Below are 70,772 nucleotides of genomic sequence, written 5' to 3'. Positions count from 1 at the left end.
CAGTTTCTGTGAAAAACATGCAAAAGATGCCACATCTCTCAACCTTTTATGCCTCTGTTACTGGAAACTCAAACACAACATCTTTGCCTGAAAGCTTCCTGTAAACTGCAGCAAAAGTCTCCAACTTGTACTCTGTGTTGTTTCGCTCCTTTGGGTCCAAGAAAACCTTACCATAAAAGGTGTACAATTAGCATGCAGATGAATGATTTCGACATCAGAAATACTTTAATTGATGTTTATCACAATGAACAATTAGCTAGTATACCAACCAAATAAATTCATTGGCAATCTGAAATGCATTAAATATCAACCTACAAACGGCCAATGTTATGGATCCCAATTATGATTAGAAAATGTTTATTTATAGAATTACCTTCATTATCTTAGATCCATCAATGCGATATCTCGTGCGCTTGCCAACAATTTCAGCAGGCAGTACAATATCTTCCAGCATTGCCTCATGCACAGCAGTAAGTGTGCGGCTGCGAGGCCTTTGAACAGCTGAGCCTTTCTTTGGAGGCCTTAATATCCTCCTGGTAGCAATCAGGATTACATCCTAATAGACAATTAGGACAAAAGATGAAAATAAGACCATTTACAACATATATTTAACAAAATTAGATGGGAGTTTCAAAGAAAAAAAAAAGGTTAATAATAAACATTCCTTTGCTTGGCACTACAGACTAACTCAGAAAAAATTATGAAGATTCCTCCAGTAAATAATCATGTGAACTAACACAATAGCATTCAGGGATTAGAAATATGAGACTTGGAAAGCTGGGTTAAGAATGGACTGGCTATCATAAAAAATTTGCTGGGTTATGCATTTTGCATCTGGAAAGCAATTTTTTTAGTTGCTTTTAGTCAAACCGGGCAAGAGGGTAACTAAAAATAATACTTCTTAGTTCTTAGGATGAAACAGACCTGCTAATATTGAATTAAGCAAAATACAGATATGATACCTAATTGAGCTTGCCTATGAAAACCAATAGGATGTTTATTTTGTTTCTTAAGGATGGTAATAAAATTGAAAGCCACCCCAACAAGAAGAGTTATTACCTTTCCACTGAATTTCTTCTCAAGTTCTCTCACAAGCCTAACGTGAATCTTTCTGTAAGCTTTCCTCAATCTGAAAGGAACATGGATAACGACAGCTTTTCTATTCCCAGCAACATCAATTTGGCTGCAATGTATACGGAAGAGTAAACAGGAGTTAAGAAGCAAGCCCAATGCATAACCATAATGTGCATAATGCATGAATCAATTAGACCATTCTTACATTGCTGAATTTATGTAGAGATCCTTCATGTCACTCTTCAGCTCCTGGTTGGTATTTTCCAGATCAAAGAAAGCCTGCAAATAAATAAGGAGTAAACATTGTAAAAAAAAAGGTGTAACTTTAGTTTCACAAATGAAAGAACAACAAGAGCATTTTAAAACCTGAGCAACAGACTCCTCAAATTCAGAGGGTTCAGCATCCTTGTCCTTGTGAATCTTCTGCTTTGCAGTATACATCTTCACAAAACTAGAACAGATGGAACATAATAGATCAGAAAATAAACAAAGTAAATAAAGAAGAAAGTGCACTTGCGGCTACCAATACAGACCCTGGAACACATACTTCGACATTGTATTTGAATAAATAACTAAACAAACCCCAGTTAGGAGAGGAACAAATCAAATCTAAAATTTTAAAAATCAAAATCCCCAGTATCCAAAACCATCCATCTCAAAGTACATTAGAGATCCACCTACTAACAGCCCCATCAAAAAATTCGGAATGTAAACATGAAAATATAAAATGTTGGGTCCTCGTAAGATACAAGGATCTAGAACTGTCAAAATACAAAATTTTCCGCCAAAAAAATATAATAATTGCCAAAACCAATCAATAAGGGAAAAAAGCAAGACAATTAATCACATTTGGCGGATAATGAAAAACTCACAAAAACATAATTTACCAGCAATTACAAGATCCTTACACCAGTCATTCATATGAAGAAGGCCCTGCAGTGCATTTACCTCAAACAGAGACATAACCCATAACTCAAAATCAAAATTAAAGAAAAAGTAACTCCCTCAAATGCGACATAACCCAAAACCCAAATTGAATAGAAAAAAAAGAAAACGTAATGATTGGAAAAGTAAAATGATAACTAAATGAAATAACTTCAAAGAAATTTATACAGGCGCGCACACACACAGGGAAAAGGGAGAATAAAACGTGTGTTCATATAAAGCCCAACTTTCTTGTTCAAAAAAAAAACAAAGAACACTTTCTACTATCTGTTCATAGGTTTCCTCAGTATCAAACCTGCAGTTCCGCGATCCTGCTTGGGATGATATACAAGCCGAGCAGCAGCTGCAATTGCAGCGAGATAAAGGGCGCAGCAGCGAGAGGAACAAAGTTACTGGCTTGGAGCAGGTTAGGAAGATATATATTCGCGGGAGTGCGGCTGCAAAATGTGATTTTAGGGTTTTAGGTTGGACCTCATACTAAAACGATGCAGTTTTGTGGAAGGCATTAACTATATGCATATAATACCAAATTGTTCTTTTGTTAAAAATAATACCAAATAAAGATTTAATTATAAAGATTAATGAATAAAGATTTTAACAAATAATCCATTGATTTCAATATAAATAATGTAAAAGATGAAAAAAAGGAATGGAACTGTGGCTGGTTAATAGGAAATTGCTATAAGGAATTAATTGAATATTTTTAAGTATTAATATAAATTATTATTATATGATCAACTTATTGATAAATATATTACATAAATTGATGGTAGAATTTAATTAGAGATGTAAACGGGTAGGGTAGCCGCGAAAATTAAACTATCCGAACCCGAACCTGATTTATATTAGTAATATTCAAATCAGTTCCGAATTCGATTAAAAATTAATTTAAATTATCCGAATCCGTACCAAATCCGATTATTATTATCCGAATAAAACTCGAATCCGTTTAATCTTATATATTTTAATTAATAATTTATATAAAAAATATTTTTCATTAATAATTTTTATTTAAAAAATCTAATATTTCTAAAAAATATTTAAATTTAAATTTTTAAATAAAAATATATAAAAAAATTTATAAATATTATTATAAAATATATTTTTTTATATTAAATTAATTATTTATATAAACGGGTTCGGTTGGTGGGTACCCTATACATAAAACCCGAATCCGATCCGAACCCACAATGGGTATTATTTTTAAAATCCGAACCCGTCCCAAACCCGATTATAACTACTCAAATCCGTTCTATTAGGTTCGGTCGGATCGGGTACTCGAAAATACCCGATCCGTTGCCATCCCTAAATTTAATAAAAATAATATATATTTAATTTAAAATAAGATAATTTAATTAATGAATAATATTCCATTAGTTTTCAATACAAATAACGTAAAAGAGGAAAAAGAATGAAAAGACTGGAGGATGATAGGTAACTTGGATCAAGTAATAATGAATAAAACTAATTACTTTTATTGATTTCATTAAAACAAATTTTAAAGTTAAAGTGATAATGAATAAAACTAAGATTTTAAAATTTTATTTGTTTGTGAAAAATAATTTATATTTAGAAAATATTTTTTATATTTTTTAATGAAATAATTTATTTTTATTATTTAATTTTAATTTAAAAAATAAAATTTATTAATACATTTATATATAGAAGATTTAATAATAATTTAAATATATAAAAAATGACTTCCTATTTTTAAAATAAAAAATTATTTTCTTAAAATTTATTTTTTATTTTAATTATAAAAATATTTTCTGTTGATTTTTTTAAATATTTTAAATATAAAAAATATGAAAAATAGCCTAAAACTAACCAAAAAAAAAAGATTTCACTCTTTGCCACTAAGATCTATAGCTTAAATACAAAGGGTGGCAAATCGAGTATAGGATAATTAGAAACCAAACCAAACATTTCTCATAAAGAGTGGAGGTGATATGTCCTTCCATAAGTCATTTACCTTCTATGTTATTTTTAATACCCCTATTCCAGGATTCAGTCTTGCAGCTTGCTTTGCTTCTCAAGGAGATTAGCAATGAAGACAATTTATTTGTCAAACCATCTTTCAAGCCGGTTTTTAACTTTGAATTTTGTTGTTTCAGCTTGTCTGTAGTTTGAAAATTTGCCAATATATTTGTTACTGTATTTCTTTAAAGAAAAAAAATTTATAATTTACTATATTGTATTGAATAAATTAGAGTTTATAATCTAACACAATAATTGTCAAAAGGAAGTTATGAGTTATCATGATAAGATATAATCACGTAATAAATGTCTGATAAGCAGATACGCAGTTCCACCTATAAAAAGAAAGATTTGAATATTGAGACATTCAGTTTTTTATCAGGACTTACATAAAATTACTGTTAGTATGTACAATATAGCAGATCCCATTATGTCTATAATCATTGAATCATTAATCAATCGGTTGATAGAATTTCATATCAATCAGTCTGCATAGCCAAATTCCTATTAAATACTATAATTAACTAAATTTTTTTAAAATATAAAAGTTAATGATCACAAAAATAAAGTTACGTAATTTTTATATAATTACCTTTGAGTTTTAAGCAATATTCGCCTTATTTTTTAATTTACTGATTTGAGCGTCGGAGTGACTGTTGTAACCAACTACTTCACATTCTCTTTATTGCAGGATTCACCAATCGCAATACAACTCTATTTCTGCCACATCATTTGGTTTTACTGCGGAGATTTTTATTAAATTATTTATGTTCATTTAGATTAAAATTGATTTTTTATTTTCTTCCACTATTGGCAACAGACAAAATACACCCTTTATGATAAATAAATTAAATATTCACAATTTGAACAGTGAGTAAATGCTCTAATATATCAAAAAAATTATAGGTTATTTTCGAACAATACAAAATTAAACTATCATTCTCTTGAAAAGTTGGTATTTACAATTTTATATATTTGGTATGTATCAAGAAATATCATAAAAGTCCAAGTAGTAGCCGATTTTCTTACAAAAATAACACCGCCATCATCAGAGCCTTCATAATTTTTTGAAGTTTTTGGACAGACACAGCTTGTGGAGTGAGAGATTCTAGAATTAGAATTTTTTTATGAAGTCAAATTGAGATAAAATTTTACTACGCAGCAAAACTCTCTTTCAATGCTACTAACAATATTGCAGAATATGAAAATGTAATAATAACCTTAAAAATTATTAAGGATCAAGGAAATGGATATACATAAATTTATTATTTTTAGTGACTTACAGTTAGTTGTTAATCAGTGCTATGGACAATTCAAGGTCTGAGAATTAAATTGCGTCAGATACAGAGAAAAAAAAAATTCACTTCTTAATAGAAAAAATCAAAGACAAATCAAGTTAGTGCGAGTTTCACCAAATGACTAGAGGTGATAATGAAAATATCGATTTTTTGGCCAAAATGGCAGTGGCAATATCAAGTCGATACGTGATCCTACCCGTAAAAAGAAATACTCGAATACCGAGATACCCAATTTTTTATCAAGACTCGTCTATTATTGAAAAAATCGAGTTTTCACATAAAATTATTATTAGTATGTATAATATAATAGATTTCCATTATGTCTGTAATAATAAAATTACTAATGAGTCAGCTGATAGGATATCCTATCAATTAGCCGGTACCAATCGAATTCTCATAAAATATTATAATTAACTTCATTATCTTATTATATAAAAACTAATAATTATAGAGATAAAAGTATATAATTTTTATACAACAACTCTTAAATTATAATTAATTCATTATACTAGTCATATTTTTCAGTTTAGTGATTTGAGCGTCGAAATAACTGTCGTAAAACCAACCAAGTCACACATTATCTTTTTATAGAGTTAATCAATCGAAGCACAGTTTTATTTTGCGCTCATTAATTTTATTTACTTTAAAATATATTAATCCATACTTTAAGGTTTAACTTACATTTTTAAAATTCGAGACTTTCACCGTGAAAATGTTTTTCTTTTCAAAAAGGTTTTTTTTTTAAGATTTTGTTAATTTCATTGTATTTTGTGGATATAGTTTTTATTAAACCACTTCTTTTAAATATTTTTCACATATAATTTATTTTCTATGATGACCGATGGATTTCTTCACCCCGGACCAGGGGCTTAACCACAGCTAAAGGCCCATAACATAGAGGCCCACGTATCTGATATACCCAACAAGCCTGGCTCATTCAACCTTCAAGACCGGGCTCGGCCCAGCTTTTTCATTCATAACGGCCCAGCCCACACGAAGCAGGCTCTCCCCTCTCAGGCCTAGCGTCCAGCCCAACTCTCAGCCCAACCCAGGATCCAGAATAATATTCACCAGACAGCCTGGCAGATCCGCTTAAACGTACGCACGAGGAGAATCAGAGGCCGTTACGCATGGAGCAGGCGGCTGATACCCTAGTACCTCCGAATCCGCATGGCAGAGACGCGTGACCCAATCCTGGAGAGGCCTTTACACGTCACCAGCAAGCAAGACAATGTATAAAAGAGGAGTCCCCTCCTCAGGAAACTCAAGCCTTATTCTGTAATACATAAACCCTTGTAAAACCCTATTCTATTGGATCTCAGATCATCAATTGGCGCCGTCTGTGGGAAACGAAGGAGATCTTTTCATCACCGGAGTTTTCACTTTCAAAACCCACTGAGATCCACAATGGCAAACCACCAAGAAAGTAACCTTAACATTCCAAACGACCTGAGCTCTGCCCAAGACGGGCAGCAGTTCTCCTTTTCTAGCCCTACAACGCTGAATAACCAAACGCCTATTCCTCTTAATCCCTCGCCAAGCTTGGCAGGGAATACTCCCACCATGATCCTGTCCAACCAGGACATTCAAACTATGGCTCTCCAGCTACAGACTACTGCTCACTGGTTGGGGCAGATAATGCAACAGAGGGGACTTAGCACCCCAATGAATACACTCCCAGTAGTGGAAGAACCCAGAACCAATGAGCCCCGACCCACCTCTGACCGCCTCCAAACTAACAGTCATGACGCCAGGGAAGAAGAAGAACCGGAGGCCCGAATCCATGGGAGGAGGGCAAGGGAGTTGATAGAAAATGAGGAGGCGGACAACTATTCCACCGAAACAACCAGGGAAACGGGAACTGAAATGGAGGAGGAGGAATGCAGCTTGGGCAAAAGCACCAGCCCTGAAGATGAAAAGATGAACCAAAAGCTGAAAAGGTTGAAAGAGCAGCTCCTAGCCGAGCTCGGTAAGAAAGATCAGAGTCAAACCTCCCTGCCTACTTCTTCTCCCTTCTCAAAGTTAATGTAGCAGGAGACCGTTCCCAAGAAGTTCATGATGCCGCCGATGGCGGCCTATAATGGTGCTGGTAACCCGAGAGAGCATGTCATGAACTATAAGACCTTCATGGAGTTGCAAACTCTGTCAGATGCTCTGATGTGCAAGGTGTTCCCAACAACGCTCTCGGGACCAGCGAGGGCATGGTTCAACAGCCTGGAGGCCGGAAGCATTAAAAGTTTCGGAGATCTGGCCACCCGCTTCATCAGCCGGTTCGTAGCCGGGGTGCCGGCAGATAGGAAGACGAGCTATCTGGAAACAGTGAGACAAAAAGCTGGTGAATCCCTCAGAGAGTATGTCGCCCGTTTCAATACGGAGGCCCTGCAGATTCCCGAGCTCGACGAAGGAAGGGCGGTAGAGGCCATGCAAAAGGGAACAACCTCTGTCGAGTTCTTTGGTTCACTGAGCAGGAAACCTCCGACCTCACTGGCCGAGTTGATGAAGAGGGCGGAAAAGTATATAAGGCAGGATGACGCCTTAGTAACGAGTAGATTTGCCAAAGGGGTGGCAGGAAAAGAGAAAGCCCCGGAGGAGGGGAGACCAGAGAAACACGAGAAGAAGCATGGAAAGAGGCCTGAGCCGTATAAGCAGGCCTGGGAAAGAAGGGATCAAAGGCCTCCTCCTCCTCGGGTTCTTGAACCAAGAGTACTCCCTCCTTGGGTCCCGGAGAAACCGACTCCATTAAATGCGTCCAGAGCCGAGGTGCTCATGGCTGTCCAGGATAAGGAGTTTCTCCAGTGGCCCAAACCTTTGAAGTCGGAAGCAGACCAACGGAATCCTGACAAGTATTGTCAATATCATCGGACGCATGGCCACGATACCAACAGCTGCTTCCAGTTGATAGCAGAAATCGAGAGGTTGATAAAGAGGGGGCACCTAAAGAATTTTGTGAAGAAATCAGAGGGGCAGAGGCCTCAGCCCGGTCCGGCAGCTCAAATGCCGAGAAGAATTGGAGGTGGTCCAGTGAATGATGGGTCCAGTGGGACCATCAACATGATTGTAGGAGGAACGGGAGGACGGATGAGCCGTCGAGGCAAGAAAAGAAACCGGGAAGGAGAGACCAGCAAGGCGAAAGTCATGCAGATCGTTGACCATTCTCCCCTGACCATCACCTTCTCCCCAGAAGATGCTCAGGGCATTCAGATGCCCCACGATGACGCGCTTGTCATTGAGGCTATCATTAATAATTTTCGAGTAAAGAAGGTTCTGGTAGATGACGGGAGTAAGGTCAACTTGCTGCCCTATCGGGTTTTCCAGCAGATGAGGATCCCAGAAGAACAGCTGGTTCGGGACCAGTCGCCAATCAAGGGGATCGGAGGAGCACCAGTACTTGTAGAAGGAAAAGTGAAGCTAGCTCTTACCTTGGGAGAAGCGCCCAGAGCTCGCACCCATCATGAGGTGTTTTTGGTGGTCAAGCTCCCGCTGAGTTACAATGCGATTTTGGGGAGACCGGCGTTGTTCAACTTTGAAGCTGTTACTAGCATAAGATATTTGGCACTCAAGTTCCCAACGGAGGAAGGAGTGGGGATAGTACGGGGCAGCTAGGAAGAAGCAAGGGCAGTATACTTGGCCACAGTGACGGAACCGAGCTCAACCGGAGAAGCGCTTGACTCGGAAGTTTTGGAGGTCAGGGATGAGACAAAGGAAGCCCGGACAGAGCCCGTTGAAAAGCTGGAGACCTTCTCCCTATCAGAAGAAGAAGCGAGTAAGGTCTTCAGTCTCAATGCCAGCCTCACCAAAGAACAAAAAGGTGAAGTCATGGCCCTGATCCGAAGTCACGCGCCGACCTTCGCATGGAAGCCCTCAGACATGCCAGGAATTGACCCCAAAGTAATGACACACCAATTGAATGTCCTCCCCGAGGCCAGACCAGTAAAGCAAAAGAAGAGAGTAGTGGGAAGAGAGAAGCAGCAGGCCACCCGGGAGGAAGTGCAGAAGCTAGAAGAGGCAGACTTTATTAGGGAAGTCATGTACCCACAATGGTTGGCAAATCCGGTGTTAGTCAAAAAAGCCAATGGCAAATACAGGATGTGTATAGATTTTACCGACCTAAATAAAGCCTGCCCTAAAGATTGTTACCCCCTCCCCGATATCAATAAAATGGTCGACTCAACGGCCGGTTTTGATTATATGTCTTCTTTGGATGCTATGTCGGGTTACCACCAAATCCCAATGGAAAAGACGGATGAGGTGAAGACCTCATTTATAACTGAAGATGGAACATACTGTTACAGGGCTATGCCCTTCGGGTTAAGAAATGCTGGGGCAACTTATCAGAGGTTGATGAATAAAATTTTCATAAACCAGATCGGCAGGAACGTGGAAGTATATGTGGATGACATGGTGGTCAAAAGTTCAACTTTCCAACAACACACAGCAGATTTGAGGGAAGTATTTGGGGTATTAGATTAGTACAGAATGAAGTTGAACCCAGCAAAGTGTGCCTTCTTCATCAGAGGAGGAAAGTTCTTGGGATACATGGTAAGCGGAAAAGGCATCGAGCCCAATCCGGAAAAGGTAGAAGCCATATTAAATATGCCGGAGCCGACCTGTGTAAGGGACGTCCAGAGATTAACTGGGAGAGTAGTGGCGCTTAACCGATTAATGTCAAGGTCGGCAGAAAACTGTTTGCCATTTTTCAAAAAATTGAGGAAGGTTCCAAATTTTGAATGGACAGAAGACTGCCAAAAAGCCTTCACAGAGCTTAAGGAATACCTCAGCTCGCCTCACGTGCTCAGCAGCCCCATAAAAGGGAAAGAACTCCTGATATACTTGGCAGCCTCAGAGCAAGCAGTCAGCGCAGTTGTAACAGCCCGGACGTGAACCCCGGCACTGTTACCGCTCACAGCCCGTGACCTTCCTCTGGGCCCAGCCACTGTGAGCAGCTCTTAACATCCCTTCACCCTCACGGGTTCCAGGCAGGATTTGTCCCTCGGGGGAGCCATTACGGCCCGCCCTAGCCCGAGTGGATTTGGCCCAATTTCTTCCTCTGGGAATTAGGTCGCCTCCCCCACTGCTCGAACCCTTGACCTCCCACTTTAAGGGAATAGTCTGGTGAGAGTGAGTACCAACCCTTAAAGTGGGAGGTCAAGGGTTCGAGCAGTGGGGCAGGCGACCTAATTCCCAGAGGAAGGAATTGGGCCAAATCCACTCGGGCTAGGGCGGGCCGTAATGGCTCCCCCGAGGGACAAATCCTGCCTGGAACCCGTGAGGGTGAAGGGATGTTAAGAGCTGCTCACAGTGGCTGGGCCCAGAGGAAGGTCACGGGCTGTGAGCGGTAACAGTGCCGGGGTTCACGTCTGGGCTGTTACATAATACTCACTCTCACCAGACTATTCCCTTAAAGTGGGAGGTCAAGGGTTCGAGCAGTGGGGGAGGCGACCTAATTCCCAGAGGAAGGAATTGGGCCAAATCCACTCGGGCTAGGGCGGGCCGTAATGGCTCCCCCGAGGGACAAATCCTGCCTGGAACCCGTGAGGGTGAAGGGATGTTAAGAGCTGCTCACAGTGGTTGGGCCCAGAGGAAGGTCACGGGCTGTGAGCGGTAACAGTGCCGGGGTTCACGTCCGGGCTGTTACAGCAGTACTAGTAAGGGTGGAAGAAGGAGAGCAGAAGCCTGTCTTCTACGTCAGCAAGGTGCTCAGAGATACCGAAGTCAGGTATTCAAACATAGAAAAATCGGCTTATGCCCTGCTGTTGGCAGTCCGGAAATTCAAAGTTTATCTAGAAGGCCACCAAGGAGTTGTGATGACAGATCAACCCCTAAAGAAGATTTTACGCAGGCCGGAAACTTCAGGGTGAATGTTGGCTTGGTCCGTAGAGATCAGCCCCTATTGTTTAGAATACCGACCTCGGACAGCTATAAAATCTCAAGTGCTGGCTGACTTCATAGCAGAATGCTCATTCAATGAGGAGAAGGAAGGATCATCCTCAGAGACACCAAGAAAGGAGGGGGAGGGAGAGCTTTCCCAAGAATTTAGCTGGAAGCTATATGTAGAAGGAGCATCAGGCGCTGAGGGCAGTGGCGCTGGAGTAATGCTTAAAGGGCCGGAGGGCTTTAAAGTATGTTATGCTTTACGAATGGAGTTCAAGGCTTCCAACAATATGGCCGAATATGAGGCCTTGGTGAATGGGATGTTGGTAGCCTTGGAAGTAGGGGTAACCGACCTCGAAGTAAATAGCGACTCTCAGTTGGTGATCAACCAGGTGACGGGAGTATATCAGGCTAGGGACCCTATCATGCAGAACTACCTTGATAAAGTCAAAACTATAGAGGCCGAGCTTACGGGTCGGGGAGTTATCGTCAGATTTCAGAGGATACCTCGGGATGAAAACGAGGAGGCAGACCTGCTTAGTCGGTTGTCTAGAGAAGAACTAGAGCAGCTTCCCGATGAAGTATATATACAGCATGTCCGTACACCTGCTTTCGAAAAGGCAAACACGACACTGCAGGTGGAATAGAGCCTAACATGGATAAGTCCTTATCTAAAATACTTAGAGAAGGGTGAGCTCCCTGAGGATAAAGACGAAGCCAGAAAGATAGCAGCTCAAGCTGCCAATTACCAAGTAATAAGGGGAACCTTATACAGAAAAGGGAAGTCCAGCCCATGGCTCCGATGTGTGAGTCCGGAAGAGGCTACGAGGATAATGGAAGAGATACATAGAGGCCTATGTGGAGCTCACGAGGGAGCAGGGACATTAGCCAACAAAATATTCAGGCAAGGATATTATTGGCCCACTGTTAAAAAAGAAGCAGAAGAATTTGTTCGGCGGTGCGACGTATGTCAGAGATTTGCTAACGCCATCAGAACCCCTGCCACTCCTCAAGCAAGCATATCCAGTCCATGGCCTTTCTCACAATGGGGAATTGACATCCTGGGACCTTTCCCCAAGACTACGGGGCAAAGGAAATTTGTGGTAGTGGCTGTGGAATACTTCTCGAAATGGCCAGAGGCAGAAGCAATTGCCACAATCACAGCCAGAAAGATGATAGATTTTGTATGGGGGCATATCATCTGCAGATTTGGCATACCCAGAGTGCTTATCTCAGACAACGGCAGACAATTTGACTGCAGCACTTTCAAAACCTTCACGACGAACATGGGCATATGGCATAAGTTCTCCTCCGTGGCTCATCCTCAGACTAATGGCCAAACAGAAGTCACTAACAGAGCAATCCTCCAAGGATTAAAGAAGCGGCTGGATGGTGCAAAGGAGAATTGGGCAGAAGAACTCAATAGCATCCTATGGGCACTCCGAACTACTCCAAGAGCACCCACTAAAGAAACACCGTTCGCACTCGCTTACGGCACAGAGGCCGTAGTTCCAGTTGAGTTGCAGATCCCCACTCATCGAGTCCAATTTGTTAGTGAGGACACTAATGGGGACAAGTTAAGAAGCAACCTGGATGCTCTTGAAGAAGTCAGGGAAGAAGCTCAAGTCCGGACTGCTGCTTATCAACAACGAGCGGCACGATATTACAACCAAAAGGTCAGGGAAAGAAGCTTGAAGGTAGGGGACTTGGCCTTGAGAAACCTGGAAGCTACAGGAAAAAGAGCAGCCGCAGGCAAACTAGCACCAACCTGGGAAGGACCTTTCAAGGTAACAAAAGTGGTTAAGCCAGGGGTATACCGAATCGAAGACATGCAACGAAACCCCGAGCCCCACGCTTGGAACATCCAGCACCTAAAAAGGTATTTTCCTTAAAATATTCGTAAAGAAAAAAACGTTGTATTTTGACAGACATGAGTAAATAAAAATTGTTTATACAATGTGATTATCTTTATGAATAACGTTCTACATAAAAAGATCCCCTGAAACAAGGCCTCAGTTAGGCACAAAACCAGCTGAGATGACGAAGCGACAGTAAGGCCAATGAGCCTGAATCTTGTACAAAACCCCGAAGTAAGTACCAAAGACAACCGGCGAGGCCCCGAGGTCGTCCCGGAAATTCAAAGAAAACCAGGATCCCGTAAGATCTCCTGGAATCAAAAAAACAACCGGCGAGGCCCCGAGGTCGTCCCGGAAATTCAACGAAAAACAGGATCCCGTAAGATCTCCTGGAGACAAAAAACAACCGGCGAGGCCCCGAGGTCGTCCTGAAAATTCAAAGAAAACCAGGATCCCGTAAGATCTCCTGAAAATAAAAAACAACCGGCGAGGCCCCGAGGTCGTCCCGGAAATTCAAAGAAAAACAGGATCCCGTAAGATCTCCTGGAGACAAAAAACAACCGGCGAGGCCCCGAGGTCGTCCCGGAAATTCAAAGAAAACCAGGATCCCGTAAGATCTCCTGGAGACAAAAAACAACCGGCGAGGCCCCGAGGTCGTCCCGGAAATTCAAAGAAAACCAGGATCCCGTAAGATCTCCTGGAAACAAAAAACAACCGGCGAGGCCCCGAGGTCGTCCCGGAAATTCAAAGAAAACAGGATCCCGTAAGATCTCCTGGAATAAGAAACAACCGGCGAGGCCCCGAGGTCATCCCGGGAATTCAAAGAAAACCAGGATCCCGTAAGATCTCTTGGAACCTAAAATAGGTCGGTGAAGGACTTAAGAGCCTCCCGAAATGAAAAATTTCCCCACACCATATGCAGGGACAACTTATAAAATCCAATTCCGACCTCAGAAAGAGAAGAGCCCAGAGCTCAAAAAAAAAAAAGACCGAGCTCCTAGCTCGGATAGACTTATCCTCTCAAAACTCAAGGTACGAAGGAAGAGGCCGAACTTCCAGCTCGGATAGTCAGGCCTAATAGCTAAAAAAGCACCGATCTCGAATTAGATGCTAACAATAAAAGTTTAGCTACAAAGCAAGAGACCGAGCTCCCAGCACGGATAGACTTACATCCTCAAAAGCTGAAAGTATAAAAGGCCAATAAAAGAGGCCGAGCTCTCTCCAAAAGGACTCATAAATGAAGAAATCCTTAGGAGGATAAAAAGGCTATAATCAAAGCCTAAATCAGTTTATCTGGCACAAATATGCAAAGTCACAACCACGAAAGACATGATAGTCGCCATTAAAAAGGTACGAGATTTGATCTCTCAGACTATCAGCTACGAGCTCGCACCTTAAGATTAATTCAGAGCTTATGAATGAAAATATGTAGTTTACATCACAAATACGAAGAGTAGAGATAAATTTCAAGAAATATGAAAAACAAGAATAAAAAAGAAGGAAACTGATATTTCATTAATGACTATTACAATTTATCTCTCCGGCGAGGCAGGAGGATAAATAGTCCTTAAAGGACTTACATCAGTAAGAACACCCTCGCCTGCATTATCTCTATTTACAGCCACCTCTGAAGGAAGCTCGGTGTCCCTTGGGCCAGAGCTCTCAACATTAATAGTAGGGGCAACTTCTGACCCAGGGTGGAGGATTTCTTTCTCAGAATCAGGGTCATCTTCCTCCGACCCTAGCTCGGATTCCCCTGAAGAAGACTCAGCTGGCCGGTCTATGTTCCTCCGGGAATCTCCTCGGGGCAAAGGGAAATCATCCTCCCCATATAGCACTGACTCGCCATCTGAGTCCACTTCGCGCCTACGAAGCTTGGCCAAAGGAATATCAGGAGCCTGTCTAGCTTCTCTTAAACCGCGATTGTAGCCAGTTACATACATGCGGAAGGCCTTATCAATGACAGCCTGCTTCATTTCACTAGAAGCTTTATACTCATCAAGATGTTCTTCACAAGCCTCATCTACAAATTCCTTAAACTCAGAAGAGTCTTTGTAGTCCTGAAGATGAGCTTCACAGGCCTGTTCAATTTTAATCTTCAGCTCATCAGACTCCTGATACTCCGCTATACACTGTTCACGCTTTAGCTGAGCCTTCCCTTCGGCATACTTTACCACCTCGAGCAGGGCTAAACATTTACGTTCCAAAGCCCTGACTTCATTTTTTAGCTGTTGTTGGCGAAGGTTGAACTCTTCAGCCGATGAAGACAGATCTTTGATACGTTCAGAACTTGTGCCCAATTCCTGCTCAAGGACCTCCACCCGGGCTAGGGCACTTTCCCTCTGAGCCTTCACCTCATTCAGGTGAGCTTGAAGCCCTTCAAAATCGGCCTTTAAGGCCTCATATTGGCGCTGGACCTCAGCTTTTTGGCTTACAGCCTCATCCCTCTCCTGAAGGGCCGCTGTCATAGAGGACAGCTGCTTTACAACCTCTACACAACGAGCTTCCACCTCAGCTGCCCTCTCATCGGACTCCTGGAGAACCCTGCGAGTACGAGACAGCTCCGATTCCAGGGATTTGCTATGTTCTGCCGCCCCAGCCGCTCTGTCCTCAGCTCTTTTAGAGGCCTCCAGCACAGAATGCAACTCCACCTGGAGAGACTGGATCTGTTCTCGGGCGGCTGCCAGGTGGCCCCTCGCGTCACTGGTGGCAGTCAGGTTTTCATCGCAACGCGCTTCTTCGACCCGGCGGTCCACGGACTCCCGGAGAGAGAGGTCACGGGCATCCATCTCCATAAATAGGCCCGACACCTAGTACGGAAGAACAATTGTCAAGAAAAGAAACAAAGCAAACTCAAAGAGAAGTGAAAAAATAACTTACCATCAGAAGCATTTCTCTAATCGTGGATCCGAGCTCCTCACGGGAGCGAGATTGGAAGGACACCTGCTCCTTGGTATAACTGGCCATGTAATACCCGGCTAGACTCCGGTATCGGAATTCCTACCGTCCGGTGGAATCCCGGATGTCGGAGACCTCTAGAAGGGTGGAACCATGCTTTCATAAAATGTCTTCATGTTTTTAATGGTTTTAAAGTATGAAACTAAATGAGTTTTTGCATGAAAATAGCATTGGAGGAAAACCCAGGTTTGGCCGCCGAAAGTCAAGTTCGGCCGCCGAACATGCATGCGTTTTGGAGGCACGTTAGGCCCCCGAAAGCATGAGTTAGGGAAGTTCAGGTTCGGCCGCCGAAAGTCAAGTTCGGCCGCCGAACATTTCATGGATGCGGAGGCACATTCGGCCCCCGAACGTGGCCTGGCCAGCCACCTATAAATGGGGCACTTAGCCAAAATGGGCTAGCTTTCTCCCATTTCCGGCCACAGCAAGCTTCCGACCTTCTTTTTGCAACTCTTGTGTTCTTCCTCCAAATCTCTACCATTTTTCTTGAGTTTTAAGCTTGCATTGAAGGTTTTGAGCTTTTAAACCAAGTTTTGGAGCTTTGGGAACTCAGGAGCTCATTTTCGTGGATCTCCAAGTTTAGGTCGTCTCCCTCTCGATCTTCAAGAGGTAAGAGCCGATCTTAAGCTCCTCATGTGTTTTAAGTAAGTTTTAAGTGATTTTATGGGGTAGAATGGCATGTATAGGGTTGTATGAGTTTTTAAGCAAATGTTAGGTTTTATGTGATTTATGAACAATGTGACATGTTTGAGTATGCTTGAAGTGTTGTAGTTGGGGTATTTGATGTTTTGAGACCCCTAGGAACTTGTATGCATGTTTTGGTTGAGATATATGCATGATTGGTGAGTTTGGAGGCGAAAAGGCACAAAGGAGCCAAGTTTCTGCCCTTTGGCAGAAACCAGGTTCGGCAGCCGAAGGCACTTTCGGCCGCCGAACATGGCTGGGGAGGCAGGCCTTTCGGCTGCCGAAGTTGCCCCCGAAAAGAGACTTTCGTCTCTGTCTGGGACTTTCGGCCGCCGAAGGTGCCGCCGAACCTACCTGAGTTTCGTCTCTGTCCAGGACTTTCGGCCGCCGAAGGTGCCGCCGAAAGTGCCCTGTTCAGCCACCCCATGCATATCTCTATGTGATATTTTCAGGATGTTTTAGGGGGTTTTTGGGGAATATATTAGAGTTATGTTTATGTATGTTTGGTCCCTCATTGGAGTCCACCTGTGTAGGTTCGGACCCGAGGAACCAAGGACCCCAGCAGTGAGCCAGCTGCTACAGAGTTTGTCAGAGTCAGCCAGAGGTGAGTGGAACTAAGCTTAACCTTTTAAATTAAGAAATGAAATGCTTTTATCATGCTTCATGCATCATGATCATATTATAGGTTGTTTGCATTAGAATTCACGACTATGCCGCATTGTATTGTTGTGATAGATGATAGTGGATGGACATTAGGATGATTCATTAGCCTTCTATATACGAAGACCTGTGGTGCCCATAATAGGGCCGGGCAATAACTCCGAGTACGAAGTCCTGTGGTGCCCATAATAGGGCCGGGCAATACGAAGTCCTGTGGTGCCCATAATAGGGCCGGGCATGGAGTTGAGGGATTTTTGAATCAGTCCATCCGTGGTGTGATTTATTTGTGCAGTGACGCATTTCATGATAGCATGTTTTAAATATTCTTTTTATAGTTCTACTCATTGGGCATCTAGCTCACCCCTCTCCCCTAACCCCCAGGTTTGCAGGTACGGGATAGATAGAGAAGGCAAGAAGAGAAAAAGTCATATGTATGTAATAGTTAGTTTGTGGACATGACAATTGTATTATGATGAAATGTAAAAATATTCAGGATGTTATGTAATGAGGTTATTGAGGATAGAGTTGTGCTTGACCATAATATATTGTTAATCCCTTTTGTATATACATGGTCTTATGTTATGATGTTTATGTAAACTAACTCAACACATGTTGTTTTGCCTTTAAGGCTTGATGAGATCCCACAGAGGGACTATGTTATGTATATGTTCAGAGTATGCACAGGTTGAGTTAGTTGATGACAGTTTGTATGAAGAAAAGTTTTAATTTTTATGCATGTTGTTGATCATGTATGGGATTATACAGGTTTACAGGTTATATGTCAGGCTTGCTACGGGTCCCGGCGGCCTTAAGTCGACCCGGATCCTAGCGCCGGTAGCGGTCCGGATTTCCGGGGCGTTACAGGCCAAGTGACCAGTCAGGGCTAGAAGACGAGGATCCGAAGCCTCTGTTATTCCGCCGAACATTCGCTCCCGGAGAAGCGCGGCAACAGCAGTGGCCGGAGACTCAGAGGTAATGCCTGACAGGTTCAGAACGTTGTCAGTAGGGGACGACGAAGGAACAGCAGAAACATCCTTCCCCTTCCCAATGGGAGAAAGAGGTGGGGAAGGACCCGCAACAGTCCTAGATTTCTTCCGAGTAGGAGATGGGGCAGGCGTTCCAGAAGGGGTTGGACGCTTGCCCCCGGTCTTTGATGGGACGCCCTCAGATCCCTCAGGCTCAGTCCTCACAGGGGCAGGGGCACCTTTAGCAGAAACCTCTGGGCTTTGATCCTCTAAGACGATGATCTCCATCCCTATCCCAGAAGTCTCCTTGTCTTCAACAGGGGACTCAGACTTTCCCCCTGACACCCCCTCAATAGAATGGGCAGCACCCCGCTCCACTTGTTCAAGAACTTGGGTCTGCTCCACAATAGCTAGGGAAGTTTCCCTCACGACCTCAGAGGAGGCTGGAGCAGATCTAGACCCTTCAGCAAGCGTCAAAGTTGAGCCCGACCCACCGCGGCTAGATGACCGAGCTGACTTGGTGCTGCGAGAGCTCGGCTTGGAAGCTCGAGACGAAGCTTTGACGGGAGGTCGGCTGACCTTCTTGAAGGAAGCAGCCTGAGCCAGCTCCGCAGCAATCTCAGCTACCGAACGCCCATCCCCAAAGGCGTCAAAAATTGCATGCATATTCTCCCGAGACAGGTCAAAGTTCTTGGGGAAATTGATGCCATCCATTTTAACCTGAGAAGCTGCAAAAAACAAGAAATTATAAAGCGTCATCATATTTTCTGATATTACGAGCAAAGAAGAAACAGAATAACTGGACAAAGCACTATACCCGTGTCACGGATATCCCTAAGGTTGGAAGCAAACATACACTTTTCGACGTCATACTTCCTCTCAACGGAAGTCAGTCGAAGCAGCCCCACCTGCTCAATAAGACTCAATTGGGGCAAATCGTTACAGCCCGGAAAGATCTCCCCCCACGTTAGATCTACTTCCCATGATCGGCAGGACCCTAATTTCAGCTCCGCCACAAGGAAATTCTCTACCCAGCCCTTTATAGAATCCTTATAACCCGTGAGAAGAGATAACCCATTACGGGGGGAAAAATAATAGAAGTTTTGCTTCGCCCTAACCAGGCGGAAAAAGGTGACAAACAGACAGGCCGTGGGTGTAAAACCCCAACCCAGACAGATACCCTCAAAACAAGACATGAATAAAATAGAGTTTGGGGATAACATCCGAGGAGTTACCCCGAAGTATTCGAAAACCTCAGTAAAGAAAGGGGAAAAAGGAAATGGCAGACCGAATTCCCTTTGCTTTAGAAAGAACACTATACGGCGATTCTCTTGGGGATCGATCAAACCAGGAGGGGGAGGGTAAGGAAGAACTACCCTCTCATTGGGAAGAGGCGCTCGAATAAGATACAGTGGAGTATCTAAGAGCCTCCGGGAAATATGCTTAGTTATGTTGGAAGGTGTAATATGTGACTCAAGGTCAAAAACATCAGGAAGCTTTGAACTTGCCATGGAAGCACAAGGAAGCGTACCTGAGAACACGATGGGATGAAAAACCGTAGAAGGAGTTGCAGGAAGACAGAGAGCAGACAAGAGCTAGTTCTTCAAAAGACAGAAGGAATTCGAAAAGAAAGGCAATTATGAGGCAGAGCGTTGATCTGAACAGTTTTGTCTTGGAGCGGCGCGATCATTAATTGTTCTCGAAGTTTACCCTCTCAACGGTTAGGTAAATACCCGGCGAGACGGTAAAGGGGCAAAAGGATCGCTGGGCTTATCTACATCTATCAAGGGCCAAGTACACGATGACAGCCCATCATTTAAAAGCCCATTCGCCATCCACATAATACAAGCCCAACTCATCAGTCAGAGCAACTTAGCCTATTACTTTACCATCCCTATGGTAAATGCCGAGGAAACAGAGGGGCAAGTCATGAAAAGACTCAAAAGTACAAGCAAATGGGAGCATGATAAAGGTCAGACTTGCTCATCACTTAAAAAGTTATAAGATTTGATTTATCGTTATTAAACAAAGGCTGTGAGATCGGAGAGAGGCGCCAAGAGCACCTCGGGATCATACAGAGCTGAGAGCTCAGAAATTAACTCAAGGATTAAAAGGCCGAGCTCACAGGTCGGATTAGTCCAGCTCGGAAAGCATAAACTTGAGAGCTCGGTCGGCTAAATGAGGCTCAAAGCTCACTCCATCAAGAAAAGACCGAGCTCACAGGTCGGTTAGTCAAGCTCGGAAGAGTAAACCGCCTGTCCAATTGGTTAAGTAGGCCTGAGGCTCGGCTCATCGACTAAAAGAAGAAGTTCGCGAAATACGGTCGATTCAGCTCGGAAAAAACGGAACAAAAGTTAGTTGGTTAAAGCTACGAAGAAGAGCAGTAGCAGTACTTCATCCATGACAGAGAAAAGAGCAAGCTCAAGTATGAAAAACAAGCATTTCATTAAAGGAAAAGTACATTACAGCACGTTACAAAGGCCTACATTACAGAATGGAAAACCACCCTTAAAGGATTTACATATCCGGATACTTCATCATCTACGATTATCACCTACCCTACTATTCTAGTCTTCAGTTCGGAGGACTTCTCGCAGCTCGGAATGTGACTTTTTCAGAAAAGGCCAAGATCTGTCCCGCTATTATAGGGGAACTGAACAAGTTGATTCCCATAAGCATTTCTCACTGTCCCCCGGGGCAAACGTTCGGTTACCCGAGTGTGATGCACGGTACATTCGAACAAGCTCAGATATTGAATGCCGGCCGTGCACCACACATGAAAAACATAAGTCTTCGGGCTATGGCCCCGAAGAGATCGCGAAGTACACATTCGAAGAAATCGCTGGAGACTTGACTGAGTGCAGCAGATCTCAGTCTCACATAATACTGGTACTTCACATCGAAGGGAGCAATAATACTGGTACTTCACATCAAAAGGAACAATAAGCTGAGCATTTGCGCCACTTCCATTTATATCAAAAGAAGATAACAGGGGGGGAGGTCGACCAGAAGTCCTGGGCGAAGTAGTTTCAACAACTTGCCGAATGGTCCCACCCATCGACCGCCCTACCAGAAGGATCTCCGAAACAACGTTCAAACTCCTTAGAGGTAACCTTCAATCCTCAAAAATTTTGAATTGACTCATCTTCATCTCAGGTACTGCAAAAGGGTCCCCAAAATAGAGATAAGTTAGGATAATCTTCCGTCGAGATGATAAAAGCGAGATTAAAGCAAATTCCTGGGGCAATACAAAAATCCCGCCGGAAGAAGGAAACAGACAGACAAATTCGAAAGAAAAATCCCTTTGCTCCAACAAAATGCCTGGGACTGGTAAGGAGGTGATGTTAATATATATCCGGAAGTTTGTATTTTGCAGGACAGGGGAGCCGAATTCTCAACTAATGCCGTCAGAGTCCTTAAAAGCTATTCATGGGAAAGGAAAGAAAGGACATGTCCAGATAATGATGACAAGAAAGCAAAGATAGCAGAGAACGCGGAAAGTAAAGAAAAGCCCGAAAGAGGAAAGAGCAGATAGGATTCAGAAACTACGCAACGATAAAAAGAGGAAAGGGTATTATAAAGACACCTAGACACGAACAGACGCGGCCATAATGGTTCTTGATATTCACCCCCTCGGCAGTTGGAGCAATAACTCCCGAGAAGGTGAAGGGGCAATTGATGACCGATGGATTTCTTCACCCCGGACCAGGGGCTTAACCACAGCTAAAGTCCCATAACATAGAGGCCCACGTATTTGATATACCCAACAAGCATGGCTCATTCAACCTTCAAGACCGGGCTCGGCCCAGCTTTTTCATTCATAACGGCCCAGCCCACACGAAGCAGGCTCTCCCCTCTCAGGCCTAGCGTCCAGCCCAACTCTCGGCCCAACCCAGGATCCAGAATAATATTCACCAGACAGCCTGGCAGATCCGCTTAAACGTACGCACGAGGAGAATCAGAGGCCGTTACGCATGAAGCAGGCGGCTGATACCCTAGTACCTCCGAATCCGCATGGCAGAGACGCGTGGCCCAATCCTGGAGAGGCCTTTACACGTCACCAGCAAGCAAGACAATGTATAAAAGAGGAGTCCCCTCCTCAGGAAACTCAAGCCTTATTCTGTAATACATAAACCCTTGTAAAACCCTATTCTATTGGATCTCAGATCATCATTCTATATAAAAAAAAAAGTTTTTATTATTTATTTTTTTTTCCAAAATATTAACATGATAGTGATTGTTTTGGTCTTCGAATTTTTACTTTTATAAATATTTTTATTCATAAATTTTTATAGTTATTAATACTTTTACTTTTAATTAATTATTATTATTTTTGTTAATTTAATCTGGTCTAGGTACTCATCTAAAAAATTAAGATTAGAGTCCCATGCCCTCCCCTTTTACTAAAAAAACACTACCTTTTAAGTTTTATTTAAAAAAATTAAAAAATTAATTAATTGATTATAAATTTTAAAAAATATATTAAAATATTCATAATATTTTTAAAAATATACCAATCACTCAATTAATTTTAACAATTAAATATTATAAAATATCTAAAATATTTTTAGTAATTAAGAGATCAATTAATAATTTTTTTAAGTTATAGTAATTAAATAATAAAATTTTTAACAATAAAAATTAATTAAAAAATAATGAATAAATTTTTTAAAATATTAAAAAATTTTAATATATTTTTAAAATTAAAATATAAATTATTAAATTTTTTCATACAATACTAATTTTACAATATATTTTTGTCTATTATATCGCGGTTGTTTTTTCCATCTGAATCTTACATCACGGTTAAATAGGAAGGAAATGGATAAAGGGATTAATTGGTTAATAACGTCAGTTCATGACTAAAAACTAACGTCAAATTGTTACTCTCTTGCTTTCTTTAAAGATAATTTTTTAATTATTTTTTTTATTATATTAATTTTAAAGACATTAATTTTTCTTAATTATTAAAAAAATTTTAAAATAAAATAAAATAAAATAAAATAATAATAATAATAAATTTATATATTATTATAGTATAAAAAATTATATATTATTATAAAAAAAATAAACAATAGTTTTTAGATAATGAACGAAAATTATATAGGATAAAGAGAGAAATCATTTAAATGTCAGGATTAAATTAGAAATTCAAGCAAAATAAAGAAAGAACAAAAGTTATTGGTTGCCACGCAGTGGGAGAATCTCTGCGGCTTCTCGACTCTTCTAAAGATAGACCGTCTTCCATCAATTTTCATTCTTTATTAGTCCGAATCGTGTCTGGAGACGCTATTCTTTCATCTCCCTCGCAAACAATAGACGTCTGTGCTCTCTCAGCGGTATGGAGCTTTACCTCTTTATCATCTGTTTTGCTGCGTTGTTTGATTTTTGATAGAAAATTTCTGATTCTTTTCCTTGACTGAATTTTCCAGGAGTTTTGCTTGGTTGCTGCATAATTGATAGACTATGACTCATATCCTCCGCTGATCAGATTTTTTTTTTCCTTCTCTATATCTTTAGATATTCTTTTTTGTTCGATCTATATGCAAATTCTTTTATTTCTCTATTTGGTTGCCAAGGATTTCGATGGAAAGTTTTTTTTTTTCTCCCTTTTTTGAAAAATTGGACAAAGGAAATTTTGTCTTTTCATCTGTAGCAACCAGACGGATGAATTGGGGAATTTGGTTTAGTGAATTGTTGCCATTTGGTTTATGATTTTTTTTTTTTTTTTTTTGGTTTTTCTTTAACTGAAGCGAACGTGGTAACCAGAGAGAGCGAGACCGGGAAAGGGCTCAGGCTAGAGCTGGCAACAAATCTAAGAATACCAAAGACGATGGATTGACCCGGGAACAACGCCGTGAAAGGTCCGTTTCTAACTTTAATCTACTTTTTTCTCTCCCAGATGGACTAGTTTTGGCCTAGTTCTGTTCTTGATTTGGGTTTTCTGTTGGTGGGTAGGGACGCAAAGGCTCTGCAGGAAAAGGCTGCGAGAAAGGCTGACCAGGCAGCTGCAGGAGGAAACAACGCCGGCGGTGGAGGTAAAAACAGTAAAAAGTGATGGGAAGATTGCAAGGGAGGTGTTAGTTAGGCAATACTGGGTTGTTTGTACTGGATCAGATCTGAATTCCTGGTTGTTGGGTGTCATGTTTATGTGGTTCTGAGATTGGATATACACTGGCATTGATGTTGACTTCTAAACCTCTGATTTATATCTGATTTGGGATCTAATATCCATTTGTAATCGAGTTCTTGGTTTTGTCGAAAACTCTCATTACTCTTCAATATCCTAATTCTGTATGTCGGATTTGAATATTGCATGACTTCGTTGAATTTGGTTTATTCAATAGCTAAAAAAAGGATAGTGGGTCAAAAGGCGCTAATTTTTGAATATTCATAATGTTTATCAGTTTGAGTTCGTGTTCTTGAATCTGCATAAACAGATATGAGAGCATTTACGAAGCTAAGTCTTCTAATAGTTGTGTGGTAGGTTGAAGTTATACATTTGACTGTTTGTAATTTAAGCTATCTTGTGCTTTGATTATGAGGTCATATTAATATTTACACATTGAATATTTTAAGTTTGAAATTAAAGAGAGAAAAAACATAATAAATATTTTTTCAACTGATAGAATATAGAATTTTGGTCGATCACTTGAAAAATAGAGGCTTTCGAGTACTTCTGACTGCTAAACTTTTAGCTTTCAATTTCCCCCAAATGCTATCCATGTGAATTTGAATTGTAGTGAACCTTTTTCCATGAACATCAATATTATACTTTTCCTTTTTTTTTTTTCTTTTTCTCAATTTCTTTTTCTATGTTAACCTAATTCTGATTCTACTTATCAAATCTGGTTTTGATATGGCCTTAGTTAAGAATTAAAGTTGGAGTCAAATTTTTTATTTTTGATTTTTAGGAACCATATTTTCACTGAATTGAATTTCTTCAATAATTACCGGTGAAATGGAGGAGTAAACAAATTTTGTGTTTCTCTTCCTCCTCCCTGTACAGGGTGCGCCCTGTGCGTTTCGATTGATATTATTAGCTAAAAGTTTTTGCTGTTACCAATTTTATATGGGGTTCTTATTTTGGTTACCCATTTTATATGGTCGATTCTTTGTTGAGTTGCATTTTTTCTCTTGGAATACATGATGTTGGCATCTTTAAAATAAATTTTAAAATTAAAATTAAATATTTCGAATATATATCTTAATTTTTTCTTTTAGTAGTACAATAGTATCTATTTGACAAGATAATTCATACCTTTTTTTTTGCAAATTCAAATTTGTATCTTAATTTTTTAATTTTAAATTTTGATATTTTTTTAAAAATTAATTTAAACATAAATTTGATATTAATCACAATTTCATCCTTTTTTTAATTATTTTTTTAATAAACTATATTTTTGATTTATTGGATGAAATAAAAGCCCAAACTAAAATATCTTAATTCATCTTTAATTCATTAAAATTTGTTCTTTTCTTCCACTTTCTGATTAATTAAACATCAAAATTTAACTTACAATAAAAAAATACAATCTTATATTTATTTTAACTTGACTCATTAGAAAATCATGACTAATTTTGTATGTATTCTATCATGGAACTTATATGATGATAAACTTGATGGATATATATATATATATATAATATTTTATATATTAAATATAAATATTTAATTTAATAATTATTAAATTTATTTCATCTCTTAATAAATCTGCTACATTAGTGTACTTCTGAATACTACATGATTTTATTAAAAAAAAAAAATACAATGGGATTAAAAAACAAGACAGAGAGATATGGGCCTCCAAAAGTTGTCCATCAAGTCTGCGCGGCCCATCAATGTGAATATCTTCGATTCCGTATCTGCATGTGCAATCGGAACAAGCAATGACCGCATTCTCCAGCTCCGCAAATCCTTACCCCAACCCTTTGCAGCGGCATCGGCCGATGACCCCAAAGCCGGTATATCGCTTCCCAGTACCCGTTTCTGCATCCATCCCCGAAATAGAACCAATTTCAACTCCTCCTGCAAAAAATGATGCAGCGCTGGAAGTGACACAGAGCGACCAAAGGAGACGAGCAGTAGACTGGGAAAAGGTGAAGAAGAGAGAGGCAAGAGAGAAAAAAGAGGAAGCGAACAGGAAAATTGCATCGAGAAAGGCGATTTCTGTGATTCTTCGAAGAGATGCAACGAAAGCTATTATTGAGAAAAAGAGAGGTCCTACTAATTCGAAGAAATTGCTTCCAAGGACTGTTCTCGAAGCTCTTCACGAGAGAATCACTGCTTTGCGCTGGGAATCTGCTCTCAAGGTGCGTTAGTTTCATTCATATCATTGTATCAATTTAATTCAATCTTCTTGTTCCTTTTTTTGTTATTTTTTTTTTAATGTTAAACGGATGTCTGTTTCTACTCTTGCTGCCTGGGTTGCTGAGAACCTGTTGGTTGCATTTATTCTTGTGCTGTAATTTCATTTTGTTTGAGGTGAGTGTAAGATTAATTTAGTTGGATTGGCCCCAGTTAAGTCCTATTTTCCGTCAAAGTTTTTAGTGGTTTTTCCGTCAAAATTTGTAGTTGGACTTGGCTTGGCCTCCTCCTTTATCAAGAGTCCAAAAGGGACCAACTTTTTGTCCATTTAATGCACTTGGCAAGCTTTTTGAGAACAATAACATTCTTCACCAAATTAAGTAGAATATAAAGAAACCAATCAGGCCGGACTAAAGCAAATTGAGTTAACAGTTGTGAATTGTGATGATCAAATTCTGCTTTGGTCTCACATTTGAAAAGAAAGTGAAGAAAAATCATAGTGCTCTTTTGTAATTGAGAGAACTAAAGAAGAAATCAGGAATAAATAATCCAATTCTGACAAACAAAACAGTACATGGATGGGAGAAGCAGAGTACTTTTGTGGTGTATTCAAATTAATCTGACTTCTGAAATTCTCGCTGCTCATGTTTCTCAACATTTTTTCATAAAGAGAAACCAAATGTGACAATGTCCACAAAGCGCCAAGTCCTCTGGGTCCTTTCATCGTACTTTGTTACCTCTGTTATTACCAGAGTTGGAAATTTTGTCTACCTGTTACCTATGAGGCTATAACCAACCAGCACCCTCCCAAACCTTAAACCCAACAGATCCATCTCTGGTTCATTCACTTGAACTTCAAAGCCGCATAGATTTTAAATTGTCCACTTCAGGGCAACACCATTAGCCAGGAGAGGTCCTATGGGGTGAAGGAAGAACTAGTAGCAGCACCTAATGTTTTGAACTTGACAGATAGCTGACAAGATATCCATGGAATGCTCTGAGGCAATTGTTTAATCAAAATAACGTAGATGCAATAGGAATGAAGAAAGAGTAATTTTGGTAAAACATAATTTTCTCCTTTTAATCAGCTGCGGCAATGGCCATAATGGCCTGGGAAGTAGCATATCCTTTGCGTTTTGTTGATCTGATGTACTGCCATTTGCCTAGTTTTGCCATTTCATTGTCTTCAGGCAACAATCAATGAAGTGAAAGATTTACTTATTATATCAGGTTTTTGAATTACTACAAGAGCAGCTATGGTACAGGCCCAATTCTGGTATGTATATCAAGCTCATTGTCATGCTTGGAAAGTGTAAGCAACCTGAGAGGGCTCATGAGCTCTTTCAAGCTATGATTAGTGAAGGCTGTGTTGTGAACCATGAATCATATACAGCTCTATTGTCTGCCTATGGCAGGAGTGGTCTCTTTGATGAAGCATTTTCTCTACTGGAGGAAATGAAAAACAATCCTGATTGCCAGCCTGATGTTCACACTTATTCAATCCTCATAAAGTCATGCCTCCTAGTTTTTGCCTTCGACAAAGCACAGTGGCTGCTTTCTGATATGGAATCTCTGGGAGTCAGACCCAACACAATCACATACAACACCCTCATTGATGCATATGGCAAAGCAAAAATGTAAATTATTGACCCTCTCAATTTCTAAATTTTGAATGCCCCATTTGGTTGCTGAGTATTTGATTGAAAAAGAAATTGGAACTTGAGTTTGTTAGGAAAAGGAAAAAGAAAAAGGAAGAAGAAGAAGAAAGAATGCTGAAGATGAACTCCATGAACTTCACAATGAGAACCTTTACATTATCTGTTGCTTTTGACATTTTCTTTTGTCTTACTATCTCCTTGCAGCCTCTTGTTATAAGTTTTCCTTTTTTCTTTTTTCCTTTTCTATTATCCAATTTCTTCACCTAGCCGTTATGGGAAAAGTTGGTTATGTCTTATAACCAATAATGGGGCATGATAATGTTATTCAATTACAGAAGGCATAACTCACCATTTCTATTTTCTTAAAGGTTTGCTGAGATGGAAACAACATTAGTGAAGATGCTTAGTGAGAAAAATTGTGAACCTGATGTCTGGACCATGAACTCTACGATCAGAGCCTTTGGCAGCAGTGGGCAAATTGAAATGATGGAAAAGTGTTACGAGAAGTTTCAGAGTGCAGGGATTGAACCCAGTATTCTCACTTTTAACATTCTCCTGGATTCCTATGGAAAAGCAGGAGATTATAAGAAAATGAGTGCAGTGATGGAGTACATGCAGAAATACCATTATTCATGGACAATTGTAACCTACAATGTGGTGATTGATGCATTTGGGCGTGCCGGTGATTTGAAACAAATGGAGTATTTGTTTCATTTAATGCAGTCAGAGAGGATCAGACCAAGCTGTGTTACACTATGCTCTCTTGTGAGGGCTTATGGGGAAGCTGGGAAGCCTGGAAAAATTGGAGGAGTCTTGCGTTTTATGGAGAATTCAGATATAACATTAGACACTGTGTTTTTCAATTGTTTGGCGGATGCTTATGGAAGAATGGGATGCTTTGCTGAGATGAAAGGAGTGCTTGAACTGATGGAGCAGAAAGGATGTAAACCTGATAAAATCACTTACAGAACCATGATCAAAGCTTATTCAAGCAAAGGGATGACTAAGCATGTGAAGGAACTCCAGGATCTTGCAAGATCAGTTGAAGGGCCTCAATTTCAGAGGAAGAAGCCTGATTTTTTATGATGACTTCTGCAGGTCCTGTACCTCTTAACTCTTCTGGGTACATCATTTGTTTGCTTGTGATTATAGGTGGATTCTATACTTTCTTGTAAATAAAGTGAAATTATTTTGTTTCATTTTTATAAAAAAATAATATTGTAAAGTTTTTATATTCTATTTTTTAAATTTTGTGTGTTTTATAAAATAATTATTTCACAAAATATTATGTTAAATTAACAGAGAAAAGTGAACCTTTATAAAAAAATAAAGTATGTATAATTTCGTAGTCGTAGTGTATTTAAAAATTATATATATTATTATTAATTTTGTAAATAATATCAGATTTATATTTTTTGCCAAGCGTCATTAATTTTACGTTATTGTTTTTTTTTTTTTCGGCAGAATTATATATATTATGTAAAATTTTGAGATAAAATATATAGAACTCTTGCAATCTTTTTTTTTTTTTTTTTTTTGAGACAAAGTAATTTAACGAGGTTATTTTTTGCATGGATTCAAATTATATACTGAGGTTTGTTTGATTATGAAATTTTGTGAAGACAAATATTAGTATGTTTTGGAGCTTCAGCAAAGTTTTTTTTTTTTTTAACCATGCATATTGATAACCGTTGTACTCTTCTCTTCCCAGGCTGGGTCAGAACTCATGATAGCAAAAGTCGGTTCAGAGCTTGGAGCACCTCAAGGGAAGTCAATCCACAGCAGTGGACCGGACCTGAAGATATCAGCCGACCTGGGCCTCCTGCGAGCTCAGAATCTACTGTGTTGAAGCCAACTCCGTGATGGGACCTAAGGATGGGCAGCAGGCCCGATCTTTTCACAGCCCTTCTTGCACGCGCACTGCAGGAAATTAAATGGCCGCCTGACATGAATAAGAGGATGTAACGACCCGAAAATTCGGACCGCTACCGGCGCTAGGATCCAGGTCGACTTAAGGTTGCCGGGACCCGTAGCAAGCCTGCTATACTTTCTGTGTACCTGTAAAATCTCATACATTATCAAACATTTTCTGTAAAAACATAAAACTTTTCTCTGTACCAAGACTTAACCTGTGCATGCACTATCTCTGTACTATAAAACCCCTTACTAGAGCTTGCTCTAGACGGGTTCAATTCATACTCTGTTAAGTCTGGTTTTTTTACATACTGATAAAAACATTCACAGCACATAAATAGATCATGTATACAAAAAGGATTTACAACATGGGTCAAGCACAATACTCTACACTATACAATACTAAACCATGTCTTTACAATATTACATGTCCACACTATACTATTACAAAAGTTCTGTACTCTTCTTGTACCCTGCTGAACTTCCCCTTAACTCTGATCCTGCAAGACTGGGATTAAAGGAGAGGGATGAGCTATACTAGCCCAGTGAGTAGAACACTAAAATCGTGTGCATAAAACATGCTCACATGGAATGCATCACATCACAAGTAAATCGCCCATCTCAGACGGACAGATTTAAAATTTCCTCTGTTCTGTGTCCGGCCCGCGAAGGAGCTACTCAGGACTTCTCTACGCACCCTATGGTGCTCTGTGCCCGGCCCTCTCAGGGCTCCTCAGGACTTTACTCGGAGAGCTAGTGAATCCAAAACTATGTCCGACCCGTACAAGCATAGATAATGCAATGCGTCACATTAGTGTATTCTAGTGCACTCAACCTATTACATATCATGATGTATGGAACATGCTCAAAATTTCTCAATTTAAAACATGAAGTTTAGTTCCACTCACCTCTGACTGACTCTGAGCTGTCTCTGAAGCAGTGCTCACTGCTGACCTCTTTGGTTCCTCTGGTCCGTTCCTACACAGATGGACTCAAATGAGGGCCCGAACTAACTCAAGAACAACTCGAGAAAACTCCCCAAACCCCCCCTAAAACATCCTAAAAGAATCACATAAAACATGCAAAAGAAGGCTGGACAGGGCACTTTCGGCGGCAGGTTCGACGGCCGAAAGTCCCTTTCAGAGACGAAACTCAAGCACTTTCGGCGGCACTTCGGCTGCCGAAAGTCCTCTCCAGAGACGAAAGTCCCTAACCTTCGGCGGTCGAAACCCTCCTCCAGAGCCGAAAGTCCAAACTTTCGGAGGCAAGCTTGGGCAAGCTTCGGCAGCTGAAACCACCTCCTTACATGTTCGGCGGACGAACCCTCTTTCGGCGGCCGAAACTGGATTCTCCAGTAAGGCAGAAATGTGTTCTGCTTCATGAAAACCAACCCAAACGCCACTCAAACATGCAACCAACAACGACACAACCTGCATATACTCACGTATAGGCACAAAGGGGTCCAAAACTAACTTAAAACCCCAACAAACAACACAACTAAACACATAAGCATGCTTTGACCACAAATCAACCAAAACCTCAACTTACCCTAAACATGCATCTCTCTCATAAACTTCATAAAACCTTCATAAAACATAAAAAAAAGTTCAGGATCTTCACTTACCTCTACAAACAAGAAGATAAACGATCCCAACGTGGAGATATGAAGAAACTCTCCATCAAAGTCTCCAACTTCAAAACTTTTGGTTAATTTGCTCAAAAGCTTCAAAACAACATAAAACTCATTCAAACTTTGCAAGATTTGAAGAAAACATGAAAATCACCCAAGGAAGAGCATGGTCTCACCTCTGTCTGTGAATGGAAAGAAAATCTTATCCATTCACCGACCTAGGGCCTTTTATAGGTGGTTGGCCAGACCACCTTCGGCGGCGTAACGTGAAACCAAAACTCATGCATGTTCGGCGGCCGAACTTCACCTTCGGCGGCCGAACCTTGCATTTCTTCCTTGGCTCTTTTCTTTCACAAACTCATTTCCTTTTGGACTTAAAACATGAAAACATACTAAAATCCTTTACAAAAACATAAAGCGTACCCTGCTAGCGGATTCCGACATCCGAGATTCCACTGGAAAGTAGAATTCCGATGCCGGACTCTAGCCGGGTATTACAGGGGAACTGACACTACTATGCGTACGGAGCTAGAGTACGGAGCTAGACGACAGAGACATGTGTCACTGTAGCAGAAAAGCCGTTAAGCGTCATTAGCAAGTCAGAAGAAAAGACATAAAAGGGAGGAGGAATCCTCATGAGAGATAAAGCTTACCCAACTATTGTAAACCCTATTCTCTGGATCTCGGAACATCACATATTAATTGCATTTACAAAGTCTAAAGAGCAAAGTATAAACTCGAAGTCTAAAGAGCAAAGTACAATAATTTATATGAAAACTTGTCAAAGGTCTAAAAAAAATAAATTAAACTAAATAAAATGGAATCTAACAACATGCTGATCTAAGCTAAATAAATACAAAATTAAACCCGTCATCTAGCACTGAGCCAGTACCAATTCCCGCCGATACAACAACGTTGCACATGACCAAAATCACAACGCGCACCAATCCACTGCATCAAGTAGGGCTGAAACACCATCAAAACTAAACCCACCAGCAAGCAAACACTTAGTTCTCGATTTACGCTAGCAACCGTTCACCGTCGAGAAAGCCGGAGAAGATCGGCAACAGAATTAAAAAAAACCAAAACAACACTATGTCACGAGTCTAAATTTTGACACTTACTTGAAACCGTGTGATACTTGATTTGAACACGATCAAGACAAATCCGTCGATATATTTACATGTTGAATTATATAACAAAATATGTTAGTTAGCACTGAATGACTAGTAGCGGACAATATACATATATCAAGTGGATATCGACATCACATAAGCATAACATCACAACAATGCAAATGTAGCACATTGACACATAAATCTTAATAGAAAAAACTACTCATTTTATTATAAGGGCAAAACAATTATTATACGATCCAAATCAACGATCATCACACCGTTTGTAGACAGGGGAATGCTTACAAGAAGTGGAAGCCTGATACTCACTATATTCATTGTGGCAAGCTAAGACTTATTGTGGCAAGTAGGTCCCAACCTTCACTAATGGCCACCTAGTCACTATCTTCAAGGAAAACCAAAACCTCCCTACTAACGAATACCGACCCTCACTAATGGCCAACTAGTCACTCCTTTTAAGGAAAACTAAAACCTCCATGTCAACGAATACAATAAACCTAAAAACATAACGAATACAATAAACCTAAAAACATAAATACAACAAAATTATAATATAAAAGTAGAATATAGAATAAAAAGATACGAAAACAAATAGACCTAATCTAAAAAATAAAACATACGAAATATAATAAATATAAAATAGACAAAAAGAATAAGACACCCAAAACAAATAGAGCCAATTGAGACGATATGACAAACTCTTGCAGAAACATAACTACCATATATATATATATATATATATATAATTTCAAGTTGTCAATATAAGATATTAATAAATCTTCTGAAAAGCAAGCTTAAAGTATGTTTAGATTCAAAACAAGACCCTTCCAAACAAATTGTCAAGGACCTGGACAATGAAAACCAACAACAAATGTATCCTTTATGACAAGGAAAAATTAAAACCGGTAGAGAAAAAAAAAAAACCCTCCTTTGCCTTAAGACAGCCGAACGTCATTAGCCATAGAAAAACAAACAAATCACAATAAGAAGTAAAATGATTTAATTAAGACGTTTATAAGTAAAATGATTTAATTTTTCAAAAAACAAGTCAATTATCTGTACTTTATTAATATTATTAATTTTTTATAAAATAACTTTTTAATATTTTGTTATTTTAAACATTTGCATTAAATAATATAAATAAATTAGTTTTTTAAATATTTAAAAAATATGGGGACCATTTGAGTTAATCAAATATAAACTTAATTTAATTGACTGAATTTAATAAAAAAGTAAAAATAAAATGCATAAAAACAACTTGAAAAGAGCACACATAACTCATTTAATTTTTGTCGTCAAGCCACTTCTAAGAAAAAGTGCAGCAAAATTCTCGGCGACTGGGGAGCAAGGTAAAATACATACGCCAGCAACATCTTTTTAGGATAAGTTTGGCACGAAGTTGCACTCGCCTGTGATAGTAAGTTCATTTGTAATAATTAGTGTACGATGAACTCTGGTGAGTATAGATAGATTTTGAAAGTAAAGAAAGTATGAAGTTTTGTAAACTGAGTTAAAAATGTTGAATTCAAATTGATTGAGAAGTATATATATATAATCGTTTTGATAGCTGTTATGCTATTTTTCATTCAATTGGATAGAATTGAATAAAGTCATGCTTGATTTATTTAGTCCGTTGATTTTCTTAGATTTTCAGAATTTAGTCGGATGGTAGACACTATCATAATTGTAAAGATTTTTATATTTTATATATTATTAGTTTTAAAAGAAAATATTTAGTTTAATATTAAAATGAATTTAATTATTAATTTTTCTAATATTATATTAATAAAATTTCATCAAACAAAAATAAATATCATTTCAAACATAGAGACGATTATATCTAGGGGTGAGCAGTATTCGGTTCAAATCGAAAAAACTGACCGAACCGAACCGATTTGAAAATTTAATTCGGTTTTTTATATATTTCGGTTCGGTTCGGTTTTCAATTTCAAAAAATTCAGTTATTTCGGTTCGGTTCAGTTTTGATCAGAAAAAAACTGAAAAAACCGAACCGAACCGATTAGTAATAATAATATGTTTTTTCAATAATATATAGAAATTAAATCATATTAAAATTAAAATATTTTAATTAAATTTTAAAATATTAAAAATAAAGTGTAAAAAATAAAAAAATTATTAAAAATCGAAACCGATCAAACCGAACCGAACCGAATCAAATCAGACCGGTCTGGTTCGATTCGATTTCTGACCAAAATCGGTTCGGTTCGGTTTTCATAAACACTCAAATTTCGGTTTTCGGTTTATTCGGTTCGGTTCGGTTTTGAACCGAACCGACCGAATGCTCACCCCTAATTATATCTAATAGATTATCTAGTCAAAATATGAGCAGTTAAAGTAGTATTACGACAAATCTATCTAACAGAAAGTCTAACAAAAATTTACAATCATTCAAAATTCAACTCCTGCATAATATAATTTGGCAAAAATGCTCTTAAAGTGTTTGTCCGAACTCCTGCATAACATAATTTAGCAAAAATACTCATCCTTCTTTCTCATCTCTCGAGCATAAATCATTAAAGTCTTCCGAACAAAGTCACAGAATAAAGTTTCTACGAGATAAAGTTCGAATAAGGTTTCAAAACTGACGTCGCGTTGCGATTTCAGAAACCCATAATAACTAATAAACCTCCATTGAATATTACTTTCCGAAACAATCGAATCAATAAAATTTGAAGAAAAGCCAACCACAGAAACAGATACATAACTCTTAACGAAATGCTTCATTACAATTATTATCTATTGACTGAAAAATAATTATCAAAATGTAAAAAATTATGAAAAAATTCCATATGAAAGGTCCACCGTACAAAAATCATAAGTGACGATCGGAATATTTCTGAAACTCTTAACAGGAACAACAACATCTTCTTTTTTATTGATAGTCAATTGACGCAGATCGTCTTTCATGGGAAGAGAAAAGAAAAAGTTAAGTTTAAGAAAGAGGAAAATGTGAGATTATCGAGTCACAAAGTGATTATAGAGGGTGAAAATTTTTTTGAAATTCTATAAGCAATTAAAATTAAAATAAGTTAAAATTGATATTTTAAATTTTAATCATTTAACTTATAATGTTGTATTAGAAGTGAGGAGTATAATGAATATATATTTATTAGGAATGATATACTAATTTAATGTAAATTTTAATTTAAAAATAAATAGATTAATTATTAACTCTGTAATATACAATTCTCTTTTAATTACGGGATCACTCGTGTGATCACGAATTTGACTTTTTATTTTTTCTTTTTGTAAATTTACAGTGTAATTTATATGTTTAATAAATTTTAATAAAATACAATATATCTATATGCTAAAATAATGCACACGAAGAAAGTTTGTCAAATTAAAAAGAGGAAAAAGAGAATTACTAATTATTTAATATTTTTTTTAAAGAATAAATAAATTAGTTATTGTTCCTTCAAATTGTTCACTATTTAGTTAAATTTATTATTTTTATAGACTAAATAATTACAAATTTAAAGTTATAGAAATTAAATAATTATAGTATTGAAATTGTAGGGATTTTATAGTTGTTAAAATTATATTGACCGAATAATTATGTTTTGAAATTAGAGGAAATAAAATTTTACTCATCTCGTATATTAACAACAATTTAAATAAATATATAATTAAATAATTAACCAATTAAAAATACAATGAATTTTAATATACTACAACAATTATTTAAAATAAGTAATAAGTTATTTTTATAAAATATATCGATATAATAAGAGTATAATAAATCAATACACAATCATACTAGTGTAAAGAGAGATTCAAACACTATAACACCTGATTTTTTATCAAGATTTATTTATCTCTAAAAGGATTGAGTATTCACATACGGTTAATAAGTACAATCCAGCAAATTTTCATTACGTCTGTAATTACAGAATTTCTAATTAATTAGTCGTTAAAATTCATTATCAACTGAATTTTCAAAAATATTATAATTAACTTTACAATATAAAATTTAATAATTGAATATATCAAGAGACAATTTTAATATAACTACTATTGAATTTTCATTCATTATTTTCCTCGGTTTACTTTTTCTTTATCACAATATTGTTTTATTTCAGTCACATCAGATTTAAAAAATTAGAAATTAATTAACGTATTTTAAAAAATAGAAGGATAAATTATTTAGATTCACTAAATAATAGAATTAAATAAAAAAATTTTTAATTAAAAAATATAAAAATTACTATTTAATCTTTATAATATGAAAAAATTTATTAATTTATCTCTCAATTTTAAAAAATATATTAAAATATCATTTTAAAAAATTTATTTAATTAGTTAGTCTATTAATTTTTTATTATTAAATATTTTATTATTTAATTTTATAATTTTGAAAAACGGTCTATTAAGTTTTTTTAAAAATTTATTAATTAATCTATTCGTATTATAATTATTTTAAATTTTTTTTAATATTTAATAATTAAAAATAATATAAAAATTAAATAATAAATTTGTTAAAATATTAAATATATTTTAACATATTTTTTAAAATAAATAAATCAATTAATAAATTTTAACATAATATAAAACTAAATAATAATTTATTTAAGAAGTAAAAGTAAAAATAAGAAGCCCATTTTATGGAGAAGAAAGGCCGCCATCGTCGTCGTCTTCATCGCGCAGAACCCAAGCCCATTAGTCGCAGGGAGAGAGAGAGAGGGAGAGAGAGAGAGAGAGGGAGGTCTCGCTCTCGCATAGTACCCCCTTCGAAAACCAAAGCTGAGAAAAAAAAAAACTCGCGCACGCGCAAAGAACCAGAGCGACATACAAAATTCTCAAAAATTTAAAAAGAGAAAGGACTTTTTTGGAGAGACCACTCAGAGGATTTCACAGACTCAATTTCACGTCTTCATGGCTGACATTTGCACTGGACCTTTTAATTCCAGGGTTAATTTCCCTCGTTTAGATTGAGCTTTTGGTCACTACTCCAAAACCCTAGGAGAGAGAAAGGTTTGCAACAGAAGGACGCTTCTTAATTGTCTCTGTGCTGTGCCATAGCTTCCCAATTCTCTAATTCAGGTGGTTATTGCTCCAATTTTTATGTTCATTTCTTTCTTCCATGGAAACCCTAGAACTGCTTTGCAATGTTGAATTTGTCCAAATTCTTCGTTCATTTAATGAATTTAGGGTTTCATCGTTTGGGGCATGGGTTTTTAATTGGTTTCTCTTGTGGTTTTGTTGCGCATTTTGGTCGAGGGCTCGTGGCTTTTAGCTTTAACTCGTATTATTCACGTCAGTAGGGGAATTAAATGCAGTAACTTGGGTCTGTTCCCGTGTTTACATTGGTAGCCTGCTGCTTTAAAGTTTCTTAACGGCTGACTCTTTCAGAATTTGAAGGGTCCACTTGGCGCTAAGCATATTTTGTGCTGTTATTGCTTGTGAGCGTGCACATGTCATATTGTCAAGTACATTTGCTGTTTGTTATGCCATTATTACTTACAACTTATCTCGGATATTTCGAGTGCTTGCTTAGTTTTCATCAGATGTTTTATACCTCGATTTTCTTGTTAATATATAGAAACATAAACTCTTATAACTTCAGTTACCTTTAATGATGGGATAGGATTTTGGTGATTAAGGAGTATTGGTCATGCAAACTTGCTTCTTCCTTTTTTCTTTTCAATGGATATGGCATAGCATAATTGCTGCATGGTTCATCATGAATACCATTTGGTTTATGAAATGAATGAGCACTGCACTACAGTTAGTGATATATCCTAGAAAAGAGAAGTTAGTAAAATACTTTGTTATCAACAAGGCTCTTAAGAGGTAACAGCTTATAATTTGTATTCATTTATGACATCGTTTAACTTTAATGTCTGTGTGCTTTAGTGTTTTTTTTTTCATAATCTCTTTCTTTCTCGCTCTAGCTCTCTAATAGATAAATTTGAATTCCAATTTTTTTGGTTAGAATATCTTAAGCATGAGTTCTTTTCTCTGTGTAATTTACCTTGTTAAAAATGCATGTTGTTTTAAAATTGATTCTGGTTGTGGGTTGAGGACTTAGTTAGGCATTTGGCACTTGCAGATTGGATTTATAAGGTAGCTGCAATATAGTTCTGTGCTGTTATTGTTCACAGCATGAAGCATAGTTGCGGAATGCTAATATGTTACATTTTGCTTATCCAAGGCAAATCCTTTCATAGTTCTATTTCCTGTAATGAAACAGCATTTTTTTCTTTTTTTTTTTTGAAGTTGCTAATTTCAATACCCTATTAGTTTCCTGATATTCAGCACTCTTTATTGTGCCAAATAGTAAAAAAGGCTTGCCATATCCATATATGTTTGTGTACCTGCTACGATTGAGAGAGTAGGATCTATGTGAATGTACAGGAGAACATATTGTATGAATAGAATGGCATTGTAACAGTGGGAGGAAAGAATCCAATAATAGAACAATTAATCTCTCTCTAATTCTCTCTACCTTTCTGCTCCTCGCCTCCTCCTCTCTCTCTCCTCTCTCTATATATATCTCTCTGCCTTCTTTTCTCTTTTCTCAACCTTCTCCTTTTCCTTCTGTCCCTCTTCCTTCTCTTTCTTCTGCAGATCTGATGCATACACAACAAGTGGTATTAGAGCCTATGGTCCACAGGCACTAAATTCCAGGTTTTTCTTCTGTTCTCTTTTTGTACTTTTTTTCTTTGGAATCCATTTTTTTTTCTGCTCTTCTTTCTATTGTTCTTATTCTTCTTTCTTGAATTTCTTGGAAATCCAAGAAATATCAAGATTCTAAAAATTTCCCTCTCTAATTCTCTCTTATCTAAGTTCTGCTTTTCTCTCTATTTCATCTTCTGTTCACCATACCTTTCTCTGTATCTCCCCAGTTTCTACTGTTTCCTCATCTTCCCTCTGTTTCTGCCTCTTTCCTTCTGTTTCTCTCTAATTCTTCAATCTTCTCTTGCTCTTTGTTTCATTTCTGTTCTTTTCTAATCTAATCTTACTTTTAGGGTTCCATTTCTATTTCCAGAGAAGACACTGTTCCTTTCTTATATCTTGAGTTCTTGGATAACATTTCCTTCTTTCTTGAAATTAGTTTCCTCATTTCCCTAATGGTGGAGAATCAACAAAAAATGAAGATGACCAGCTGGAATGGAAGCTGGAAATAAACCAGAAAATAGGCTTGATAGTCCAAAAAGTGGACCAAATAAAAGAGATATTAGGGGCTTCACAATCAAAAGATAAGGAAACTATTTCTCAGTTGGTTCCAGATCCAGAGTCCACTTCACATGGGAATTATACTAGGGGAATTATGTGCTTGCCACATCTGAAGGTTAGCAAAATTGAGGAAGAAAGTGGTGGGATAGTATATAATCTTGATGAAGATCAAGAATTTGATATCGTGGATTTCCATAATTTAGAATTTCAGATTGTTCCAATCTTGAAAAAGAGCATCTAGATTCTGATGGAAATGATGGTCTTGCAATGAATGAAGAAAGTTCTGTGGATTTTGGTTGTTCTAGTCTTCAAGAACATGATTTTGATGGGGAATGGTAATCAGGTTCTTGCATCCAAATTAAATTCTTTTCAAGTATTTGATGAAGATGTAGAATCTTCAATTCAATATAGTTCTTGTATTCAATTATAAAATCATACCCCATAATTTTTGCAGTCCAATATTGCTGTGTCGGTGTTGAAACCTCATGGTGTAGTAGATGTCGCAGACTCTGTTGATCGGTTCGCACTGTGAACCTTCTACCAATCAGATAGGGCCGCCAATGTCGAATGGCCAGAACAAGAGCCATTAATTCATTCTCATAAGCTGATCTAGATAAGGCAGGGTCGCCGGTGGCTTTACTGAAAAAAGCCAAGGGTTGATTCTGTTGCATCAGCACTGCCCCTACACCTGATTTAGAGGCGTTTGTTTCAACTACAAATTCCTTGGAGAAATCCGACATAGCCAAAAATGGGGATGAGGTGACTGTCAATTTCAAGTGTTCAAAGGACCCTTGTGCTTTTGGAGTCCACATAAAGGCCCCCTGTGATTCTTTCTTTAGTACTTCAGTCAACGGCCGAGCAATTTGTCCATATCCAATGATAAAACGCCGATAGTACCCGGTTAGACCCAAGAATCCTCTAACACCCTTAACATTAGTGGGCGTATGCCAGTTGAGAATGCTTGTAACTTTGCTTGGATCCATAGAAACTCCTGCAGAAATGATGTGGCCTAGATATTCAACTGAGGTGCAGCCAAAGAAGCACTTTTTACCATTGAGGTCGAGGAGTTGCAATACTGCCTTCAGGTGTTGCATGTGGGATTTCTAATCTTTACTATAAACCAATGTATCATCAAAGAAAACAAAGACAAACTTTCGCAAGTAGGGCCGAAAGATGTCATTCATAATTGATTGGAACGTCGCTGGAGCATTGGTGAGCCCAAACAGCATGACCAAAAACTCATAGTTTATTAAAAACTCATAATGACCTGAGGGGCTAAGGGACTGTGTTTCATGTAGTTCATCAAGCAATTCTTGGATCACGGGGATAGGGTACTTATGGGGTATAGTGACTCGATTGAGTTGTCCTTCTTTACCAATAAGACCGGACTTGAATATGGGCTTGAGCTCGGTTGGATAACTCCTGCATTGAGCATATCTTGAACAAGCTTCTCTATCTCATCTTTGTGATGGTGACCATATCTGCAAGGTTTGACGTATATAGGTCCTTGATTTGGCTGAAGAATAATGCGATGATCTGCTGATCTCCGAAGGGGTAGTGTGGAGATATCTGAGAAAACTTTCTCAAACTTAGAAGAGTACTCTGGAGCTCTTTCTGTTGGTTTCGTTCTAGCACTGGAGCAACTGATGCTGGCATAGAATCTGCACAAATAGTCTGCAACAAAACAGTAAAAATAGTATCTCTAAGTTTGAGGATAAACTTGTTAGCAATCTGCCCTTTCACAAGTGAAGGGTCCCCTGCAAGAGTTACTTCCCCATTAGGCCGTTGGATTTTCATAGTGAGCTTTCCCCAATCAACTTTAACTTCTCGAAGGGTCTCCAACCAAGTTACTCCGAGAATTACATCGATGCCACTAAGTGAGAAGATATAAAATTCTCTAGTGACCTCCATTGTGCCTAAATCCAATCGCATTTTACGGCAAACACCCGAATACTTGAGTCTATGGCCATCCCGTAGCCGAACAAAGAATGGGGGAGTAGGATCTACCACTAAACCCAATGCATCTACAAGCTACGTCGAAACAAAATTATGGCTAGCACAGAGAATAATGGTAGATTGAGTTGGGCAAAATGAGCTTCATCAAACTCTAACTCTAATGGAGTGTCTTTAATGGGTTCACAAGCCATTTCTAACGTCTGGACTTCTTCATTTAAATCTTCATCCTCACCAGCAATTATAGCACGAGGTGATTTGTTGGGGCACACGTGGAGAGGGGAGTAGGGCTGTTTGCACCTGAAACACAATCCCTTAGCCCCTCAGGTCTTGATAATCCTTGTGGGAGTAGTGTTTAACACCTCTATTTCTTGTGGGTTCAGTGGTGGATTTTGTTGAAGGTGCTGGAAGGGCGAGCTACCTTAAGGGAAAGCCATGTTGGCGAGTTGATGTTGGGTTGTTTGGTGCAGGTCGGGTTGATGGATTTTGGGTCAAGGTCGTTTGTTGGGTTCAGATCAATATGGGGGAAATTGATTTTGGGCTTGGACCGGAGTTGTGGCTTGAGCTAGCATCACCGGTGAAGGAACGACTAGAGGTTTGCTTGGGGCGGAATGAGTTATTTACTGCCCCACTTCTCTCGCAACTCTGATAGTGCGATAGAGATCGAGAGTATCAGTCAATCTTATGCGCACCCCTGATTTCACGCTAGAGGCCATTCAAGAAGTATCCAATTAATTGAGGATCGAAGATGTCGGGTGTTTGGACGGTGCGCGAAATGAACTCATTGATATAGTTGGTGATTGAACCCCATTGCTTAGTAGCGGCCAAAATTTCAAATTGGTTTGTTACAATATCTCCACCATACTGCTGAAATACCTCGGTCTTCAACGTAACCCAGTCCAGGTGAGGATTCCAATGTCGGATAAGCCGCAACCAATGGAGAGGATAACCTTGCATACCAACAAAGGCTTGGGCAATTTGGTCAGCGGGTGGGATTCGATGTAGCTCAAAAAATTATTCAGCTCTAGCTGCCCATCCAACAGGATCTTTACCATCAAAAATAGGCATGTCAGTTCTCTTGAGGGAGATAATGGTGTATGGAGGATTGTATTTGTTTGGGTTAGTGGTGTTTGGATGGTGGGTTGTGAATCTGGTGAAGGGTTAGCTGGGTATTTTCCTTTAAGGAGAGTTGTTTGATCTCATTGAAGTTTTGGTTGAGATCTGAAATGGGTTTATGGGTTTCATTAAATTGTTTCTGGGTATCAAGTTTGAGGGCAGAAAGGTGTTCATTAAGACTGGCAACGTTCTTCTCCATGAATTCGATTCAATTTTTCCATTCTTGTTTTGGGCATTGACGGATTGGCGGGTCGGACCAATGATGGAGAATCAAAACGTTAACCAACAATAAATAGAAAATAAGGAGAAGAGAATATGGAGAGGAATGTATGTGATTGTATTAATCAAAATGAAATTACAGTAGTTAGGGAAAGCAGAGAATGGACACAAGATAAAGATAATGACCGATGTAAGCCAGCTCCCAGGACAAGCCCGAACAGAGGAAATTCTGCTTATACAATGGATTACAAAAGATGCCCTCCTCTTTCCTTATACATACTATTTATATTGACATACTATTTATATTGACATTTCCTAACTAACTTGGTGGTGATGTGTCCCTTCCTTTTTCTTGTTCCTTTTTATTGATTCTCAAGGGTGATTCTCTTGGCAGCTTTACCTCTTATAGTGTATACCCATATGCCCCTGGAGTTGTAGCTGGATTCCTATCATTCTGTCTTTCACCTCGCTGAAATTCTTGTGAATGATCATGGTGTATTGTTGGTTAAATTTGATTCTAATCCAAGAAATTGACAATAAAATCTTTTCTTGTTGCCGATTGCTCTTGATAAGGAAAAAAATTGAAACAACAGAAGGAACTCAGGAAGACATTGCAAAAGTGGTATCAATCTTGTAGTATTTGTGTTTTGTAAGTGCAATCGAATAATCTTGTAATCCTTAAGGAAGAGAGGTTTGAAATTAGGAGAAGCAGAGAAATAAGAGAGGGTTCCTTGGGATATTGCAATCATTTACTGCTAAAAGAAACTGAATTTGAAATGAGGAGACGATAGAGGAAGAAAATCAGGCCCTTGCTGCAGCTATTTGTTTTCCAACTGCCGCTCCATGCAGCTGCAACAGAAGTCCTTCCTGAAATCACTTGATGTTGGAATATATTGCATATGGTGGCAACGGTTTCATGGTTATATTGCTGCTTTTCCTCTTCATTTTTTAGGACAATAATGATTTCAAGGAGTTGGGAATGTTATGACTAAGGTAGTAGGATCTATGAGAATGTATAGGAGAACATGTTGTATGAATAGGATGGCATTGTAACAGTGGGAGGAAAGAATCCAATAATACAACAATTAATCTCTCTCTAATTCTCTCTATCTATCTCCTCCTCATCCCTCTCTCTCTCCCCCCCCACACACGCCTTTTTTTTTCTCTTTTCTCAATCTTCTTTTCCTTCTGTCCCTCTTCCTACTCTTTCTTATACAGATCTGGTGCATATGTAACAGTACCTTAATGATCCTAATTTAACCAGATTATAATATTAAGAGGCTTACTTGACATGTGTAGACTGCAGTGCTATAATAAGGTTTCAGCGCATGTTTGTTTCCCATTCTTATTTGGTGAAAGATGGGTTGTATAAATACGTGTTTACCTTGTTTTTGTTAATGTTATATATTTATACCCTGACATCTCAGAATTTCTGAATTAGTCAAGTCTAGCTGTTTTCTGTTTGAATTTGTTAAGTTTTGACTTCAATGGTGGGTGTACCCATCATATTATGAGTGTCATTACATTTTCAACTTCCTAATTTGCATTTGCTTATGTTGGTATAGCTTTACTTAATGTTTCTTTCTTACATTTGGTTGTGGGATTTGATAGCTTTCTGAATCCATGGAAAGGGAAGGCTTGTAGCTACTGAAGTAGGAATGCATGGATGTGGTTCAGGATCTGCTCTCCTAGTAAATGCTGAGGTTGATTCCATGGGAGGGGTTGTTGACGGCGGAGTTGGAATTGGCATCAAAACCTCTCCACGCCGAGCAGCAATTGAGAGAGCTCAGGCTGAGCTCAGGTGATGCTAGTATACTCTTCTGTCTCTGCATTTGTTGTCTCTCATCTTGCTCTCTTCTCAAAGTTATAGATTTCCGAATGATTGTTGTTTTCTGGATAAGTAAGAAAAATTGTTCAATTTTAGCAGACAGGAGTATGATGTTCGTGAGGAAAGGAGAAGAGAGCTAGAATTTCTTGAGAAAGTATGGCAATTCAATCATTCTCTTTGTATTTATATTCCCTCTATGCCATTGATAATCACTTTGAACATTTCTATGCCTGCAGGGTGGCAATCCTTTAGACTTTAAGTTTGGGAATGCGGCTTCAGTTAGTGTCCAGTCTACTTCTCTTACTGATCATCACACAGAACATTTTGTGACTAGGTATATTATTTTCCTTTCTGTTACATGATGTTGCTATAAAATGGAATGTATAATTAGGCAAGCTTTGCTTGCCCTTGTATTTCACTTTTCAACTGTTTACAGCGAAGCAAAAGGTAGTTTTGCACTGACTGCATCACCTCATGGAGATTCTGTGGAAAGTAGTGGCAGGCCAGGGGCTCCCACAGTTTGTGAACCCAATAGTGCTGATAATTTCGATGGTGAAAATGAGATTCTTGAAGGCAAAAGGAAATCTAAACATCCCAGTAGGAGTAATATTGCTCCATCAGAACAGTCTTCCCAGATGGATGGGACTCAAAATGCCAAGGAATCAGAAGATTCTGCTTTTGTTCGCCCATATGCTAGAAGGAACAGGTCCAGAACTAATCGTGATGGTGCTCGATCAAGCTCAACTGATGTGGTTCAGAGTTCTGGTGGTCATGGATCTTTCTTTAAGGTTCATGGAGGTTTGAGGGATGTAAAGGGGTCTATGTCTGAAACAAATGATCAGAAGGACAAAATTATTCCTTCTGTTTCTTACACCAAATCCACCACTTCTAATGGTGATATGGTTTCTCAGATAGAGATTACAACTACCCAGTCAAACATGGAGCTGGATGGTGCTGTAGCTCATGAGGTAATAGCCAAACTGCCTAAAGGTAGTCGCTCTGGCAATAGGTTGGATGTCTCAGAGACCAACATTTCAAAGCATAACCAGCGTGATCAATTGTCAGAAGTTGATGCGCAGAAAATGCCCTCTTTCATGACTTCTGGAGAGTGCAACAATGTTGAAGAGAAAGAAAATGTAATTTCAGCAGCTCCTGAATGTCAACCTGGTGCTGCTGCACCAAAAACGGAGAATGAAAATGGTTCTTCTCAGTTAAATGGCTTTGTTGACTTGAAAAGAGATGGAAATGAAGGTCATACGGGCAATGGTACAATAGGAACCAAGGGATTAGATTCAGAATCCTCCTGCACTCAGAGCAGCTTATGCTTGGATACGAATAATGAGAGTGGTTTGTGTATTAATGGTAGAAATGATGATATTAATGTAGTTCCTATCAAAAAAACATCAAAGTATGGAGAAACACAAAATTCACTGGCTGGTGACATGGGAGATGAAAAGAATGAAACCAAGGCTATGGACGGTAGTCCTGTTGTCATGGAAGATAACAATTTTGTACATCAAAATAACTCTAATACTGATCATGTTGATGAAATGGAGGAAGAAATACAGAGAAGTTCTGAATTGCAAAAAGAGTTGAAATGTCCCAACTCTGAAGGAGTGGAGCAGAATGACCTTGCTGCATCTGAAGCTGATAAAAAATTATGTAATGTATTGGGTGATGATTCCAATCTCAACAGAGAAATCATCTGCCCTGGTGGACCTCAGGGTTCTGTGGATATACCTATTCAAGAGTTACCTGAATCTAATTTGTCAGAGAAAAATTCTTCTGCTGCTCCTGACCCTAAATTTTGTCCTGGTAGTCATTTGATTGTTTCAGACAAGGCTCATGAGGATTCTTTTCTAGAAGAGGCAAGGATTATAGAGGTTAGATCTCCATATTCTCTATAATCAATGCTTTAATTTGTTTAACATTGTAGCATTTCCATTTCCTTATTCATATATCTTTAGAAATCTGTTGTGACTTGTAATTTTGGTAAACAGGCTAAACGTAAGAGGATTGCTGAGTTATCTACTGGGATTGTACCATTGGAAAGCCGCCGAAAGTCGCACTGGGATTTTGTGCTTGAAGAAATGATGTGGTTGGCAAATGATTTTGCGCAGGTCTGATTCTTCCTCCATACTGTGAGAGTTTATCTCGTTCTTTTTATCTAGTACCTGTATTCAACTTAATCTCTCATGAATCTTCTCAATTGTTCGCTTGTCGCTTGTAGGAGCGTCTATGGAAAATGACAGCTGCCGCTCAAATATGTCACCGGGTTGCATTTACCTCTCGGTTGAGAGTTGAAGAACAGAGTCAACATTGGAAGCTGAAAAAAATTGCTTATACTCTGGCAAAGGCTGTCATGCAGTTCTGGCATTCAGCAGAGATGCTTCTAAATAAGGATGACCAAAGTGTTGGTTTAACACATTTGAAGCAGGATTCAAGGACGTTTGATGGGAATGAATTTCCCAAGTACAAGTTGATGAAATTTGATAAGGTGCTACTTTGTTTTCTCATTGAGCAATTGATCCACCTAGTAGCTGTCCTTTTGTTCTTAAAGAAAGTTCTTTGTTTCCCTTTTCGGTTTCCCACTTATAGTATCATTTCTTATGGATTAACTTTTTTAGTTTCATATTTCATATTTTCTTGAACCTGTTAATTAAATTATGATCTACCAAATATGGATTATATTTGATTTTGGACATTTATTACATCTGTGAATGTGCTTCTAAGATCTATAGTTGAGTTTGCAAGTGCAATAGGTTGCAGAAATGGGTTTTATTCGGCTTTTGTGCAACAAATTATTGACTTTGCTTTCAATCTTCTGGTTTTGGATAGGAGACATGCGAAGAATTGGAGATGCAAAATGCTGGAAAGAATTTTGAATGTCCGATTCAGGGATATGCTGTAAGATTTTTGAAATGTAACAGCTCTGCAGTGCCTTCTCTTCAAGCTGAAGCACCTGCAACTCCTGATAGAATAGCTGATTCAGGCTTTATTGGAACTTCATGGGAACCTCATCTGACAGAAGTATGAGTTTGCGCTATATATAATCCGGACATAATTTTAATTGGCCTAGTTAACATCTGCCACACAATCTCTATCTTTTAAATGCATGTGGTTGAGTTGGTGGTTGCTGTGGCTTAGATTTTGATCTCTGATAGTACTGTGTTATTTCTTTTAATTATACCTATAAACATGGTACCTCATAACTCATTCATAATGTTGAATTTTTTTTTTTTTTTTGGCAGGAAAGCCTATTCTATGCTGTTCCCTCGGGTGCAATGGAATCCTATAGAATCTCGATTGAATCTCATTTGGTACAGTGCGAGGTAAATAAATAGTTTCATTTTTTTTATGGAAAAACATATGACAATTAGAAGAAAGATTGGTAGGTATATTTTTACTCTGGATAAATGCGTTTTATGTTGATGAACCTACATTTGTCTGCCATTTTCTTGATGTTTTTGTTTCTTTATAAGAAATGAGTATCAGCATTAATTGTTGCCCAAACTGTTGATAAATTCTCTGATCTTCACTGCTTTCTTTTTACTTCTTATGTTATCGATCTTTCTTATTTATTGAAGTTTTGTCCTCCTTTCAGAAGAGTGGGAGTAGCATGCAAGAGGAAGTTGATACGTCCATGTATGATGCTGCTACAGGTAATGTTGAAACTATTTTATATATGAATTATTTCTTCAATAATCTTCTGCCTTTTACAAGTTTGTCATCAAATGCAGAGTTTGGATATTGTGAGAATGCATATGATGAAGAGGAAGGAGAAACAAGCACATACTATTTGCAAGGAGTCTTTGAAGATAGCAAGCAAGCAAAACATGACCAGAAGAACAGGAAAAACTTTATGAAGTCATATTCTGGAAGATCATATGAAGTGGGACCTGATTTGTCTTATGGTTACTGCACAACTGGCTCTCAACAGAATACACTGGTGGGAAAAAGACCTGTCAATAATCTTCATGTTGGTCCAGTTCCACCAAAACGTGTCCGCTCTGTTGCTTCTAGGCATAGGTTTACAAGTCCTTTTAGTGCTGGAGTGTTGACTCCAGCGAAGACGGATGCTTCAAGTGGAGACACCAGTTCTTTTCAGGATGATCAGAGTACCTTGAATGGATCCCAAATCCAGAAGAGTGTGGAGGTTGAATCAGTTGGGGACTTTGAAAAGCAGTTACCATATGACTATGCAGAGACATCAACAAAACCACAAAAGAAGAAGAAGAAGATTAAGCATCATGTGGTACATGCAGAATTTTATATGTCAAGAGATACTGTTTACTTATTCCTAGTGAAGTATTGAATATTCCTGTTATGTTATCTTTCTGAACTGCTGGCTGGGTTGCACCTTTTTTGTTGCAGGGTTCTGCCTATGAGCCGGTTTGGCACTTGGATTCCAGTGTTCACAATGACCAGGTGATTATGTTCCTCTTTCTCTCTTTCATATTTAAGCTATTTAAACTTCTCTTTTTGTTTTTTCTCCTTTAAATAGATAGTCGATATTTTATGAAATTCTTTTTCATGAAATAGATACGCATATACACAAACATTCAGATGCATATGAAAATTTTTGTAATGTAAAGGTTGATACGGTGTGTTAATGATGCCTTGAAAATTTTTACCTTGATCTTCTGCTTATTTAAAGGCATAATGTATCTTATGCAGCTAGGTGTACTGGATGGTTAAATATTTTTGACAAGTTACGTTTGAAAGTTTAAGAAATGTCAATAAGCAGGTGTCCTTCTGGTAGAACTTTCTCCTTAGGACTACGCTATCAGCTTGTCAGTTATATTTATATATTACTGAGAAGAGGGGGGGGGGGTTGTTGGGGAGATAAATCATTAGGGATAGGAAGCGCTGCTGATGACCTTGTACTGACTTGAGAAAATGATGATTATTCATTGAAGGATTGGTTACCATTAGATTATGATTTGTGAAAAATCTTTCAGTTTGGAGCACATATAATATGGAAAATCTTCTTTTTAGTCCCTTAAGGGGGCCGTAAAATTTATCAAGTTTCAGACTTATCACATAAACCATAATTAATATCTATTTGCAAGTTAAAGCATGCGTCCAGTCCACAATTGATGGTCTAGATTAGTAGCTTGGGGCTGGTTAATGGTAAAAAAATAAGCAAAATTTCTTATTTTTCATTACGGTGAGGGGCAGGGAAGTTTGTATTTTGAAAATTTTAAGGAGCAAAGGGTGTAGAGTAGACCAAGTTTGTTGCTATTTTTTCTTCCTCGATATATGAGGTTGACCTTTTTGGTAAAAATTTTGTTTATTGTTTTTTCTGTGTCTTTACTTGACCTTTTTTTTTTTCTTTCTAGTAGATGCATCTATGTGATTTATGTTCCTTTTGTCTGTTGCCAAGTTCCTGCCATTCAAAGTTTTCATGTGATGAACAGTTGTCTAAAATTGTTTATATTTTGATGGCGGAAATCTACTTGCAGAGGGATAATTCCAAAAAGAGACTGGATACTCATCATTTTGACTCTAATGGTGCTAGTGGTAATGCCTTTATCATTTGAATTACTTGAGTTGTTATTTAGCAAACATAAGTAGTGTTTGAAGTTCTTACTTTATCATATTTTTCCATTTTAAGGTTTGTTATATGGGCAACATACTGCAAAGAAGCCAAAGACACTTAAATCAGTAGATGGTACATTTGATAATATGACTCCAATGAGTGGTTCAATTCCTTCTCCTGCAGCTTCTCAAATGAGTAATATGCCCAGTAAAATCATGAAATTTATTGTTGGCCGGGACAGGGGCAGGAAACCTAAATCGCTGAAGGTAAATTTTGCTGTGGTTATAGTCATGTTCTAAACTTTTAATATCTGTAGGTGCCTCATTCTGGTTTGAGCATTTTACCTCCTTTGCAGGTGCCTGCTGGGCAGCCATGTTTTGGAAGTCCTTGGTCACTTTTTGAAGATCAGGTTTGTTTACCTCGGGTATCTTTCTAGATTCAGTTCTTCTGTAGTTATGTAGATAGTGATTATCTGACAATGTGTTTGTTAACTCAGGCACTTGTTGTCCTTGTACATGATATGGGTCCTAATTGGGAGCTTGTAAGTGATGCCATCAACAGCACTCTTCAATTTAAGGTAAATTGTATGTGAGCAGATACCTTTCGTTCTTGCATTGTTGTTGGGATACATTTCAGGTCATTTAGATGATGGTGTATACCATATTTGTGTTGCTGCTGAATTTTTTTTAATTCTTGTTGTCATCCTTTCCTATTCTAGCAAACATGGTGTTTTTTTTTTCTTCTAGATATTCGAGCATTTCTTTCCCTCATTTTTATATATATATTTATTTCTACTGGTGCTTCAACATGTTCAGTGTATATTTCGCAAACCAAAAGAATGCAAAGAACGTCACAAGATCTTAATGGATAAGGGTGCTGGCGATGGGGCTGATAGTGCTGATGATTCCGGGTCTTCTCAATCTTATCCATCAACTTTGCCTGGCATCCCAAAGGCAAGATTAATTGTACTTTTGAAGGACATTTCCCGTGCTATTTAGTAAACAGCATGAATTTATTTGTTTATGTGAGATGTGTTCCCTGCTTTGATTGATTTGTATTGCTGCATTACATGCAGGGCAGTGCCAGACAGTTATTTCAACGATTGCAAGGGCCAATGGAAGAAGACACACTCAAGTCTCATTTTGAGAAGATAATTATGATTGGGAAAAAGCACCTTTACAGGAGGTGTCAGGTTTGCGCATGATCCATAATGTGCCTGTGTGGACAAATTGTGTTTTGTAGCTTGTTCATTGATGCCTACACAAATACTGCTGCCTTCCAACATAAAATCCAATTGTGCTTTTCTTATCAGAACCATATAGTAGCATGCTATTGCTATATGACCTCAATTTTTGACTTTTTACAATACTTGACACATTTCTTCTTATTTTTCCCATGGTTTTGGGATTGCAAGGTTAATACAGTGATACAATAAAATTATAGCATGTTCCACATGACAACAGTATAATGTTAGCAAACCTATATAAAGTCATATAATATAAGTTTATGAAAACAGTGAACTTTGTGGATTATTGTCCGTGCCCTAAAGAGATGCTTGAACCTTGAATTGATCCAATGCTTGCTTCGTTTCTGCCACTTTCTTGTTAAAATTTTATCTTGACTGTGATTTTGTTTTTGTGTATTGAAGACTGATAACCAGGATCCTAAACAAATAGTAGTGGTTCACAATTCTCATGTTAGTGCCATTGACCAAGTACCCACAAACCAAAATGGAGGTGTTTTGACGTAAGTATTCATGCTTTATCACATGTTCATTGTCTGGCCTTCTATGTATTCAGCTTACCAGTATTTATTTTCATAAGTTCACTATTCTTATATTTACATTTCTTGGCATGTATCTGTATGCTCATCCCATGCAAGCAACTAAAATATTTACGTGTGGATTTAGGCCCCTTGATCTCTGTGATGCAACTGCATCGAGCTCAGATTTGCTTCCTATTGGGCATCAAAGTTCTCATGCTAGTGGTTTACCCATGCCAAATCAAGGTGCTGTAGGATCAATGCTTCCTAATTCTGGGCCAAACTCCTCTCTGCAAGTATCTCCTGGTGTGGGTCTTGGCAATAGCGCATCACCATCTGGTCCACTTAATGCTCCTATCAGGTGGTATAGCTTGAGGCCATTATGTGCAGGTGTTTTTGATTTTACTATTGCCATGAAATTCTAATTTTTTTTTATTGCTTGGATGTGGGATCACTATGCTATTGCAGGGATGGTAGATACAGTGTTCCAAGAACATCTTTAACGGTTGATGAGCAGCAGAGAATGCAACATTATAATCAAATGCTGTCCAACAGGAGTTTACAGCAGTCAAACTTGCCTGTTTCTGGGGCTCTCTCTGGATCTGATCGTGTCCGCATGCTTCCGGGTGGAAATCCTGTGGGCATGATGTCTGGAATGAACAGAAACATGCCACTGGCAAGGCCGGGTTTCCAGGCAATGTCCTCTTCATCAATGATGAATTCCAGTAGTATGCTTTCCTCTGGTATGGTTGGGATGCCTAACCCTGGAAGTAGTTCAGGTCAAGGGAATTCAATGATGAGATCTCGTGAGGGTTTGCATATGATGCGGGTAAGTTATTCCGTGCGTACAGTTCCGCTTGCGTGTATTATTAATATTATTATATGATTAGGTTGTTTCTATTAATTATCAAATTAATTCATATATTGTAAAGTTTGTCGAATGAGCTTTGTAGCTCGGTGTAATTGTATTAGATTTAGGATAGCTTTTATCTGGTTCTTTAGGTTATCTTTTATCTGAACCTGGCTGGAAATCTTGTCTGCCACAAATTTATACTGAACCTTTATCATTTTAATTATGATTTTAATTTCCTTTATTTTCATTCCTGTGTTATAGTATCTCTGTGTGTATAAAGGTGAATAATTGGTATTCCTATATTTTCTATGCAAATTCATCAATGATCATTCCTTTTTTTTTTCCTTTTTTTTAAAAAAAATTCTCATGCTATGATGTCCATACATACTATCACTCCATTATATTGCGTCAGTACTTCAATGTTATATGACAGCAGCATTATTTTTGTCATAGACTGGCCAAAACTCAGAGCATCAAAGACAAATGATGGTACCGGAACTTCAGATGCAGGTCACACAAGGAAACAGCCAAGGAATTCCTGCTTTTAGTGGGTTGAGTTCTGCTTTTGCTAATCAGACGACCCCACCAGCTGTGCAGGCATATCCTGGCCTTCCCCAGCAGCATCAAATGCCTCCACAACAATCCCATGTGATGGGCAATCCTCATCATCCTCATCTTCAGGGTGCCAATAATGCTACAGGTCCACAGCAGCAAGCCTATGCTATCCGATTTGCTAAAGAAAGGCAAATGCAGCAGCGGATCCTGCAACAGCATCAGCAGCAGCAGTTTGCTTCATCTGGCACCTTGATGTCTCATGTCCAAGCTCAGCCCCAACTCCCCGTATCTTCATCTATGCAGAATAGTTCCCAGATTCCACCTCAAACTTCATCACAGCCAGTATCACTTCCCCCATTAACACCATCTTCACCAATGACTCCCCTACCAGCACAGCAGCAGCAGAAACATGCTTTGCCACATCAAGGAATCAGCCGGAACTCCCAAACTGTTGCCACTGGGTTGACCAATCAAATCGGAAAACAAAGACAGCGGCAGCAACAGCAGTTTCAACAGTCTGGCCGGCTCCATCCTCAACAGAGACAACAATCGCAATCTCCCCAGCAAGCTAAACTTTTGAAGGGAATGGGTAGAGGGAACATGGTGGTGCATCAGAACCTTCCCACTGATCATTCTCATTTGAATGGCCTTTCTGTGCCTCCAGGAAATCAAAGTGCAGAGAAAGGAGAACACATCATGCACTTGATTCAAGGTCAAGGTTTATATTCAGGTAGTGGCTTGAGTTCAAAGCAACCATCTAAACCATTGGTTGTTTCTCAATCGTCAAACCAGTCTCAGCCGCAGCAAAAGCTATTTTCTGCCACAGCATCACCTTCTTCAAATCAAGCACAGCAGATTGTTTCTCATTCTGATAATGACACCCAAGGTCAGGTTCCACCAGTACCCTCTGGTCATGCTCTTTCTGCTGCTCATCAAGCTCTTCCAGCAACCATTATAGCTTCCAACCATCAGCGTATGCAGCCACAGCCACAACCACAGTCGCATCAGAAGCAGACTGGTCAAGTTCAACCTACTGTTCAGAGAATGCTTCAACAAAACCGGCTGTTGAATTCTAATCTGGCAACCAAGTCTCAAACTGATCAGAGTCGTTTAGAACAGCAGCCAGCCAGCAATGCTTCACAGATGGGCACAAGTACAACCACTTCAATTTCTCAGGCCTGTAATGATTCGGCTAATGTGGTTGCTTCATTTTCTGTTGCTTCTCAGAGAAAAGCATCTGAACCCCCTTGTGATCCTGCAATGACCAATTCAGCCTCTCAAGTGGGTTCTATTGGAAGCCCACCTCTGACAAATTCAGCTGGGAGTGAGGCAGTGGCATCTGTCAACCAAGGTTTAGTCCAGAGGCAGTTATCAGGAGGTTTACCCCAGCATGGGAGTGCTGGAGCGCAGTGGCAGCAGCAGCTACAACCACCACCACAACCACCAAGCTCTCAGCAACTGTTTCAGGCACAAGAGCAGCAAACCCAACAGGAACAGCAGTCACCACGGAAACAGCTGCCATTGCAACAGCACTCTCAGCAGCAAACACATCTTCAATCAGCACAAGGAACTTTGTATATCAGGTCCGCTAATTCTCAGCTGGAATGAAGCAATCCAACAGATTGAGCAATTACAGAGGCAGTCGGTGCTGCTAAGACTTTGGTTTGCATGCCCTTATAGCAGCAATGTACAGGTAATATTTCCCCCCTTTAACTATAGTACCAATTAAATGTAGTCGGCATTTATTATTTAGCAAAATGATAATTGGAGTGCTAGGCTTAACTAATCAAAGTTAGCTATTATAGGCTTATGAGTATTTAAAATTTTAAGCAATTACGTGTTTGTTAAAAATACTTATAAGTGGCTACTAAGTAGTAGATATGTTTGGTAAAATATAAATTATAAGCACATTTATTATTAAAATTATTAAAAAGGATATTAAATAAGATGTGTGGAGTTTTAAAATTAAATGAGGATAATATAGTAAAGTATTTGGTCAAACTTGTTTATAAGTTTAGTGCTTATAAGCATTAAAGAGATAAGCTGGTCACTCTTATCTTGTTTTTTAAGCTTATAAGCTCAAAAATATCTTAAGCAAACAAGTTACTTCATTTCTAGAGTTTATAAGCTGGTTGATAAGCTTATAAGGTAAGACAAACACCCTCTTGTTTTTCATTTCATGTGTCATTCAAACTACTTTGCTTGTCATCTTATATAATTATGCTGTGCATGTAACTGACACTTCAAGCTCTAGTTTTTCTGTGCGAGTGAAATATGCCTCATCATCTCTGTTTGTGCTTCAGACGCTTCAAACACTGCTTCTCAACTGAGTTGGATTCTTCTAAAACATCCCTATGCTTTTTGTTCTTTTAAACAAGATTAAGTTGGAGGTTTTTTCCGGACAAGTCAGAATTGGAATTGGTTATAAAGTGCACTTCGTCTTCTGACCAAAACATCTTTCTAGCTTTCTTGATGATGTCGCATTATATTTTGACTGATTGGTCCTCTCTAATTGATTCTTAGTTTTCGTGCACAGATGAGGCTGACTGCTCCACAAGGGCATTGCAGAAGGGAAAGATGTGATTATTATTTGCAGATTTTGTTAAAAAATTTACTAAAGAGGTATCTGCTGGCCATTTTTTTTCCCTTCTTTTTTATATATTTTTTTTTATCAAAATTTGGGGAAATCATGTAAATTACCACTCGTCTAGGGCTTTAGGAAGATGCAGACAGATATAGGTATTTGTACAGGGTCTCATCTTACCAGTTCTTTTGTACTTTTCCCCACCTGTGGCATGGTTTCCCTGCTCATGTGCAGAGGAGCCTGTTCTTCCCCCCCCTTTTTTTTTTCCTTTTTTGCCCCAGTAGGTTAGTGCATGTATTTGTTACACTTGCAGATCATGTTGGTAGTGATCATTGCCATGGGCAAAAGCCTTGGAAAATTTGGAATACAAGTGCATTAGATTTGTACCGGCATCTACCTGTAAAATATGCATAAAAACACAACTGGTAACATTATTCCATATCCTCTAGCGATATTTAAGAATTGAACTCTGAGACAATCTGATTAATTTGGTATCAGCTGTCTATTGCAATAAGGGATGCATTTGAGATCCAGAACTGCAGATGGAATGCCCACTTTTGTAAGCTGAAGCTGGGTCATTGTGGGTTTTTTTTTTTTGGTTTATCTCTATATTTGTATTCCTGTGCTAGCTATGGGCACAAAGCTGAAAAGTAAACTTTTGTAGTTTTGTCGAGCATATTTTGGCCATTTGGATAGAGCAACAATGTCATATGCTAAAATTATGGCTGGTCACACTTACAAAAGTACATTGGTGTTTTATAATTGAACGGATGTTTACACCGTAGCGTTGGGAAGAATTTTCCCTTTGTTAAAGTCCTAGACTGCGATTTTGAAGAGTTTCTCACTCAGCAACCATCATCTCTCAGACAGCCTCCTGTGCTAGTCCATGCTAATGTACTTTCCCAACACAGCAGGACACAGTCAAGCTATATAACCAAAAGCCTCTAATGCACAAAATCTGAACTCTCCCTACAATGTCAAAACTTGCTTGGAATAAACAACAAAAATAAATATAAATAAAAATAAGGATGAAAATTATTGCTGAGGTATCATATCCTGGAGCAGACAAATTAAGTTTGAACACAATATCCAGAGAAATAAACATTGAGAACCATAAAACAGATTCACAACTATTTCTAGCACTAACTGGTCGGAGTTCCATCTGACCGGACAAACAAATCTTATTCATATGGTGGAGATTCCATCAAACATTGACGGAGACATATTTAATTGGAGACACGGTTCTGAAGTGTGTTTTTTTGTCAAACTAATTGTAGACAATCTGATGGAATCAAATTTTGATTTCTCAACCTAATGAAAAGCTAATTGCAGCTAAAGGACTCTATCCTAACATAAAGAAGCAAAACCAATGAATTGATTGCTAAAAGAAGTAAAGAAAAGCACTGAACCTTTCAAAATTGTTGCTCCATCTCCAAGTCCTCCTGCGCTGAGATCATACAAACCAATTTCCCCTGCGTATCTAAAATCGTCTCTATCCTTTCCTTCTCCATCCTCTTTATTCTCTCTGCAAATGCCCTTATATCCCCTGCCAATCCCAATTCCCTCCTCTCTTTTCATCTTATTCACCGGCTCTCGCAAGAACCCAGGATTATCCCCTGCAAACCTATTGGCGATGGTGGCTTTTTACAGTATATAATTTCCAGCTCTTCTTCTTCTTCCTCCTTGTCTTTCGCTGCCGCTGCCTCATTGTCTTCATCATCTTCCTCACCACCATCATTTGGAGCCAAAGGCCGTGTAGAGATAGACATCTATCCCCGTTCCAATGATTCCATGAGGTCAAAATACTGCCATGAACAGGCGCCGATGAAAGAGACCCGCTGTCTCTCCTCGCGGGACCTTCTCCCTCTTGCGGCGGCAGTGAATGACAGTTTTTTGCAGGGTAGTTGTATTAAGCTGTCATCGTTTTAACGAATACCATTTTTCCTGATAAGCTTGGATTTGGTGGATTGTTTCTTGGCGGTGACTGTGATGGTGATTCTGGTGGCAGTGGTGGAGAAGGAGATGGGAAAGTGTGGACCCTGTGGAAGTGAGGATTAGGTTTTGCAGAATGAGGTGGTGGAGAAGGATTAGCTTTTTGTAATTTGGGCTGAGTGGTGCCGGTAGTGACGGCTGCGGCGGAGGTGGCGGTGGTTTTTTGAAGTGTTGCCAGCTAAGCTTGGTTTCTTGTGGGAGGTTAAGTGGACCCGGAGCTACCCGAGATGTAATATTCCGGTTGGACTTTCCCAATGGGTTAGCATTTTGATTTGGATCAAGAAAAAGTCCAGATCGATTGGCTAAGGCTTCCATGTAAGCAGTTTTTTAAATTTTTAAAATGCACTTACTTTTTCTTTAAAAAAAAATAATTTTTATATAAAATATTATCATTAACATATTAATTTTCAATAATTAAGTAAAAAAATTAAAAACTTTGAATCTATTTAAAATAACAGAGCAAAGGAGAATGATTTGAAAAACTATTGTCTAAATTTATTTTAAAAAAGAAGATTAAATATATAAAAATTTACAAAAATGAAATATTTATAATTTATGAGAGAAAAATATTGAAATATATAAATCACGTCATATAATAAAATTTTAAAATTTTATGTTTAATATTAAAAACTTGAGTTAATAATGAAAAAATTCTATTTTTATTATATATTATTTATGTTAGTTAATCGAAATGGGTTTTTTTGTTAAAAAAATGAAAGTACAAAGTAATGATTAAGATGATTAAAATATTAATAATTCATATTCATATTATTATTATTAACAATTTAAAAATAAATTAATGAAAGTGGAATTCGGTGTTTAAAATTTTTATTAATTATTAATATATTATATTAAATAATTTTAATATTTTTTTATCACTCATTAAAATTTTAACAATATAATATACACTCATAAACTTAGTTAGGTGATAAACACGTTTAAATAAATTTAAAAAATATCATATTTCATTTTAAAAAAATATAAAAGAAATATAATAAAAATTTCGATCCAACTAATCGATTCAAAATGTCAAAATTTATAATTAATTGCTAATGAAAAATTATATAGTATTTTCTTTTTGTAATACTTGATAAATTATAATTAAATGCTCATAAAGCATTATCCATCGCAACATAATCTAGAACTAAAGGAAACAGGACTTCCAAGTGACACATTTTCTATATCTTCATCTTTTAAACAGATCTCCATAACAAGAGAGATATCTACATATAGCTCTACTTTTATAATTTCTAACTAAAAATGCAGTGAAGTTAAAATCAGTTTTGCTATTATGGTGTGCACAACCTTAAGTATATAAGAGGCTGTTCAACAAAGTACAAGCAAACCAACCGATTTAGCTAAACTATATGTTAATTTAGCACAGATAAAAGAATAGATTAAATTGTCATGATAATTATGACCCTTAAGCTTACCCTTTGATTTACTGATAAATTAAGTTATACATTTATACTTAAATATGTGCAATATTTCCATAGGATGAATTATTCATTACACTTAAGGCTAGACAAATTTATAACTTTGGAAAGCATACTGAAAAACATGCAACAAAAAATCTAATTATGGTGAGGGGTAAAAAATGTTCTTCATAAGTAAAACTTTCAATCATTTCTGAAGAATAGATCACAATCCTTACTGGTCAGACCACAAGTGCACGAGTATCTAGTTGCATTCCTCTGGAACCAATGGATTTCACCTACACTCATAACTTTTTTAGGTGTTCAAGTAACAACTGCCTAAATTTGAGATATCCATAGTTCAGAAGAACAACAGGAGAAAAGTATAGTAGCAGACAATGCCAAACTTAAAGACCCAATTGGCATTTATGAAACAACCACCCTCCATAATTACCTCCCCTCAATCTCCCATCTCCACTAAAATTTTCTCTCCATTGTTGTCCTACAGCTCTTCTTTCTTGACCAATAATGCCTAGAAATATTGTAAAATTGCTGTGTTTCATCTTAGCAAGCTATCTATTAGTTTAACTAATCAAATTTATACTTAAAATACTTACGTGAGACAAAAAATGATTGAATTCAATTTAATTTATTGTCTTATACTCTCATTTCAAGAGATCAAGCTAAATGAAGGGAATGGAAATGAAAAATCTGCTGTTAAAGCAGAGGAAGAGCAGAAGGATGGAGATGAGAAACAAGCCAAGAACAACAACTCAAAGCCTCCTGAACCTCCTAAAGACTACATTCATGTCAGAGCAAAAACTAATGGAGTGGCAAAAACTAATATTTTGGAAACCTAATTATTTTATTTTGTTATTTTGGTATTTTTTATGTTTTTATTTTTATTTTTAAAATGAGATTAAAAGAGTTTGAACACTGATAAAGATTTTATGCACAACAAGCAAGCATTTGACTACTGAATTAGTGATACAATGCGATTGGACTGATTCGATGAAAAAATAGTTTATAATTTATTAAGTAGATTTTTTTATGATATTACTTTAAATAAATAATGGAACATGTTTGTATTGCTTATAAATAAAATTCTATTGGGCAAAAATGTTTATAAAAAAATAAAAGGTGAAGGGTTCGGAGTATAGAGTCCAGAGACCAAAGACCTATCCAAAAGTGCGAAATGAATGGTGTTTAGCAAAGATGAAGAGAAGCCAAGCAAAGCGCGAGAAACCCCTGAGAATCTTGAACAACTCCATGAGTAGAGCGTGCGGAATCTAAGGGTGGATGCCTTTTGTTCCATGATTAAGTTTGAATCTTCCAAATATTATCTCTTGTTACACCTTTTTTGTCTTTTAGCTCTTAGTTTGATGGTTTTTATTTTGAAGTTGTATATCAGGAATATGTAATAAAACTGCTATTGATATAATTACTAAACTTTACTTGAGGAATATTTGCTTTCTATGGACTTATCTTTTAAAATGAACTTCGATTATTGTGTTTTGAGCTATCCCATCTATTATTTGGAGGTTAAAAAAAATAATCTCTCTCTCTATTTGTTTTAAATAGAGAAAACTTTATCAAATTTCTTTTTCTTTTTTTTTTTTTTATAGCAAATATCTATTAGTACGTCGGTTTATGTGGTTCCTCCGCCCCTTTCATGTAGGGGTGGTTTTTTTTTTTTCCTTTACTTGAAGCATGAGTTTTCCCTCAACTCCTCCGGGTGCTGCAATAGTGAGAATTGGTAAATCCTACCATATTTAGGTGTCTTGATCCGGATAGAGGGATTATTTTAGAGATTAGTATGTCTTAGAGTTGTATATTAGGTATACATGTTTTCAAGGCAATCCTCAAAATTCAACTGAAGTGAAGAGTTTTATGTCCATCACACTTTACTTTATTGTTGTAAGTTCTATTAGCCTGGCACTTCAAGAGTTGCGAGGATGGCCTCGTCAATTTCTAGCTCATTCAGGCAACTTTTGAGTGCTCGGAGTCCTTCAAGGTTTGGCTTCCTTCGTGTGTTTGCCTTGAGATTCCTTGTATCTACTGTTTTGAATTCGATTCTAGAAATGGGGAACCTCTTAGGGCTTCAGTTCATTGTTCTATTTGTATAAGGAGGTCTTCCTGGATCTGTGCTTTTTAGAGCGTCCGAAATTTCTTCACCGGCAACTGAGAGATTGGTGGTCCCATGCCGCTGCTTCATTATTCTGCCTCCTTAGCCAAAAATCTTCAAGTCATGGTGTTATAATTCTAATTTTAATGAATTTTACCTTTTGAAAAAGAAAATAATTATTGATAATCGCGTCAATGATAGTTTAAGTTTGAAATTTCAGACCACTTTAAATAATAATATTTTATTCGATTAGCAAAAAAAATTTTAAATTTCAAAGAGAGATGACCTTTTTTTTTTTAAACCGGAAATAGAGATGACTTTTTAACGAGTGTTTTTTAGGTTCAGTTAAATTTCAAATAACATACTATTGTTATTTCAGATCCTTTTGAAAGTGTGAATATATTGAATCTGTATTCATATTTTTAAGCTTTCCAAACAAGTATTTATCCAAATCCAAATTCATTTATTCAAATTCATGAATTCATAAATAACACTAGATTTTATAAAATTACAAAATGTTTGGTTATATCAAATGTAAAGCATCAAATACTAATTAGAACTATGATAAGTTAATATGGGGTAAAGGGGAGACCTAAAGCGATTGGAGCGAAGGGCAATTAGAGGAATTGTAAATTTTAAATATTGATGTGGAATTAGTGTCTAACATAATTAAATGGTGAAAAAAGAATCTATATGATCTAACTCAATTAATTTGAAATTAAGAATTTATTATTGTCTTTTTTTTTTTTCAAAAGAGACTTTATTATTGTCATCATATGTATTTTTTCTTTTGGGAGTAGGAATGATGTAATATATAATGTAGCATAGGGAGACATCCTTGGGAACAGTAAATCATTACATGACAAACTGCTATCCATGTCAATAGCTAATGCACAAATTAATGCTGAAACAGTGAATAGTGCATTAAAATCGCCTCAACTCATAAAATTTTCTAGTAAAGCTCTCTTCTGAAATGAGAATTTAGTTTTGAATATCAATGTGGTTACCATTTTCAGACTGAGAAACAAAAAATAAGGAGAACAAAAGATGTTTGCTATGTACAGACACATGAGGAATACCATACAGGTGTGTCATGCTCACCGCCATGCCGTCCGAAATATCTTAAAATCCATGGCCAGGTGAAGAGTGAGATATTATCTGTGCAGGGTAAGGACCTGAGGGAAAAAGAAAAAGAAACGAGTTCACGCTTCTGAAGTTGAAAAAGATAGATGTATGATCCAGAATCAAACGAAAGTGATACCTAGAATGGCTAATTCCTTTGAATTTACTGAGCTACTTTGTATCTGGTTATGAGTGAAGCTCAAGAATCACAGGGGCATTCTGCAATAACATCAACAAACTTGTTTTTGAAAGAAATACATCTCATCTATCTGGGGAAAAGGTTCTGCAATTTCTTGGCCAACATGAGTTCACTCCCTGCAATTGGGCAAAGTCGTGAAATAATCAGCATTCACATATTGTCTTATCTAGTAACCTATCTTATAACAAATGCATTTTCTCATCTAGGAAACCCGTGATATGAAATTCTGGATTCTGGAAACTTATCCAGCGTGACAAAAGGATAATGAGGCTAAGCCAGTGTATACAAATTCTCAGGTCTTTTACTTTTTCAATAATTCCCATGTTTCTGTCAAAGGGGTTTTCCTTTCTTGAAATTTGACACGGATGGTGTAATTTTAGAAAATCAGCAGCCAGGAATCAAATGCTACAACATTTGAAACATATGTTTCTCACTTATTTTTATTTTTGGGAGTTGGGGGGCCAAGATTATAAAATGATGCATATATGACTCTACTACAACTATGTGCAGGCTTTTATTGCTGTAGCACATGCTTACTTTCCCATGCACCCAAAAACCTGAAAAATTAAGTTCCCTGGCTCTATCTACCCATGTTTTTCTTTTTTTTTTTTTTTAATAAAGAATGCTAACTTTCCATCTCGTGTTGAACGAACAGCCGCCTGTAATGAATTTTGGGAACTTACTGCTAAGGCACTCTCTTTTAGATTTTCAAATGACTCGGCAAGCTCCACCTGTTTTGATGCAGTTGCAAGCAGAGCCTGCAAAAGTAAAGTTTAGTTTTGACAGCCAATATTTAACTATCTAGACAAAAGCAATGATTCTGCTCGTGCCATAAATTTCAGAATAATCCCATGTTTTGAGGAAAAATGAAGATATTAGATCAGATGTCTTACTCTCTTCGTCTTCTGTAGATCATGTTCTATAGATTTAATACGACTCAATGATTCAAGAAGCATGTCCTCTTTCTCGGGAGGAATTTTGGCACGTTTGTTAACCAGCTCATTTACCATTGTCTCTATATGTTGCAACCTCTGCCAGCATGGCTGGAGTGTGTCCTCTTTTATTTCCTGTGAGATCTGCTGCCCTTGAGAATTTGACTCTGCCAATGGTGGATTATGTCGGTCAGGTAATTGTCTATCTGCATGTCGTGCTGCAAAAAGTCTCCCCACCACTGGTACAAGAAGATATGCCCATGCTAACAATTTGAGCATGAATTGAATTACAAAAGTTGTTAGATGGGGAATGAACTTCTTCTGCACCATTGTTGTACTGACACCATTGGTTGAATCATCTGTGGGAGGAGATCATATCATGAATATCAAAATGCTTGCTCAAAGAAGGAATATGTAAAAAAAGGTAAAAGAATCACAAAAGAGCTTATAAATGTTTGAAAAGGTAAAAGAAATGACAGAGATTATCATGATTTTATCTTTTTAATGTGGACCAACAAAATCTTTTAGGGAAGTTTAATCAAAAGGAAATTCGTCAGTTCACCTACTTATAGAACTAGAGTCTTCAACTCTTGCTGGAATGTGTTCGATCAGGCTGCAGGTAGAAGCAGGATCACCCCTCGTTCCCTAGTATAATATAGAAGCACAGCAAAGTGTTCAACAATTATATGCTAAAATGATTGCTTAATATAGTGGACAGAAAAATGGTACTCAAGATACCAACACGTCCAAAGGTGTTGTCACATCATTTAACTGTAAGTTAAACCATAATTTTCAAACAAATTCAGACTGAAATCAAATAAATTAAACCGATCCAAATAAAAAGAAAATGAAACAGTACCAATCAACACGTAAATAGCATCATTGCCCATTTATGGATGAAGTTATTGATCCAAAAGTCCCATCACAATTAGCATTAAGAATTTGAGAAACCCAAAATCAACATCTAGAAACTTACTTCCTCAGAAAGTGGCATTTGTTGGATGAAGCCTGATGTACCTGGCTTTATATCTAAGCCTGAATTATCAGAAGATGTTTCACTTCTGGAAACCTGCATAAAGAAGCATCATATACCTATATATATGCAGAAGATAACAAATGATAATTGAAGTAAGAGAATTGTTCTGCAGCTCACCTTAGAGGAAAAAGGCATGATTTCAAAATCATCTTCATCAGAAAAACTCTTCATTTTCCTCAAGCACATTGCTTCTCCAGCATGTACCAGCTGTAAGTAAAGTGCATTACTTGAGTTTGCATTCACGACAATAATAAAATATTAATGCAAAATTGAAAGTGCACCATTTTAAAAACATCAATATTTATTAAAGAGCAGTGCTGCCAATTGAATAGGTTCAATTTATGCTTGACAGTTGACACAGGTAAGGATCATACTTTCATTATTTCTGGATCATTCCAGGGCCCCTTGTCAGACCTAAGACAACCGCCTTCATTTGCGCATGAACAAGATCCACCAAGGAATTCTGGCAATTGGCTGCTTTGCAAGAAAATGCCCAAGGAAGTTGTAGCATTAGTTAGAAAACATTCCACCTGTAATTAAATATTTGATATTGGCATATTGCACCAACATGCCAAAAGAAAAAAAATACAAACCTTGAGTCAATAACTTCTAACAACTTATTTTGGAACTTATTGCCTAAAACCTGTGGCACCAGATAAGAATGATTTAGTATTAGTTCAGATAATTTTGTATAGCAAAAGAAATGAATTAAAAAGGCCTCGTACATTTATTTTTGCAGTAGTCTTTGGATCAAGAAAACTTTTTGCTGTGTTCCATAGCAGTTTGAATCCACTACCAGCATTTACAATGAACATCTGATGCAATGTCTGTTAAGAAAGAGGTAAGTGATCATCAACTATATACACCAGTAACTCAGGCAATCCTTCAATTTAGTTTCACTTTAATAATTAACCACCTCAGGATAGTTGTCACCATCAATCTTCTGCATACGCATAACTAGATCATGTGCAACCTTTCCAAAACTCATCCAATTCTGCAGAACCAGTAAAAAGTCAAGGAACAACAGCTAAGAAGGGATCCATTAATATGTGGAATTGCAATAAGTACTATTGCAGACTCTGAAAATTACCAGACCATGCACATCCAATATTGTTACAGTGGAATCTATATGCCTCTTGGCTGCAATAGAACATGCAAAAAATTTCTCAGCAAAAGTCTTCTCAAATCCCTGAACATGATATTTTAGAAACCGATCCACTGTGGTGACACTCATTAGCTTGCTAGGTTCAATTTTGCCAAGTCTTTCTATATAAACAGGTCGACCCTCTTTGTCTACACCATGGTAACCATGAGGGTAATATTGCTGAACCTCTTCATATTCATCATATATAAAATCCTAACCAAGCAACAGCATGTAACACCATCAGTTAGTTGTTAGTAAAATAAAAGGGGGGTACTGCAGTACAAAACTTTCTGAAGCAACTACAAGTTTTAATTCCACCAAGAAAGCAAGCACCTTATGCCTAAGGTCATCCTTCATCTCAGGTAAGACTTGATCTCATGCATCAGACATTTTTCTCTGACCATTTTAATTTTTTTTTTCCATGACAAATATACTCGTCAAAAGGAAGAAAATGATACTGCAACAATAAATTTTACCTGTATGATAGAATCTATTCCCTGCTCTCTCCTCCAGTTGAGCATTTGTGACCACATCAACAGTGTTTTCTCGAGGTCAAATTTTCGAGCCTTTAGAAACCTGCAATAAAGGAAATTCAATTCTGCAATTTAGTAGAATTGTAGTTTTCTGGAGAAAAAGATGTACATAGAAATAGTTGTAACAGAATTGTCCTACGGTTTTGAAATTGCTTGAGACAATAAAAGCTTCTTGAATAATGGCAGGAACGAGAAGGAGCTAGTTCTTGGATTTTGATACCATATACCAAAGCATGTGGCAGCATCCAAATATATACATGATGCACATTATATGACAACCTTGGTAGATCCGCAATTTTACCAGATTTAATTAGTTAAATGTTCGTGCAGTAAGAGCCCTAAGCTAAGTTGACAAATCTCCAACACAACTGGATTATTGGCAATCTTAGTAAATTCTCCAAAGTCTTCTCTAATTAATCAAGCAGACTATATTTCAACTCATGCACCAACACCATCCTCTGGATTAACAAGTCATAACTGTGAAAACCATAGTTCATAGTTCCAAACTGATCACTTCCGAAGTCAGCAAAGTTTCAATGCCATCCTTCACACATTGTTGCTTCCAGGGAACAACAATCTGACTAGCTTATCAGAAAACATCTAATACGAAATTGCATATCAAATGCTATCACAGAAACGGTTGAATTACCTCAATAAAGTGTGATAATCGTCGTGCTGAGACGGAAGCAAATCTTTTTCAATCAATGCCTGGCGAAACACATTTACAGCCGCTTCCTCCTCTGCGTCCCGAACATCATTGACTGAAATCGCCGCGTAGCGGCAATCCGCCACCCGCTTGCCGCGCTTCCTGAGGCTATGAGTGAGCCTCGTAGATGCACTCATTGCCTTTTTCTTCAGAGACCTGCATCTAGTTCTTCGTTTCCCTTCCTCAGAATTCTCCAGATCCGCACTTTTAGCCCTCTCATTCTCCTGAATCGAAATCGCTTCCCCTACAACCATATCAAACACTTTACACAGACGTGCAAATTACATTCTCCTCATCTCAAGCTTTGCTAGCTTACGCATAAACTTTACCTTGCATTCTCGTTTAAAGTTCAATATATCTGCAATTCAAGTCAAATCTGGATCAAAGAAGGAAACAAAATCTCAGAGATTTATAAAACAGAAGTCATAAATACAAAAACAGATCTCGCCGATCTGCTAGATTCTCCATTCAAACCGATTGCTCCAAACACGACGAAATTCACCATAAACAAATCGACAAAAACATAAGAGACATGAATTGGCATAACAAATCAGATCCAGCAACAGCAGACTATACATAATTGGGAAAAATCAAGACCAAAAAACAGCATTCTTCGATGGCGCTATTAACAACTCCTCCTTCAATCGAATCAATACCTTCTCAAGGAAAAAATCGCATTCACGACGATTTACGATTCTCAAATTCTGTTTCTATACATATTTATATACAAAAACGCATGTTCATCATCTGTCTCTCTCTCTAATAGCTTTGAGATTACGGAGGTTTGTCTATTTTTTTTTTCTTTGCCTTTTGATGCTTCTTGCTTTTTCTATGTCTAGATTTCGGGTGTGAAATATAACTCTCTTGTTTATTTCTCTCTCTAGAATGGAATAGAATATCTGTAACTAACAGCTACGGGAGCTGAGGGACGCAGCTGCAGCTGTAGCTTTCGGGTAACGAGAACGAGGGGCACGTCATTATCAGCGCTTGAAGAAGAGCGTTTTTATTAGGAGGTGAGGCAGAGAGAAGTCGCGTGGAACGGCAGCTTGGCCGCTTCCGTTAATTTTTCTTTTTTAACCCAAAGCCGGCTCTTTTTGTATGGCGCACTTCCGGGCTTTTTCCGCAATATCGCCGTCGTTTGATTCCTTTTACTCTTCCGAGCCAGTGGAGGTTGTTTCCTCCAAGTGCCGTTTGCTAACGGAGCACGGAGGTTTTTAGGTGCTCGCGTTTACGTTTCGCGTGAGCAATAAACGAGCTCGACTTAGGAAAACAAAGAAATAATTATTAATTACTATTTACTTTGTAGTATACAAATATTTATTATTAACCTTCTAATTTTAAAAAATATATTAAATTGTTTTTAAAATTTTAAAAAATATATTAATTAATTTTTTATTAATTTTAACTATTAAATATTTTATTATATAATTTTTATAATATAAATTTTCAATTTTATAAATTATAAAATAATTATAATTTTTAAATATTTAATTATTAAATTAATAAATCAATTAATAAATTTTTTATAATAAAAAAATAAAATAATAGTTTTTTTTTTAAAATAATACATATAAAAGTGAAAAAAGAGCATGGTGATTTCTAAATATACTCTTATATATTTAATAATTTTATATTTTTAGCCAATATATTTAATAATACATATAAAAGTATGATCCGCTACAGTGTCTTTATTCACTATTATAATAAGATAATAATTATTGTTATATTGATATTTTTTTCATAAAAATGTTTAAACTAAAAAAAGAAAGAAAAATCATCGTTATCCTGTTGAATAAAATAAATGTTAAATTTTATTGTATCAACAAATAAATATTTATTTTGATTGATTTAAATTAATTTTTTTTAATAAAAACATCTTTATTCAATAAAATATTCATGCCGCAAATATAATAAATTAGTACAAAAAATAAGTTATACAAAATTCAATCCTACAGTAAAAATCAATTCAAATAAAATTTTACTATAATATCCATTCAAATATTATAATATCATAATATCATAATATATACATATAAGAAACTTGCTATAAATATAAATTAATTTGCAATATAAATACTATTGTTATCTTGATTTTCTATGATAAGGAAATTTAAATGATACTGAATAGTATTATATAAAATTTATAAATTTATTTCACATATAATAACTAATAATTTAAAAACAGAAGTCAGTTTAATACTTTCTAATAATTTAAAAATATAAGTAAATTTGATACTTTCTAATATCGTAACTTCTACGAACACTAAATTCATCTAACTATACTAATGCTATTTGTAAATATCACTCTAAAGAACAATTGATCTTTCCATAGTAAATTTGAAGAATCTTTGTAATATCATATGTATAATATTTTAATTATAATAATAAAATTAACTAAAGTAATATATCTTTAATTTGATTTTGTGATAATTTTTTAATTAACTTTAATTATATGTAAAATACGAATCATGATTATTCGGTATGATAATATAAAAAAACTAAATTTAATCGACAAGATAATACATTATATATAAAATTAATAGAAACATATATATATAAAAATAAATAATGAATGTGCAAAAAATATAAATAGCATGCCATGCACGTGAAAAAAAATTAAAGATTTATTGCTAATAATATGGATTAACAAATTTTTACTAACAAATTTAGTAATAAGAATCTACTATTAATAATATTTGGCAACAAAAATAGGTAGAAATCAAATGCATAAAATAATCAATTTCTAATTTTATTGTATGTAATAAATAATAAAAATTAATATTATTTTAAAGATAATTTTTATTAATGCTAAAAATTTTATTATAATTCTTAATTGAAAATATAATATTATATAAATTTTATATTAAATATATATCCGCTGCTTAAAATATTTTATATAATTTTTTATATATAATATATAATCTAACACAATAATTATTCAAAATAAATCATAAAATATTACTTTAAAATAAAGTCATATGATAAATATTTGATCAGATATGTAATTTTATCTGTGAAAAGAAATC

The 70,772-nt window shown here is 37.4% G+C and overlaps 5 protein-coding genes across 16 annotated transcripts in view; 3 read left to right on the top strand and 2 right to left on the bottom strand.

Annotated features, from left to right (window-relative positions):
- The window catches only part of LOC110628288 (40S ribosomal protein S7), a 2,568-nt gene extending 101 nt beyond the window's left edge, over positions 1–2,467 (bottom strand). Inside the window, exons 1-6 of the mRNA XM_021774888.2 lie at positions 2,315–2,467; positions 1,441–1,525; positions 1,280–1,353; positions 1,060–1,183; positions 374–556; positions 1–166 (exon numbers count right to left, since the gene is read on the bottom strand). The exon at positions 1–166 is cut by the window's left edge and continues 101 nt beyond it. Coding sequence (XP_021630580.1) covers positions 47–166; positions 374–556; positions 1,060–1,183; positions 1,280–1,353; positions 1,441–1,515 — 576 coding nt within the window. The 5' untranslated portion in view covers positions 1,516–1,525; positions 2,315–2,467 and the 3' untranslated portion in view covers positions 1–46. The remainder of the gene's footprint in view (positions 167–373; positions 557–1,059; positions 1,184–1,279; positions 1,354–1,440; positions 1,526–2,314) is intronic.
- A 20,976-nt stretch (positions 2,468–23,443) lies between these two features.
- On the top strand, positions 23,444–24,550 carry LOC110627493 (putative SERF-like protein). The gene is made up of 4 exons (XM_043948548.1): positions 23,444–23,624; positions 23,718–23,758; positions 24,044–24,149; positions 24,244–24,550. Exons 2-4 carry the CDS (start codon positions 23,752–23,754, stop codon positions 24,341–24,343), a joined length of 213 nt encoding a protein of 70 aa, XP_043804483.1. The 5' UTR covers positions 23,444–23,624; positions 23,718–23,751; the 3' UTR covers positions 24,344–24,550.
- A 1,504-nt stretch (positions 24,551–26,054) lies between these two features.
- LOC110628629 (pentatricopeptide repeat-containing protein At5g48730, chloroplastic) lies at positions 26,055–30,534 on the top strand. Of its 2 annotated transcripts, XM_021775408.2 has the most exons (4): positions 26,055–26,598; positions 27,824–28,230; positions 28,620–29,349; positions 29,963–30,534. In XM_021775408.2, the coding sequence occupies exons 1-3, from the start codon at positions 26,176–26,178 to the stop codon at positions 29,335–29,337; spliced, it is 1,548 nt and encodes a 515-aa protein (XP_021631100.1). In that variant the 5' UTR covers positions 26,055–26,175; the 3' UTR covers positions 29,338–29,349; positions 29,963–30,534. The 2 variants fall into 2 exon arrangements, with proteins under 2 accessions (XP_021631100.1, XP_021631099.1); XM_021775407.2 differs by lacking the exon at positions 29,963–30,534 and having other exon boundaries at positions 26,056–26,598; positions 28,620–29,483.
- A 7,097-nt stretch (positions 30,535–37,631) lies between these two features.
- LOC110628095 (chromatin modification-related protein EAF1 B) lies at positions 37,632–56,933 on the top strand. Of its 4 annotated transcripts, XM_043948583.1 has the most exons (24): positions 37,633–37,995; positions 39,523–39,582; positions 45,031–45,220; positions 45,347–45,401; positions 45,484–45,581; positions 45,684–47,130; positions 47,248–47,367; positions 47,478–47,744; positions 48,086–48,277; positions 48,499–48,579; positions 48,852–48,909; positions 48,988–49,502; positions 49,622–49,675; positions 50,713–50,770; positions 50,865–51,055; positions 51,145–51,198; positions 51,286–51,366; positions 51,605–51,742; positions 51,865–51,981; positions 52,438–52,535; positions 52,699–52,911; positions 53,019–53,379; positions 53,857–55,651; positions 56,495–56,933. In XM_043948583.1, the coding sequence occupies exons 3-23, from the start codon at positions 45,078–45,080 to the stop codon at positions 55,564–55,566; spliced, it is 6,051 nt and encodes a 2,016-aa protein (XP_043804518.1). In that variant the 5' UTR covers positions 37,633–37,995; positions 39,523–39,582; positions 45,031–45,077; the 3' UTR covers positions 55,567–55,651; positions 56,495–56,933. The 4 variants fall into 4 exon arrangements, with proteins under 4 accessions (XP_043804519.1, XP_043804518.1, XP_043804520.1 ...); XM_043948584.1 differs by lacking the exon at positions 39,523–39,582 and having other exon boundaries at positions 37,632–37,995; positions 56,482–56,933; XM_043948585.1 differs by lacking the exon at positions 39,523–39,582 and having other exon boundaries at positions 50,973–51,055.
- A 6,043-nt stretch (positions 56,934–62,976) lies between these two features.
- LOC110628414 (phosphatidylinositol/phosphatidylcholine transfer protein SFH9) lies at positions 62,977–68,992 on the bottom strand. 8 transcript variants are annotated; one of them, XM_021775064.2, is made up of 16 exons: positions 68,403–68,992; positions 68,076–68,104; positions 67,690–67,990; positions 66,984–67,083; positions 66,454–66,720; positions 66,280–66,357; positions 66,089–66,190; positions 65,957–66,006; positions 65,738–65,837; positions 65,481–65,570; positions 65,304–65,396; positions 64,894–64,972; positions 64,289–64,686; positions 64,079–64,153; positions 63,336–63,511; positions 62,977–63,249 (listed from the first exon to the last, which is right to left on the bottom strand). In XM_021775064.2, exons 2-15 carry the CDS (start codon positions 68,080–68,082, stop codon positions 63,458–63,460), a joined length of 1,794 nt encoding a protein of 597 aa, XP_021630756.1. In that variant the 5' UTR covers positions 68,083–68,104; positions 68,403–68,992; the 3' UTR covers positions 62,977–63,249; positions 63,336–63,457. The 8 variants fall into 8 exon arrangements, with proteins under 8 accessions (XP_021630756.1, XP_021630754.1, XP_021630753.1 ...); XM_021775062.2 differs by having other exon boundaries at positions 68,076–68,122; positions 68,657–68,992; XM_021775061.2 differs by having other exon boundaries at positions 68,076–68,122; positions 68,403–68,991.
- Between the last annotated feature and the right edge of the window lie 1,780 nt (positions 68,993–70,772).

Source organism: Manihot esculenta, chromosome 12 (assembly GCF_001659605.2).
Source record: "Manihot esculenta cultivar AM560-2 chromosome 12, M.esculenta_v8, whole genome shotgun sequence".
Classification (NCBI taxonomy): Eukaryota; Viridiplantae; Streptophyta; class Magnoliopsida; order Malpighiales; family Euphorbiaceae; genus Manihot; species Manihot esculenta.
The sequence above is the reverse complement of the archived record's forward strand: the minus strand, read 5'-3'. Positions and strand labels throughout refer to the sequence as shown.

Coding starts and splice junctions, on each gene's coding strand:
- LOC110628095 (XM_043948584.1), top strand. CDS start 45,078: ATGCATGGATGTGGTTCAGGATCTGCTCTCCTAGTAAATGCTGAGGTT. Junction 48,910..48,987: donor CATGTATGATGCTGCTACAG/GTAATGTTGAAA, acceptor CATCAAATGCAG/AGTTTGGATATTGTGAGAAT. Junction 49,676..50,712: donor CCAGTGTTCACAATGACCAG/GTGATTATGTTC, acceptor ATCTACTTGCAG/AGGGATAATTCCAAAAAGAG.
- LOC110628414 (XM_021775057.2), bottom strand. CDS start 68,000: ATGGTTGTAGGGGAAGCGATTTCGATTCAGGAGAATGAGAGGGCTAAA. Junction 66,721..66,983: donor GAATAGATTCTATCATACAG/GTAAAATTTATT, acceptor TTGCTTGGTTAG/GATTTTATATATGATGAATA. Junction 65,571..65,737: donor ATGATCCAGAAATAATGAAA/GTATGATCCTTA, acceptor CTTTACTTACAG/CTGGTACATGCTGGAGAAGC.
- LOC110627493 (XM_043948548.1), top strand. Junction 24,150..24,243: donor CGGGAACAACGCCGTGAAAG/GTCCGTTTCTAA, acceptor GTTGGTGGGTAG/GGACGCAAAGGCTCTGCAGG.
- LOC110628629 (XM_021775408.2), top strand. CDS start 26,176: ATGACCGCATTCTCCAGCTCCGCAAATCCTTACCCCAACCCTTTGCAG. Junction 26,599..27,823: donor GCTGGGAATCTGCTCTCAAG/GTGCGTTAGTTT, acceptor TTATTATATCAG/GTTTTTGAATTACTACAAGA. Junction 28,231..28,619: donor GCATATGGCAAAGCAAAAAT/GTAAATTATTGA, acceptor ATTTTCTTAAAG/GTTTGCTGAGATGGAAACAA.